This window comes from Mus musculus, chromosome 6 (genome assembly GCF_000001635.26).
Source record: "Mus musculus strain C57BL/6J chromosome 6, GRCm38.p6 C57BL/6J".
Taxonomy (NCBI): domain Eukaryota; kingdom Metazoa; phylum Chordata; class Mammalia; order Rodentia; family Muridae; genus Mus; species Mus musculus.
In genome coordinates, this window is record NC_000072.6 from 58,101,022 (window position 1) to 58,173,110 (window position 72,089).

Genomic DNA, 72,089 nt, shown 5'->3' on the forward strand with positions numbered 1-72,089 from the left:
TTTTCTTGTCTAATCCCAGAACTAGATGTTATAGCTGTCCCTCCCACTGTCCTTCTAAAGTGAAAATTTTGGCTTTTGTTTTTTTTTTTTTAAATTGGATATTTTCTTTATTTACATTTCAGTGAAAAGTTTTAAAAATGGTTTTAAAAACCTGTGGGTTCTGAAGTATACCTCTTTCTAATTAACAAACTAGACAGCTTTTGTGAATTGACTCCGGCCGGCCATTCTTCATACTCTTCTTACTTCTCCCACCCCCACCCTGCATACTCTCTGCCATTTTGTCTTTCTATTTCAATTCTCAGACATGCCTATCAGTGGACCACAATATGTGATAGTCGTGCTGGCATCAGGCAGCTGAGATGGATAAAAGGCACTATTCTTCATAGTTAAAATATTTATTTCCTCTGTAGGAAAGTAAGAAATGTTTTATGGTCCAAGTATCCAACTTACAAGTTAATTTTTGCAACATACCTTGCTTGCAGACCAAACCAGGGACCATCTGTGTATTCCTTTTATGGCACCATTAACAAGATCTAGTCTTTCTGTGTTAGCTATGATGATAATACTGAATGTTCTCCTACCTCACATCATGAGAATCAGAAGGCTACTGGCCTTCTCAAACCTTCCTTCTTTCTGTTGATCTTTCTGAGTCTGGAATGATCACTCCATTGAGTTGAGTATTCCAGCCAGTATCCTGGCTACAGATGTTTGAGTGATTACTGTGTGTCAGAAATGTCAGCTATGTGCTCTTTCCTGCCACCTCCTGGTGGTTTTCTGGTATTGGGAAGTTAATCGTGGGCTGCCCTTGACTCTTTTTTGCATTTGACTGTGCACATGTGTATTCATGGCTCTCTTATGTAAATGTATCTTCCCTTACAGAGCTGGTCCACTTAAAACTGGCCTGAGACTTTCCCATTAACTCCAGTTGTCTTCCTGTGGCTTTGATAATATTTGGGAGATTCTGTTGTGTATACCTCATAGATTATTCATATTTGCTACAAAATTCAGTGCCATTTCTTGAGTGGATGCAGAGTCCACTGACTTGAGTTGCTCACTAGAACACTAAATGTTTAAGCTTGCTGTAGTCTCCTTTCCAGTCCAGTGCCTTTTCTATCTTTTTACTGAGCTGCTTCTGTCCCCAGTCCTCCTTACTGGAAAGATTTTGCTTTGCCTTTCTGGGACTGTCACCATCTCCCATACAGTTTAGAGGGGTTTTTTGTTGTTTTTTGTTTTGTTTTGTTTTGTTTTTCCCTGCTATTCAACAATCTTTCAAAGTAATTCTGTCTTAGAAGGGGTGAAAGGGTTGGAAAAGGTGAAGACTTCATTCTCAGGCTGCTCTTGTAGAAGCAGGTCAGGAACTGAGCCTGATTTTGTCCACATACGCCTGCCCAGAGCAGCACTAGAGGGACCAGAGCTTCACTGTCAATGTTCTCCTCTGGCACTTGAAGTGTCAACATGTAGTGGAAGTACTCTAGCACTACACAGAGTGTCTTGATGCAACTTGATTTCAGTCCACAGTCAATCCTATAGGAATGCACTGAAGACTTGGTTCTTGTATGTTAGTGGGCTGGACAACTTTAGACTTTGTCCCTCCTCCTACTTGACAACGTATTTGTATACATGACTAAATATGTTCCCTAGTCCTTGAGTTCATGTGATCTTTTTATGATGAATGCAGTTTTTTAGAAAAACTCAAGAATTCTTGGAAACTATAGGAAAAAATTAACCCTGTATATTAATCCCATGGGCCAGCCTGGACATCCTGAGGATGACTGTGCTGGGCCTGTGTCTCCTGAGTCTATCTTCACCAACCTAGAAATAATGGAACAAGCCTGTCTTAACATCTCTGTGGAAGTATAAATAGGAGAATTATGAATTTTAGGCCAGCACTGGATCTATTACAAGCTGAAGATCAGACTGGACTCTGTGAGTGTCTTGCCTGTTCCTGGGAATATTTTCTCCTCTTGTTTCCAGCAGCAGAGAAAGCAGAGGCACCACCTGGTGAATACGTGGAGGTGCTCTCTTCAAGTGCACATCACTGATGGAGTGGTTTCATCGCCAGTGGGACTTTTGTCTCTTCCACTGTGGTTTCCTTTAAGTCTGATAGTTTGAAGGTGCAGTCTATTACGGTGGGGCAGTCTTGAGGAAGGACCATGAGGTAACTACTGGTCACATTGTGCCTGCAGTCAAGGAACAGTAGTGCTTGGGTGTATTCTTAAGAAAGAATACACTCAGCAAGAATGGCGATTTGAGGGTCCATCCCCCACTGAACCTATAGGGAGAACAGAGAAATTATGATGAACTGGGAGCTTAGAAGAGATATGCAAAGGAACTTCCACAATAGAAGTACAGTTGCTGTTCTACTATTCACCCCTATTTTTAACTTAGTCAGAGTCACTGTCACCTTTGCTGCTAGTTACTTTTCTTCTCCCTAGGAGTCTTGGCACCCAAGATTGCTTTCCTCACTCTTGAGGCCACTCTTCTGACCTTGGGTGGCATTTCTTAGCCTCCATTCAACCTCGGGTCTCGTTGATGTTACTCAGAATGTAGACCATGGCTTCCACTGTAGCTAGTATCTTTTGGCTTGGCTCTCTTCTGGTTTTAGTGCTGAATACCTGTTCATTCTGTGGGCTCTTGACCTGTCTTCTGCATCCTCATCCTCTTTGTCTTCCTGTAGGGGAGCCTACAGTGATATTCTTAGCTTTACTTTCCTAGGTTCCACTGGGACATTTGCTAGAATAGGGATATTTTCAGTGTTGAAAAGAGCTTGTTCTCATGTGCTTCTTAAACAGGCTACCTGTATCTTCTCTGGTTGCTTCCTCTCTAGTCCTGTAATAAGTGTGGTTCTTAAACAGGCTACCTGTACCTTCTCTGGTTGCTTCCTCTCTAGTCCTGTAATAAGTGTGGTGGTTTTGGTTTTTTGGTTTGCTTGGTTTGGTTTTCTTTCTTTATTTATTTTTTAAGGTGTTGGGGAAGTAAAACTGCTTCTCCTTGCCTGGATCATTGGAATCCCATCCTAGAGCCTGGCCTGAGTTTTAAGGCATATCAAACATACTACCCTGCTTTTAACTTCTAAAGAGTCAAGTCATTTGGTATACACAGAAGTAACCTACTAACCCAAAGATACACATTGAGGCACATAGGAAGGGCAAGAGCATGTCATCAGATTTTCAATTGATGTCTCGTCTAAGCTCCTGAATGAAGAAGCAGAGGGATAGTAGTGCCATGTGCCTTCTCAGTGCCCCAGGAAATCTGGCTTGGCTGCAAGAGAAAGTACCAGTATTTCTTTGTTCCAGTAAGTAGCACAAAGTGTTGAGATGGAGAACTAGGGACAGGGAGAGCCCTGCACATTGTTTTGTGCCTGATGAAGAGCACTATGAGGAGGGACCAGGGGCTGACCAACAGCTGCTTACAGATCTTGCAGCCTCTTCCCTATGTTAGTGCTTGCGAAAAATGTGGTTGACCACTCCTTTGTTGTCCAGAGCCCAGGCTAAGTTCCAGCCTCAGATCTCCCACTGATCTGGCTGCTGAACAAGTCAGCAAGAGTTCTGCTCACCTGGCCCTGCATTCCTGATTCAGTGCTACAACTGAATGTGATGCAAACCTTCACATTGCCTTGAGTTTCCTTTCCTCTGATCCATAATGGAGGCCAGTGAAGATGATTGGTCAGTACATGCTGTGCACAGCTCATCAGACTCACACTGCCTCACCACATATGCTCTCCAGTAGGGGGTGTGGAGCCTGTGTTGCTCTTCCTGCTACCTCTTACCCAGTAGTGGAGAGGGTGGCCATATTTTGGCTGTATTTAAGTGGCAAGTGAATTCGGGGGCCTCTCACTCTATCTCTCCCTCCCTCCCTCCCTCCCTCCCCCCCTCCCTCCCTCCCTCCTGCTTTCTGGGCTAGTGAGCCTGCCTTGCAGTGCATGAGAGGAGCCCCCTCCTGACCTCCTCCTTAGCACCCTTAAGTGGGAAGTCTGACCTCTACCGAGACATGCTGGGCATGGCAGCTGTGAGGTACCTCCCACATCTGCTTTCTGGCTGTGTTGACTTGGGATTTTTAACCTTATATATCGTTTACCGTTATTCAAAACAAAACAACTTTTAGCACACTGAAAAAAAAAGCCAAATGTTTTGTGCTTTTCTAAGGCAGCGCTGTACCCCAGGCTGCATCTTAGGACTTAATATGGAAATACCAGAGTCTGAGCTCTTCTGCCTTGAATATTTTTAGCCCTGGAGTTTTGGGGACAAGGACGTCTGGCTAGAGAGGTGGTACATTAGGTGCCTATAGTCTCCTTTCTCTGTCATGAGGTTTCCCTGGAAAAGAGCATTGTTTTATTCTGGCAGCACGTGGTTAGTTCCAGGCAGCAGTTAGTGTTCAGATAACTGCTCTGGATGTCCACTCACCCACCTCCGAGAGCAGTGCCCTGGGGAGCAGAGCTTCAGGGTGAACGCTCCTGGGAAGAGGAGATGCTTCATTTGTTGTCTTTTTGTTTTGCTGGATCTTGAGCCAGCTTCAACCTCCTGCCTCTCCTCAGACTTGGCTGTCCTTTCATTTGAAGGCTTTAACCATAAAGCATGAAGTGGTTGGAGCCCATCACAGGGTCTGCTTGTACCTGAGGCCTGTCAGTCATACTGTCATAGGTTTCAACCACAAGCTTTTGTATCCCTCTCCCCTTCTCCCTGGTTCTCCCCTGCCTGTGGCAAACAAAGGGGGAAGGAGTGGAAACAGTTTTTTTTTTGTTTTTTGTTTTTGTTTTTGTTTTTTTTTTTTTTAAGATCTGCCTCATTCGAGATTTTTAAATCCTTGATTTGGGTGGGACAAGAGAGAACTTGATATTTTCCCCATAATAGAGTCCCAATTTGTATATCAGTGTTAAAAAAAACAAAGCATAAACTTAGGTGAGATTCTCATGGACTATTTTTAAAATGTCATTAATATAAAAGATTTCTATTAGCAGTATTTAACTTCTGTCTTGCAAAGAGTAGACAGAGGTAAATACTCCTCCAGAGCAACAGAGCTTTAAGACTCATTCTCTCCGACCCGTGTTGTCTTGCCAGTGTACTGATGTGTAGAGGTCTGTTATACTAATTAGAGGTCTGTTATTCTAATGTTATTTATTATTTTTTTCATTTCCATACAGTTAAATAAAGAGCTTTTTCAAGCACCCTTGTCTGTTAAAAAAAATTTTTTTAAATAAAATTTCTTTTGTTGTAGCACAAAAAAAGAAAGAAAAAAAAAAGAAAGAAATTTTACACTCAAAAAACTAATTGAAAGGTAACATGGAAAGCATTATTTTAGGCTTAAGGGAGAAATAACCGTAACAGAAAGATTGTAGAGAAATATGAAGCCATAATCTCTATAACACAAAGTATCACTGAGGACACAGTACAAAAAAAATCAACAACATGATGAACATAAGGAACACAAACATCAATAACACTTTCATATAAATTGTCTCAATTCTCTACTTAATTAAGTCTCTAGTCAGTCACAGACTGAAAGAATGGATAAAGAATCAATTTCCATTCATGTGCTGCCTCTAAGAAACCCAACTAGGCACTATGTTAATGTAAAATGATAGACAAAATTACTCCAGTGAAGCAGGAAGACATCAGATGTCACTATCCTAACTTCTGACAAATCAGAAATTGAACTAAAATTAATCAGTAGTGTTAAAAAGGAGCACTTCATTCTAATCAAAGGATTAGTAGACCAAGAACACATTGCTATCCTAAACAGATATGTATCAAGGGTACCCAATTTCATACAAAAGAAAATTTACAACTTGATTATTTTTGTTTGTTTTTGAAATTAATTCTTTAAAATTTTATTTTATTTTTGATGTATTTTCTACACTCCATATTCCATTCCCTGCCCTCCTTGCACCCTCCAACTACTCCATATCCCACACATCCTCTCTATCTCACTTGGCCTCTAAACTCCCTGGGGCCTCCAGTCTCTTGAGGGTAAGGTGCATAATCACTGAATGAACATAGACCCGAAAATCTTCTACTGTATATGAGTTGGGAGCCTTATATCAGCTGGTGTGTGCTGTGTGTTTGGTGGTCCAGTGTTTCAGAGATCTCAGGGGTCCAGATAAGTTGAGACTGCTGGTCCTCCTACAGAATCGCCCTTCTCCTCAGCTTCTTTCAGCCTTCCCTAATTGAACAACAGGGCTAAGCTGCTTCTAGCCACTAGTTGGGTGAAAATATCTGCATCTGACTCTTTCAGCTGATTGCTGGGTCTTTCAGAGGGCAGTCATGAGAGATCTTTTTAAATGAGTGCTTCATAGCCTTAGTAATAGTGTCAAGTCTTGGGGCCTCCCCTTGAGCTGGATCCCATTTTGGGTTTATTGCTGGACCGTCTTTCCCTCAAGCTCCTCTCCATTTCTATCCCTGTAATTCTTTCAGATAAGAATAAAGGTTCAGAGATGTGATTGTGGGATGGCAACCCTATCCCTCACTTGATGTCTCCCTGCTGAAGGTGGGCTCTATAAATTCCCTCTCACTACTGTTGGGCATTTCATCTAAGTTCCCTCCATTTGAGCCCTGAAAGTCTTTCACCTCCCAGGTCTCGTGCATTCTTGCTCAGTGGTCTTGGTTCCTGTTAGTTTGTCTTTCGCTACCTGGTAATCTCTGGTGTTAGATGTTTTAGCTGTCTCTGGCTGGAGCTTGTTCCTCCTGTGATTCTGTTAGCTTCTGTCAGTACTCCTGGGAGTCCAACTCTCTCCTGAGTTCCAGTGGTCAGAGTACTTTCTGCAGGTAAGCTCTCCTCTCACAGGGAAGGTGCCCAGTTCGCACCCAAGATGGTGTGGAGCTAGAGCCACCAGAAGGAATCCCAACATCCGTTTGGGTGGTGTTCCTTTGTCCCTGTTCCTGCTGGCACAAGACCCTCCAGGATTTTTTGGAACTGATGTTGTGTTCCACTCACCAGTGATCCCAAGGTCCTGGGTGTGCTAGGGGGCCTGCGGAGTGGAGAGCCCTCTGGGGACCTTGGGCTTGAAGTCATTCTTAATATCCAATGTCTCAACTATGTCTCAACTATGTCAGTAATGCAAATATCCCCTCCAGTGAGGAACATCATTATGTGAATGAAGGTCAGTTGACAGGAGATCAGGTCTGTGGGTTTAGGTCTGTGACCAAGGATTAAGTAAGTATATAAAAAAAAAAAACATATTGGCAAGAACTCCATGTCTAGAGTGAAAATAAAGGACATATATTTATAAGGACATAAGTGAAGAGTGTTTTCATCTTAAGAGCAGAGTGGATGTTTACATCATATACCTGAAAAAAATAATAGATTATACATCAATCTTGTGATTCCTTGGCCAATATGGCTCTATCATCATCCTATTTTCCCTACCATTTGGGGATAAGTTTTTAAATGTAACTTTATATGCCTTCCAGTTATCTCCTACACACACACACACACACACACACACACACACACAGTAGACAATAAATGATATAACATGTACCTATGCAGTATGCACACTTGTGTGCCTATATTGCACCTTAGTGTCATGCCTTAGAAATCCAATGTAATCATGCTTTGTTTTTTGTATGTTTTCCAAGGGAATAGACCACATTATACAAAGTTCACCATTAGTTTACACATAGATTAAAATCATAAATTATATACATTTACAACAGTGATATTAACATAATTCTCATTAAGACTAGACTTTATTTGTCACTAGATCTTAGGTTCATTTAAGGTTAAAAAATCCATAATTTTTGTCACTAAGTTATCATGGAAACCCAGCCAATATTATATTTTCTGCCCTTGCACCTATAATAATTTGATACTTTCATTTTTTTGGCGTTTGGTTAATTGGATAATTTGCTCTAAAAAGCCACAATTATGCTTGTATCTAAACCACATAAAGACCGAACAAAGAAAGAGAACTTGAGACCAATTTCCCTTCTGAATATCCTTGCAACAGTACTCAAATAAAATTCTCCCAAACCCTATCCAGAATCCAAGAACACATTAAAACAATCATCCATTACGAAAGAGTAGGCTTCATCCCCAGGATGCAGGAATTGTTCAATATATGGAAATCCATCAATGTAATCCACTATATAAACAAACTCAAAGAAAATAAAAGATCATTACAATAGATGGTGAGAAAGAATTGGAAAAAATTCAAATACTTTCATGGTAAATGTCTTTGAAAGATCGGGAATTCAAGGCCCATACCTAAACATAGTAAAACCAATATATAGCAAACCAGTAGCCAACATCAAACTAAATGGAGAGAAACTTGAATCAATCCCATTAAAATCAGGGACTAGACAACGCTGCCCACTTTCTCCCTACCTATTCAATATAGTACTTGAAGTCCTAGCCAGAGCAATTAGACAACAAAAGGTGATCAAGGGGATACAAATTGGAAAAGAAGAAGTCAAAATATCAGTATTTGCAGATGATATGATTGTATATATAAGTGACCCTAAAAATTCCACCAGAGAACTCCTAAACCTGATAAACAGCTTCAGTGTAGTAGCTGGATATAAAATTAATGCAAACAAATCAGTGGCCTTTCTCTACACAAAGGATAACAGGCTGAGAAAGAAATTAGGGAAGCAACATCCTTCACAATAGTCACAAATAATATAAAATGCCTTGGTGTGACTAACCAAGCACATAAAATATGACAAGAACTTCAAGTCTCTGAAGAAATAAATATAAGAAGATCTCAGAAGATGGAAAGATCTCCCTTGCTCATGGATTGGTAGGATTAGTATAGTAAACATGGCCATCTTGCCAAAAGCAATTGACAGATTCAATGCAATTCCCATCAAAATTATAACTCAATTCTTCATAGGTTTAAAAACTGCAAAATGGAAATTCACTTGGAATAACCAAAAAAAAAAAAAAACCCAGAATAGTGAAAAATATTCTCAGCAATAAAAGAACTTGGAGAATCATCATCCTTGACCTCAAGTTGTATTACAGAGCAATAGTGATAAAACCTGCATGACATTGGTACAGAAAAAGGCAGGTAGATCAACGCAGCAGAATTAAAGACCCAGAAATGAACCCACACACCTATGGTCACTTGGTCTTTGACAAACAGAGGTTTTTAAACCATACAGTGGGGGGAAAAAAGACAGAATTTTCAACAAATATTGCTTGTTCAATGGGTGGTCAGCATGTAGAAGAATGCAAATTGATCTATTCTTATCTCCTTATACAAATCTCAAGTCCAAGTGGATCAAGGAACTCCACATAAAGGCAGATACAGTGAATCCAATAAAAGAAAACAATGGGCTAGGGCCTTAAACATGTGGGCACAGGGGAAAATTCCCCAAACAGAACACAAATGGCTTATGCTCTAAGATCAACAATCGACAAATGGGATCTCATAAAATTGCAAAACTTCTCTTAGACAAAGGACAAGTTTATATCACAAAAGGGCAACCAATGGATTAAGAAAAGATCTTTACCACTCGTACATCTGATAGAAGGCTAATATCCAATGCTTAAAAAGAACTTAAGAAGGTAGACTCCAGAGAATCAAACAATCCTATTTAAAAAATGGAGAGCAGAGGTAAACAAAGAATTCTCAACTGATGAATACCGGATGGCTGAGAAGCACCTAAAGAAATGTCCAACATCCTTAGTTATCAGGCAATTGCAAATCAAAACAACCCTGAGATTCCACTTCATACCAGTCAGAATTGCTAAGATTGAAAAACTCATGTGACATATGTTACTGGCTTGCTTCCCCTGGCTTGCTCAACTTGTTCTCTTATAGAACGCAAGACTACCAGCCCAAGGATGATACAGTACACAATGGCCTGGGACATCCCCGCTTGATTACTAGTTGAGAAAATACAGTAAAGCTGGGTCTCATGGATATCCATCTGGTGGTTTCTCACAAAATTGGAAATAGTTCTACCTGAAGACCCAGCTATACCACTGTAGGGCATATACCCAAAAGTTGCCCTACAATACCACAAGGGCACATACTCCACCACATTTATAGCAGCATTATATGTAGTAGCCAGAAACTGGAAACAACCAGGATATCCCTCAACCAAAGAATGGATACAGAAAATGTGGTTTATTTACATAAAGGAATATTATTCAGCTATTAAAAATAAGGACATCATGAACTTTGTAGGCAAATAGATGGAACTAGAAAATATCATCCTGAGTGAGGTAACTCATACCCAAAAGGATATGCATGATACATACTCGCTGATTAGTATATATTAGCCAAAAAGTACAAAATACCTAGGATACAACCTATAGACTATAAGAAGTGTAACAGACAGAAATATCCTAGTGAGGAGACTTCAGTCCCACATAGAAGGGTAAGGAAATAATCATGAGAGACAGCATGAGTGAGGAACTGGGGTGAGAGTGGGTCAAGGGAAAAGGGAACAGAATCAGATATGGGGGAGGGGACAGGAGAGAAGCCCAGAGGTCCACAAAAATGAGTGGAAATAAGCGGCCTCTGGGAAAGGGTGTTAGAGGACCCCTTAGAAAATACCACAGACCTTGGAGGTGAGATACTCTCAGGACTCATTGGGGGGTGGCCTTAGCCAAAATGTCCAACATTGGGAAAGGGAACTTGAAGAGTCTATCTCTAGAAGAGAGACAGAGCCTCCAGTGGAGGGACAGGTTAACTAACCCACAGTCAAAATTCCTGACCTAGAATTCTTGTCTAAAAGAACTGCAAGGACAAAAATAGAGAAGCAACTGAAGGTACAATGATCAGCCTAAGGTGGGATCCATCTCATGGAGGGTCAGGAGTCACCAAGGCCTGACACTATTATGCTGTGATATGCTTATAGACAGGAGCCTGGCATGGCTGTCCTCTGAGAGGCCCTACCATCATTTGGCTGAGTCAGAAGCAGATACTTTCACCCAATCATTGAACTGAAGTCAAGGACCCCTTTGGTTGAATTAGGAGAAAGATTGAAGAAGCTGAAAGGGTGAGCAACCATATGGGAAGACTTAACTAACCCAGATCCCAGAAGCTCCCAGAGGCTGAGCCTCCAACCTGGAGCATACACAACCTGGTCCTAGGCCCTGGCACATATGTAGCAGAGGTGTACCTAGTCTTGTCTCAGTGGTAGAAGATGTGCTTAATCCTGGAAGTATTTGAGGCCTCAGGGATGGGGGAGGTCTGGTGGAGTGCATGAAGAACCCTCCCATATGCAAAGGTATGGAGGAAGGAGATGAGTAGGGACTTATGGAGTGGCAACTGGAATGTAAATAAATTTTAAAAATTACAAACTGTTTTTTTTTTTCCTTATTCCAGCCTTCTACGTTTTCATTGGTTATTTTATTTATTTACATTTCAAATGTTATGACCCTTTCCCGGTTTTCCCTGTGCAAACCCCCCTATCCCATCCCTCTTTCCCCTGTTTCGATGAGGGAGCTCCCCCATCTACTCATCCACTCTTGCTTCATTGCCTTAACATTCTCCTACTTTGGGGCTAGTTGTCATATGACAAGGGATCTCCTCTTCCTTTAATATCAGATAAGGCAATCCTCTGCTATATATGCAGCTGGAGCCATGGATCCTTCCATGTATACTCCTTGCTTGGTGATTTAATCCCTGGGAGCTCTGGGAGGCTCTGGATGGTTGATATTGTTATTTTTCCTATGGAGTTGCAAACCCCTTTGGCTTCTTCAGCCACTCCTGTAACTCCTCCATTGTATTCTGTGCTCAGTCTGATGGTTGGCTGTGAGCATCCTCACTGGATTGGTAATGCTCTGGCGAAGCCTCACAGGGAGAGTCATACAGGGCTCCTGTTAGCAAGTGCTTCTTCATATCAGCAATATTGTCTAGGTTTGTTGTCTGCAGATGGGATGGGTCTCTAGAGAAGTTTCTGGATGCCTTTCCTTCAGTCTCTGCTCCTATTTTTGTCCCTGCAATTCCTTTAGACAGGAACAATTCTGTGTTAATATTTTTGAGATTGGTGGATGGCCCATACCTCAACTGGGGACTGTGCCTAACCTCTGGATATGGTCTCTACAAGTGCTCTTTCCTCTTTGTTGGATAATTCAGCTAATGTCATCCCCCATTGGGTCTTGCTTTCCTGGCATGTCAGAATTTCTAGTGGCTACTCCCAATTCCCCATCCCCCACTGCTATACAGCTCTATTTATTTCCCTGTCCCTCTCTACTCCTCCCTTTTCTCCTTCTACATGTGATCCTATCTCCCCTCTTCCCTTTGCCCTCTTATCCTTCTCAAGTTCCTCCTCCCTCTACTTCTTGTTTCCCCTTCTAAGTAGGACTGAAGCATCTACACTTTGGTCTTCTTTCTTCTTGAGCTTCATATGGTCTGTGAGTTGTATCGTGGGGATTCTGAAAACACTGCATTTTCACTCTATTTAAAGAAGTTATCATGGCTTTAATTAATTAAACCATAAAGATAAAGTTAAAAAGATATTAAGGAACATTTGAGGGGTCATATGATAACTTAATACAGTAAAGGCTTCCTAAGATAAAGATAAATAAAAAGGCAATTTAAATGAAGCAACCAAATAATATGGAGACAGAGTCCAAAGTGAAATCTATCATCATCAAATGAAGCTCTGAGTACTCGGAATTGCTTAAATTTAACTGGGATATTTTCAAATAAGTTTACATGGGATACTCCAAAGAACACAGTGAATTTTCAAGGCTATTGTTTGCTCTCCACAAACTTGAGGTAAGGCTGTATTCCTGAGGGTAATTCCTGAGGACATCACTTACACAACTCACTGAACACAGCAATATTGAGGTTGTAACTAGATGTTTTATGCTAACTGTTCAGAGTTCATGATATTGGAAAATACCTTGCATACGACATAGAGAGAAAGTTAAACACCAACCTACCTGAAAACACCTCAAATTATAATAGTGACCAGCCAGCAAGATAGATATGTGCAATAGGGACATAAATCCTGTGAAATTAACCTATGAATATCTGGTTTGACTTACATCATGCACTCTATGAGATGAAGCCATTGCCAACACTGTTTGGGTGGTCAAGAACCTCTGACTAGAAAAGCCAAGAGTTATGGAGAAAATAAAACATTGATATTCTTGTAAACATGCAGAGAGTAAGAGACCTTCAGACACTCAGTTCTATATTGGATGTCTCCAAATTATTTTGCTCAAGGCCCAGGGAACTCTGTGGAAGAGGTGGTAGGAACAAGAACAAGAGTAGATAGAGGATACCAAGGAAACAATGCCTTCTAAACATAGCACAATGGACACATACAAACTAAGAGACTGTGACAACATGTGCAGGACCTTCACAGACCTGTACCTGATAATGTCCTAGAATAGAAGTAGATACAAGCCCATTCCTAACTCAAAATTTATCTTTCTTTGATACCCAGTTGCAAATGAAAAAATAGTTTTCTCGAAGGGTTAACTTGGGGAAATAAATCACTCTGCCTTGCAGAAGATGACCAAAACAAAATGATCTCAATGCAATCTTTACATGCCTTTTGTTTATATGTATGACTTAGGTTTTGTATTCTTATATGATACCGTGTTGAACTTGTGTGCTTCTATGTCTGAATGTCACCTACTACTTAATGTGTTCACTGTTCCTTTCTTTGACTCTTGTTCTACTGTATTTCCCCTACTTTGATTTGTTTAAGTTTATTTTAAATTTTTGTCACTTAATTTATTACTATTGATTATATGCCTTTCGCTTCCTAAGGAGAAACAGAAAGAGCATTGATTAGAAAGATTAGGGAAAACTGGGAGGACCAGAGAAATTGGAAAATGAAATAAGAATATATTGTATGAAAAAAAGTCTTTTCAATAAAAGAAGAATAGAATTGTTAATTGTAATGGTGGTATATGGTTGAACCCTAGTAATCCCAAATCAGAAGAGGCAGAGATAGGAGAGTACCTATCTGGTAACTTCCTATTAGGGAAAAGCCTATTTGGTAGGCTCCAGGTACAGAATGGACACACTATTATCAGAGCATGAGGTGAATGCATCTGAAAAACAACAGCCATGGTTGTGTCCTGGCCATAAAATGTACATGAACACACCTCCTTTTTCTGTGTACATATATACAAGCTTACACATATTCACAAAACCTGTATTGTACATATTTATCTGTATATCAATAATTTTATGTACCAGTAATATTCCAATAAATGTGGATGAAATGAAGTGCAAATAAACACAATAAGAAAGTTTCCTATGATACTAATTGAGTAACCTTGGGTAAAAATGGAAAATATAAATTTGCATTAACTTCATTATCCAGAGAAATTAATAAACATTATTAAAGCTATGATTTTGACTAAACTTTATGAATGAGTATAGATTAAAATGGATTCAAGAAAAGGCTCACAAAGTATCAGCGTAGAGCTTCTTTTGAATAACCTCAGTATCACAGACACTTCTAAGATAAAACAAAAAGAGTAAAGATGAGAATTCATGTAGAAAAAGGAATGCATATTGTACAATGAACTTAAGTTTATAGTACTTAAGTACTATAGTACTTAGTATTTTTGACATTAGAGATGCCAAAAGAATATATATATATATATATATATATATATATATGTAATACCACTAAGTTTATTTAAATAACATGAAGAATACCACATTGCCAATTGAACAATTGAAGTTTAAATAGGATCTGTAATTTAGAAAAGGTTCAACACTTGTACATAAATATAAAAATAAGAAAATAATTTTTAAAGGAAGAGAAATAATCATTTTTTAAGAAAATCTAGTGGCACTTGGAGTACAAGGTTTTCAGCATACTGATTATTCTCTTATCAGAACTAATTTGTACCAAAGGAGTAACTGTGGGATAGGCACATATCACTAATTTCTGAACAGTCAGGAGGACTGGGTCATACATCCATAACACGACTGAGGTGAATGAAATGATGAAGTCCACCCAGTACATGACTACAAAGAAAACTACCAGCAGCAAGATGGTTTGGGTGGCCCTTTTCTCAGGGGATGCTCTCAGGTAGCTGATGCTGTGAAGATGCTTGCATTGCTTCTGATGTCTGCACAAGAAAATCATCATGTATGTACTTGTAGTCAGCATGACTCCTACAAGAAACATATACCTGAACATTGTTACTATGAAATTTAATCCCCAGAGGATGTAGTTCATGGGGAAGAATGAGCAGGATTTGGTGACCTTCATCAGGTGGGTATCACATTGGTAAAATCAGCAACATAGAAGATCAATCTAGTACTGAATGTCAGATTTAAAGACCAAAGACACGAAAAAGTATAGATGATGTGTGTTTTTACTTTATGCTTAAAATTTGCCAACAGTGAGGTACTTAGACTGATAGTGACAGCCTGGAACACACTCAGGAGGCAGGTGGTGCAGATAGAGAGTTCTTTCATCACTCTGTTTTTGTAAAAAGTTGTCTTACATTTGATGTCATTCCCCAATTTTAGTGAGTCTATTATGTTCGAAAGCAAATTATCCCCTTCACTGAGGATCATCATTATGTGAATGAAGGTCAGTTGACAGGAGATCAGGTTCATGGGCTTAGGTCTGTAACCTAGTATTTAAAAGTATAGAAAAAAAGGAGAAACATATTGCTTAGGACTCCAAGTCCAGCTTCAATATCAAGGGCATTCTCTAATGAAGACATAAGTGGATAGTATATTAACCTTAAGAGCATAGTAGAAGTGTATTTCATATAACTGGGAAAAAAACTGTGTATATGTGAAATGAGATTTATTGAACATCCATCTTTTTTGTCTACTAATTCATTCTGATATTCCAGAATGTACATCATAGTCTACACTTCTATATACCATCCATGTATCTCCTAGATATAAAAATTATAGATAATACATGCCTACACAGTCTTTTCTTTATAGAATGAACACTTTGTCTTATGAAACTTAGTAGAATGCCTTAGAAATCTAATTCTATTGATTTCAATTTTCTCATTTAATATTTAACTCCTAAAACAATAGTGATGAGTACAGAATATTAATCATATTCATGTAACTGAACAAAATGCATGTTGGTCCAAGAGAAAAAAATCACAAAAGCAATTCAAAATATCAGGGAATTCTGTCTCACATTCCACAATTTTACCATTCTCTTTTACAACTATCAATGTTTTGACTCATAATTCTGATTAATAACAGTAATAATTCATGAGTATCCCACTATTTTAATTGCCAAAATATCTATCTCAGTTAATTGTTTTTTAATAATGTTTTTCTCCATGAATCTTTACATCCTGAGACTTTACAATTGAAGACACTGGTACATTGGGAGACCGTTAGGGTACTTTCCACACCCTATTAATAATTTAACTATTACAGTTTTAAATGGTCCTAGATGGATTACTGTTCACTTCCCATCACATTAAAACCCTTTGTGAACTCCAATTAAGGATTAAAGTACTACTACTTTTTTTCCCTTTGTGTGGGGAAGAAAAGTAAATTACTAACAATGAGATTCCTTATGTCTTTTTCTAGCTATCCATGTTGTTATTTTACCTAACTACCCTCTTCTTTGTATTTATCTCTCCTACCTTTACCTAACAACCTACCCATTTTCTCATTTTCCTTTTATGATAAATTGTGTCCTGCCACTCCTCTTTACATTCTTCCCCACTTCTCTTCCCTACTAAGTAGCACCATATTTCCCATTTCCTTGATCAGATACTTGTATCCTGCTATTCTGCTGTTTATTGCTCCTACACTCACCCCTGTCCTGGTAATGGTCCAGGTTTGCTTCCCTGGTTTTTATAGTTGCTAAAGGTTACATAATCACACCTGATGATGTGGATCTAGGAGCCTCCAATAAGAGAGAACAGGTGACATTAAGACAAACACTATTTTCCATACATAATGACAAACATGTAATGCTGAAAATGGCTACATGATATTCTGGGTTGGAATTCCTTTTTGAGACTCCATAGAGTAGAAAACAGGTCCCAAGTGTTATCACCAAGACAAAGGAATTTTTACAATTTCACTCAGCACTCTTAACTTTGGTGCTTGTGTAAGTTACTTGGTCCAGTTACCAGGATCATTTTATTACTGAATTGATTAATTCAGTACTTTAAAATCAGCATTGTGATGACGACATAGAAAATGACAACAGTGACCCAGAATCTTGTGAGAACAAGCATGCCTAATTTTCAAGTTCACTTTTATGTTCCACATATAGAGACACACGCATGCATGCGTGTATAGAAATAACTCAAAGTTAGTGGAAGAGACCATCCTATAATGTCCCTATGAAGATAAATCACACATTTTATATTTATATAATTTTTGGTCCTAAAATGCTTAATCTAGTAAAGGAATGGATTCATCTCAATTGTCAGAGCCAGTTGCCTAATTCTCTCATTTACATACACTTACAGTAGCTGCACACTGATATTCTGTGTGCAGAAGGCTTTGGGGTTAAGGCTGCAGAGATAGAATAGTGGTTAAGAGCACTTTCAACTTTTGCAAAGGAGTAGGGTTAGATTCCCAGCGGTGAAATGATGGCTCATGACCATCTGTGACTCTAGTTTGGGCTAATCCATTGCCTGTGACATGGAATGTTATTTGAACACATACATGCAAACAAGCAAAAGAGTCACATATATAAAATAAAATTAATGAATCTTAAAACCTTATATAAAAACTCCAGAATAATACTTCACTAAAGCTCTGCTCTCCAAATTGAAAGAACGGTAGTCACATACCAATTTTAAAATTGCAATTGCACCAAATATATATGTATAATAATTTTATATTTTATAAAATTAAATCTATAGTATATTAATATATTAATTAAAATTGAGAATTTAAAACTTTTAAATCTGTAATATATTAATATAGCACATGTAATATGATTAATGTAGGAATATGATAATATAATGTAACAAATAGTAATCTGAAGTGTTTTTTTTTCCTAAAGATATGTTCTTCAAAGACTCTCTTCACATCCATTGCTTTGGAAATATTTGTTACATACAGAATATGACACATTTTCAATTTTTTTCAAGTGGCATCTTTCTCTGGGGTTCACTGAAGCTCAGACTGAACTGGAAAAGACGATAGCTATCATGACTACAGAGTTGTTAACATATGCACGCCCTGAGAAAATTCAGTTCATTTCTTTGAAAAATATTGCAGTGCTGTAGGCTTTCACATTAGTTTAAATTGTAATATTTTGTTAAAACTACTACTACCCAAAGTGTGTCAATAAAATTAATATGGATGGAGAATCCATTGCAATTAATTTGGTCCAGCATGAAAAACAAATCAGTGTGCAGACAGCTGTCTCAAATGATGTGCAATAAGAGACCAAGAGCTGCTTTATACTTAGCTCTACATTTTAAAAGGAAGATTATTTTACCTCCTCATTCTCACAGTACATGATTGTGGAACAGTTTTTGTTTATGAATTTATAGTAACCTTTATCTTCTGAGCTGTGGAGATTTAGCAATCTAAGGAATATAAAAATATAATAGATGACAAGTTTATTTTAAGCTTCACCACATTTAGTGAGTAAGGCCCTAACAGCAGTATGACTACTTAGAGAGAAGATAAAGTGAGTATGTGACTTTCAGGTGACAAGATATATGGTATTTGCTGACTTGTCCACTGTCAGCAATAAGAATAAATCTTTAGACATCTCAGGAAATAAAGACCTTAGCCACCCAATCTAGATCCATGGAATTTTTATGGAATAAATGACAGCCGAAATAAACACTGATCACTTATTAAGGTAATTAGTCACATCCATTACCTGATACACTTAAATAACTAAAATGGGTGAATTGTTCTTTGGAAATTGAGTTTACTGAAAGTGTAACAGAAAGCTCACAGATGCTGACTAGAATTGTACTCTCATACTTATGAGTCAGTTTTTCTGAGATGAAGTAGCAACAGCAGAGGTGCCACTGTAGAGACTTTGTTCAGATCTTCACTACAAGTTGTATGGAATACTGAAAGAAATAAAATTATTCACTGGGAATGTATGTGTGTTTGTGTGTGTGTGTGTGTGTGTGTGTGTGTGTGTGTGTGTGTGTGTGTGTGTGCGCGTGCGCGCATGCGCATGCATGCAAGCTCGGGCAGGCATGTGAAAATAATGGACTACTGAGAGTAAGAATAAGCAATGGCATAGTGTGGGCCAGGACTGCTAACATGAATAATTTTACATCAACTGATTGAAAAACTTAAACATATAAAATATGTTTGTTAAATAAAATGAAATGTAAGGAAAATGGAGAATGTGTCCTCTGTTTCTGATTAACTTGATCAAATGCATGAGCCCTGCTTAATATACCAGTGCAGACATTTAATGTGAATTACCAAAAAGAAGTTAAATCTCTGTAATGATTACAAACATGAACTCAAGAATTATCATTTGGTTATTTTAGTATTGATACTATGTGGTGAGTGACATAATGACACTATCTGGCAGTATGTTATTCTATTTTTAAAAAATCATCAATTTGATAATTCTACATTACCTGGTCTACAGTTCAATATTGGGGTGTGTGTGTGTGTGTGTGTATTGCGGAAAAACATGGAGGGAAAGAGCAACATGCAAATTATATAATAGCAATTGTATTTTTTAATTATTAGAGGAAATATCGGGAGATTTGAATTTAAATAATTTTATACTGTTTGAGAATTGCAAATAATTTTCTCACTGCTAATGAAGAGGTTACTCAAAAATATAGCAGTGGAAATGTTAAAAGGTTTAATTTAGAGAACTTAAAATATTAAAACTGAATCAATCCATTTTCATTGAAACAATTATCTACTGAAATTTTTACTGTTCACTCACTTGTAAAGATAACTTTACATGGATTTAATAAATAAGTGACATGTGATTTCCAGATGTGAAATACCCAGAAAATATTTACTTTATTAGAAATCTTTGCAACAGAATAAACAAATATCTCACATATTTAAAAAACTTATATCATGCTAACAATGCCTTCTAATTTCCTAGGTCCAGAGTTGAAACTTTCCTAAAAATTCCCAAGAGTATGTAAACATAACAAACTTGAAAATTACTGATAAACATTAAATTAGTTAATATTTCTTGTATATTCCTTGATTTAGTTTCATTGCATTAAATGTATACAGTCAGTTAACTGGAGAAAAGAAGTAAAATGAGAAAATACGAACTACAATTTAAATGTAATTTAATACTATAAATGTTCTGCACATCAATAAAAGTATGTTCTTTGTTGTCATCCTATAAGGTATTTCAATGTTTTGTTACAGGAATTGAAAACTAACACTGTTGACAATTGGAATTATTAGAGTATACACCCAGGAGAATCCTCCATCAGATGTGCTCTCTAAATTACTGCGTATGAAGTGACTTTTCACATGCATATTCATTGAAAACTGATAGGTTTCATGACCTGTTCATTTAATATATAACACCTATTGATGAACTTCACCCTTTAGCCTTTCCTGTTTCTCTCCATTGTTCTGCTAGGCCCCTGTCTTCTTTCCAATAGCTCTCTTCTAGTGCCACATATATAAACAGAGATCACATAAGTGAAAACTATGTTCTTTTACAACTGATGACTTCATGTCTACAAGCATTTGTTGAATGCTTATTATACAGTTTGGCTCAAAAGTAATATTCTAAACAAAGTCTTCTCTACTCGTTAATTACAGAATGTCCTGATTTCTTCTATCACCGACTTACAGCTCTCACTATAATGAAGAGAAAAGGAATCACTCACCAGGCTTGGACTTTGACAAATGCCCCCTGTGGTGTGTCTCAATGAATAGTTATAAGGAAGAAATGGCATCAGCTCATCTCCCTGTAGGCCAATAATAATCATGTCATCTTGAGAAGGAAGTCTGACCTTGAGGTTGTAGACAAGTGAACTTTTTTAACCCCAAGAAAGCTGTAGAGTAGGAACAGCTAAGCTCTGGGTTTCCCATGTGTGAGCTATTATCTCCAAGCCATATGTGTCTGTGTGAATTAACTTTTCCCAATCCTTGTGAACACAACAAAAGTAACACTAATAACATTTCACTTAAAAGAAGTAGAAAATATTTTAGAATCCCCATGTGTCCTTTGTGCTTTCAAAACTTTCATGGTGCTCTCCCTAATTACCTGACAGTAGCTTCAGTCTCTCACTTTGAAATTAGCAGCTCTTGTGTTAAAATTAGGAAAATGCCACCTCCTTCAAAGACACTTAGGAAAAGTAATGTTTCTTACATAGCACACAGAAGTGAGGTACTGCAACTGTCTTATCAGGAGACACTGTTCTGTGTGGCTGTGATGTAGCTCAATGAAAGGGTGCTTGACTATTAAGTTTTGTATATGTCGGAGACCATGATATAAGTCAAAATTTCAAGTTATAGGCACAGGGAAGGGAAAAATAAAAACAAGTCAATGACAAACACAAGAACTTCAATAAAATCATAAAAGAAATGAGCCCACAGTCACCCCCATATACCACAAAAAGCACAGGGAAAACACAGGAAAGGAAAAAGCAGCATAAAAATTTCTATGCATCTTATAGATAAAACACTAAGTATACAGAACTAGAAACTGGATTGAAAGCTCTAAGAGAAGGATTGAAAAGTCACTAAGAAAATGCATTGTTAGAAAAATGAACTACCCTAATCAGAGCAAACTGTTAGAGTAGGAACTGCTGATTTCTCCAAGTAAACTTTCACAGTCAGAAGAGTCTGAGCAATATATACCAAGTGCTAAATGACAGCCAAACTAAAGTAATATAGTGAGCAAAACTACTGTCCTGATGAAGGAAGAACAATTTACAGAACATAGACAGCAAAGGAAATTTTATACTCAACAAACTAATCAAAAGGTAGCATGGAAAGCATTATTTTAGACTTAAGGGAGGAATGGGCATAACAGGGAGATTGTGGAAAAATATAAAGCCATAATCACTATAACAAAAAATACCTCTGAGGACACAATACCAAAAATCAACAACATGATGACCATAAGTAACACACACATCAATAATAGTTTAATACAAATGGTATCGATTCTCTACTCAAAGGTCACAGACTGACTAAATGGATCAAGAATCAATTTTCATTCATCTGTTGCCTCTAAGAAACCCAATTAGGTGCTATCTTAAAGTAAAGGATAGAAAAAAAGAACCAGAAAAAAAATCAGATGTCACTATTCCTAACATCTGACAAATCAGGTCTTGAACTAAAACAAATCAGCAGAGATAAAAAGGGATATTTCATTATAATCAAGGGATTAGTTGACCAAGATCACATTGCCATCCTAAGCAAATATGTGTCAGGGATACCCAATATCATATAAAAGAAAATTTACAACTGGATTGGGAGACACAGATGAACATAAATCCAATAACAAAAGGTGATTTCAGTAACCAGCAGATGTGTCCTAGGCCTGTGTATTTCTGTAATTAGGATACTTGCATTTCTCCTGGAAATTGAGCTCTTGGGAAGTCAAGGAAAGTTCCCTCTCTCCCTCTCTTCCTCTCTCCCCCTCTATCCCTCTTTCCTTTCTCTGTTTCTTTCTCCATTCCCATATTCTCTCTTTCTATCTTTTCTTTGGTCTGTTTCTTCCTTCTCTCATTTTGCATCATAGATACCATGATCAACTATAAGAATGGAAATGGAGAGGGCTATAAATGGGTATTAAATGAACAAAATCTGGTCTCGGTTCTAACGTTGATTTTTCTGGAATCTGAATAACTGGAGATCATGTTAGAGAGTCCAGAATGACAGACTGGCTCTCACTAGTACTCTTTTACAGTAAAAATAAAAAAGAGGAAGCTATAGGTTAAAATGGCCCAATTAGCCCCTACACTCAAAACTAATATAGAATTATTACATATCTACTGAAAAAATGAAAGGAGATTCATGTGCTGGATAGCTTTATGTCAACTTGACACTAGTTAAAATCATCTGAAAAGAGGAAACTTCAAGAAAATGTATTCTAAAGACAAAACTGTAGTCAAGCTTGTAGGGTATTTTATTTTTGGTGACTAATTGGGAGAATCCAGCTCCTTGTAGGTGGTGCTATTCCTGGGATGGGTCCTGAATTTTTTTATTGGGTATTTTCCTCGTTTACATTTTCAATGCTATCCCAAAGGTCCCCCATACCCACCTCCCCCCAATCCCCTACCCACCCACTCCCCCTTTTTGGCCCTGGAGTTCCCCTGTACTGGGGCATATAAAGTTTGCAAGTCCAATGGGCCTCTCTTTGCAGTGATGGCCGACTAGGCCATCTTTTGATATATATGCAGCTAGAGACAAGAGCTCCGGGGTACTGCTTAGTTCATATTGTTGTTCCACCTATAGGGTTGCAGTTCCCTTTAGCTCCTTGGGTAATTTCTCTAGCTCCTCCATTGGGGGCCGTGTGACCCATGGGTTCTGAGTTCTAAAAGGAAGCAAGCTGAACAACTGAAGAAAACAAGGAACACCTTTCCATGGATTCTGCATTGGCTCCTGCCTCTAGGTTCTTGCCCTGTTTGAATTCCTGCCCTGATAAATTCCAGTAATGGACTAAAACTTGGAAGTGTAAGCCAAATAAGTCCTTTCTTTCTCAACTTGCTTGTGTTCATGATATTCATCACAGCAATAAATAATATTCCTAACTTGTCATGGACTGGCCCCAGTCAGCCTCTCTCAATCCATGGGAAATTAGGGTTCCAGACAGGTGGGCATGGATTTGGTGTGAATGACAAACAAATACAAATACAAGGGAGTGCTGCATCTGGATGTAATTTGTCAAATTGAGCACCAGTCTTATATTACAGAAAAAACAAAAAACAAAAAGACTAGGTGAATACATTTGCCAAGGTACACTGGTTCTTACACAAAACAAAACAAAACAAAACAAAACAAAAATTCATACATAAAAAGGTGGCACAAGCCAGGCCCTGTTTACAAATGAGAATAGGAACAACCCTTAAATAAGATCAGCTAAACACTGGAGGCAGGTGAATTCTCTAATACAATACTAGTCTATTGTTAGACTCACCACCAGGGGTCCTTTAGTAAATACCTGATTATGCTATTCCTCTGGTCCTAGTGAAAAACCTGCACCAGGAGAATGCCAGTTCTACTAACCCTTTCATGAATAATACTACAACCCACCTATTTCCTAGGCCATTGTGTATTCCTATGTTTGGGTGTAACACAGCTATTGACCTAATTAATTACTATGTAGACTAGCCCCGAGCTTTCTAGTACTATTCAAGTAAATTGTAATGCCTGATTATTTTCACTGTCTCTATTAGAAGTAAATTTGAGTGTTACTGAATAGGTAATATTCTTACTGAATTCCAAGCTCAGGGTCAGCTTCAAGGACTTTCTAGGACATTGGAACACTGGAAAAGGCTTAGCTATATGTCAAAAATCAATCCTTAAAGGCACTTATAATAAAACAATACTGAAAGAGAGCACACGGATCCATACACCAGACTAATGTGGTGACAGGTTTTGAGTGTACATGCTATAGGAATGCCAAGGTTCCAGGAGGCTAAGTTTCCGTGAAGCTCTTTGCCTTGGGACTGCTTCCAGGTTTCTAAACCTGTCAAGCAGACTTCACTGGAGTGGATGTAGTGAAAAAGTATAATGTAAAAACAAAATTCTAGGCCTTTAGGCCCAGGCTTGAGAATGTGACTCAATGCTCCAAGGTATGCTAATCATAAAACAGATAGTAACATTCCTCACCCACTTGCTTCCTGGGTTCAAGGAGTGTTCATTCAAAGAAAGTCACCCTGACCCACCCTGACCATTGCTGGGACCCGCTGTGCAAATGTGCTATTGTTAGGGGCTCTTAGAAACTGTCTTGAGAAATAACCCGCACACTTACCAGGTATTCCTCGTGACTCTTGTGACTTCGTACTTCCTTGTGATTCTTAACTGGTATTTTTGTTATTTTCCATCAATGCCTTTCCCACCCCCTTGAGTTGTGGTTTCTTCCTTTAAATACCCACTTACTCAGCTACTTAGTGCAGCATGGTCCTCTACCCCTGTGTGGTGTATGACTGTGGGCCCGAAAGCGCTCTTGAAATAAAAAGTCCTCTTGCAGTTTGCAGCAAGACCATTTCTCGTGAGTGATTTGGGGTGTCGCCTCTCCTGAGTCAGAATGTGGGGGAGTCCTCATGTTGTGGGTCTTTCATTTGGTACATTGGCTGGGAAACATGACCACCCCTCACACCCAAGAACCAACTTGGAGGTATGTGGATTCCCTCTGGAATGTGTTCATGCTGGCCAGTGTCTCTGTTCTGTGGGTCTGTTTTCTGTTTTCTGAAATGAACATGTGCTTGTTGTGTTGGTTTGTTTGTCTGTGTCTCATCCTTTGTTTCTGAAGCATGGCACAGTCTGAGTTTGGATCCACCTGAGTTTAGATACTGATCAGCCTGAGTTTTGGATTCTGATCCATCTGAGTTTATTCGGATTCCAGTGGAATCAGATGACTGTTTGTAAACGATGGGGTTTTCTGAAACTCAAATGTGCTTGGGATTTGCAGCTGTCCTTTCAGGCCATAAGGACCAGAGGACTGTGGTCGGCAGACATGCTAGGAGGACCACAGGCTGCTGCCCTGGGGTACACCATGGGAAGTGGGGAGATCCAGGGATGACTGGTAGTCTCTGGAGATCAGAGGGACCGATTTCTGTTTATGAAGCGGAAACTTCCCCCTCTGAAATCATCTTCTTTTGCCTGCTTGTGGAGGATGAGAAAGGATCACACGTGTCTGGATCTGTTGGTGTTTTGTGTGTTTTTCTGTATGTGTTTAGAGCTATGTGAAAATCTAGAGAAGCGACGGTAATTCTCATAGGTGCTTTGTACACTTACTAGAGATAGTTTGCACATGAGAGAAATGGGTTCAAGAAAAGCAGTACTCTCCAACTATCTGTGGATAATTTGGTGAAAGAAAAAAAAACTAAACAGTATCAATTGGCCTTTGGAGCCCTGCACCTGTAGTTAGAAGTCTAGTGTGGCTGAAGAAGCCCTGCTAGGAGCTGATTGTAAATGCTGCTCTTAAAGGGACCAGCAGCTTCTCAAGTTCTATGGTAAGGTAATTGATGGCTGTTTTTCCTATAAAAATCTCTGTGCTTGTGATTATTGGACTCATCAGGTGACAAGGTGCTCCTCCCTTAAAATTACAGCTAGAAAAATTAAGAATTTTGTTTGTTTAAAATAAGCAAATGTATGCAGCTATTTAATTTTTGTTTCTGAATAGTTTTAAAGGTATAAATATGTTTTACATGTCTTGGTTATAGATTATTGGCTGATAAGGTATAGGTTATGATTAAAAGTTTGTACCATTGGTAACAGAAAGTTGGCTTAAAACTTGTAACTCTGGGTTAGAGTAGTTCAGAACATGTGGCATGAGCCAACCCATGGAAACAGGTCTCTAAAGATACACCTGAATTGCGTAATAGTCTATGTATTTCTTATCCTAGAAACCAGACTTTTATATAAAAAAGAGGATTTAGGGCAGTGTCTCTTTGAAATATTGGCAGCTACACCTTCTTGTGTTTGTGTGCAGGAACAGGCAGCCAAACTTTGTAGCAAGTAATGTTTTGGGTGTTGATTTTTAAAAAGAATGGATTGTTTACACTGTTAAAATTGGGTTTTGCTTCCCAAAATTGTGGTTGTAGTCTTGTGTTACAAGAGAAATTGAAGGCTTCTCCCGAATCAGAGCCACCAGCTAAATCCATCCGCTCCTCCAAAATCGATGAAACCTCCTGAGTGGCCTAGTCCACTACCTCCCCCTATCCATAGCCACAACCCCAGCCAACAGGGGAACCTGGAAACCCTTGGAGCGGCAGGAGGCAGACCACTGCACGTACATGGAGCCACAGAGCACAGAGTCCGAACAGACTCCGATGGACCCACCCAACCTTCAACCCGTTCAGTACTGTTCATTTTCCTCTGCTGATCTTTATAACTGGAAAACTAACCAACCCCTTTTCTCAGACGATCCCCAACACCTCACAGGGAAGCTGGAGTCCCTTATGTTCTCTCATCAGCCTACTTAGGAAGATTGTAAGTAGATGGTGCAGACACTCTTCACAACTGAAGACCAAGAGAGAATTCTGTTAAAGGATAGAAAAAATTATCCCAGGAGCAATGGGTGGCCTACACAGCTACAAAATGAGATCGATGTGAAATTCACTTTGATTTGTCCCAGTTGGGACAACAACATGGCTGAAGGTAGGGAGAGCTTAAAACTCTTATCACCAGCCTCTGGTCTCCAAGGTGCCTCAAAACATCCCACTAATTTGGCAAAGGTAAGAGAGGCAATCCAGTGGCCAACCAAACCTCCTTCAGTGTTCCTTGAAAGGTTTATGGAAGCCTTCAGGCGGTTCACTCCCTTTGATCTTACCTCGGAAGCCCAGAAGGCCTCAGTGGCCCTGGCCTTCATAAGGCAGTCAGCTCTGGATATCTGAAAGAAACTTCAGAGATTGGAAGGTGTATTACAAGAGGGAGACAGTTACGTGATCTAGTGAAAGAGGCAGAGAAGGCATACTGCAAGAGAAAGAGAGAGGTGGGATTCAGAAGAAAGAAGACAGGAGGGATCGTAGACAAGAGAAAAATTTGACTAGAATCTTGGCCACAGTGGTAGGAGAGAAAGAACAAACAAGATCTATACAGGGAACCTGGGCAACAGAACACCAATGTGCTTAACAGAATTAAGTGAGTTGGAGTACCGAGCCCTCAGCTAAAAAGGCTCAGCTGTGTCAGATTGAAGTTACTTATTTGGGATACACGCTTTGAGACAGGAAGCAGTGGCTAAAGGAAGCCAGAAAAAATACTGTAACTCAGATCCCCACCCCAACTACACCAAGGCAAGTAAGAGAATTTTTGGATACCACTGGCTTCTGCAAGCTCTGGATAACCTGGGTTGGTGACCTTAGCTGCCCCATTGTAACCCCTAACCAAGGAAGGGGAGGTATTTGTGTGGACCCCAGAAAAAAAGAAATTAAAGAAAGCCTTTAAAGAAATTAAAAAGGCCCTACTGATGGCCAGCCTTGGCCTTACCTGACCTACAAGCCTTTCACTCTATGTGGAAGAGAGAGAGCAGGGGTCGCCAGAGGAGTCCTTACTCAGACTTTGGGACCTTGAAAAAGGCCCGTGGTTTATCTATCCAAGAAGTTAGATCCTGTTGCCAGCGGGTGGTTTTCTTGCCTGAAAGCTATTGCTGCCATAGTTCTGCTTGTCAAGGATTCTGATAAGCTCACTCTGGACAGCAAATAACTGTAGTGGCACCCCACACTCTTGAAAGCTTTACCCGACAGCCCCGTGACCGATGGATAGTGACCAATGCTCGTATGACACATTATCAGAGCTTTTTGTTGACTGAACCAGTGACCTTCACTCCTGATGTTCTCCTCAATCCCGCTACCCTACTGCCCGAGACTGATGACTGTTCACCTACCCAATCACTGTGCTGACATTCTGGACATGAATGGCAGTAACTTCCTGACTAAATGGAATCAGATGGCAGATCTAACTGCCAAACAGGTGGCCCAAGGAGCAATGATCCTGGCAGTCAAGGAGCCTAAAGATTACTATGATGTCAGAGAGACCATCTTTAGATACAACCCTGAGGACTATCAAGTTATGGACAAATTAGGACTGGTAAAGGAAATCCTGTATGGGGTAGTAAAAACAGAAGAAGGAAAACTAGTGCTACCATGGGAAGAAGGACACAAATATGCTACCAACTTACATTTCTTGACCCAATTGGGGGCCAAGAAATTAAAAGGTGTGGTTACGTCCTCCGACTACTATGTTATAGGACTCTGACTTGGCAGAAGAAATAGTCAAAGCTGCAAGGCCTGTGTTATGACTAATACAGGACACCTTGTGTATATTCCTGAGAAGAGGCTCAGGGGCAACTGGCCAGGGGCCTATTGGGAGGTAGAATTTACAGAAATTAAGCCAGCTAGATATGGCAACAAGTCTGCAAGCTTTTTGATTTTGCACATTGCACACAATGATTCTCCTAAGAGTCCCAGTGTTTTGATTTAGTTTTACTATACCTGCTTATTCAAACATTTCCAAAAACAATCAGGAACCATTCTCAAATGTTGTGTAAAACTCATTTCATAACTTCAATGTTTTTCCTTTCTCTGGTTCTAACATTTGCTCTCCTCAATTTATATTTCTAAAGATAATTTCTTCAAGCTTTATTTGCAGCCTACCATTAATCTGAAACTACCATTGTGCAGTACTGGCATGGCCTCATAGGAGACAGCTATATCATGGTCCTTTCAGCAAAATCTTGCTGGCATATGCAATAGTGTTTGCGTTTGGTGGCTGATTATGAATGGGCCCCCTGGTGGGGCTGATTATGGATGGACCCCTGGGTGGGGCAGTCTCTGGATGACCCATCCTTTCTTCTTAGCTCCAAACTTTGTCTCTGCAACTCCTTCCATGGGTATTTTATTCCCTATTATAGGGAGGAATGAAGTATCCACGTGTTGGTCTCCTTTCTTGATCTTCTTGTGTTTTGGAAATTGTATCTTGGGTATTGGATTGACCCACAGCACATTGTCAGTTAAGGCCCACTTGCATATAGCATTGCTTTTGCATATATTGTTGTAATAAATATTTAATCTCAATCAGGGGACTCTACCCCGCCTTTGATGATTAGGATCCTAGGTAAGAGACATACAACTTTTATATTTATATTAAGTCGAGAGCTGGGCAGATATCTAACCTCTAATCTATTAGTGTTTACTTCCCTATTAACAACCCTGAATTCTAACTTCCTATGTTCTATCTGAGTTTCTCTTAAGTCCAGTTGGCCAACCATCATTGGTCATGTTTTTGTTTTGCTTTGGTTTTTATCTGTATTTATTTTTTATTTTTAATTTCTACTAATCATTCCATTCGTTTACATCCCAAATGATATTCTACTTCCCAGTTACCTGTTCCACCAACCCCACATCCCAATCTGCCCTCCTCCTCTCCTTTGCAGTATGAGAGTGTTCCCACACCCACCCACACTCTCCAAAATCCCCCTCCAGTGGGGCATCAAACCTTCCCAGGACCAAGGGACTCCTCTCTCATTGCTGTCAGGCAAGGCCATCCTCTGTACATACGTATCAGGAGCCATGGATCCCTCCAGGTATACTACTTGGTTGGTGTTCTAGACTCTGGAAGCACTGGGTGGTCAGGCCAGCCTATATTATTCTTCCTATGGGGTTGCAATCCACTTCTGCTAATCCAGTCCTCCCACCAGGTTCCTTGAGCTCAGTCTGGTGGTTGGCTCCAAGCATCCATATCTGCATTGGTCAGTTGTAAATTATTGATATATTTATCTCTAAAGACACTCAATAACATTGAGTGTCAGATTCTCTGTCATAAAGATTCAGTTGCTACTGGTAGATAACTACTATGGATTACAAATAAATGTGGGGGCCAGGATTGGTGGCCTCTACCTATAATCTCATGACTTAAGGAGGAGACAAGAGAATCAGGATGGTAACTTTGAAATTAGCCTGAGCTACAGAGCAAGTTCCAGGGTAGCCTGAACCATAGCTTGTCTCCCCAAACAAAGTATCAGCAACAAATGGCTGTAAGAGACATTGTATTATGTGTGATGTATGTGGATAACCAAAGAACAGGGTCAGACATATTGCTGTGTGGTAGTTCGAATATAAAATTATGGGATATGAGAAGAACAGGGAATGTTAAAGTGACTTGGAACTTTGTGGCAGGAAACAAAGGAAAAATGATGAAATATATATACCTTCAAGTCTGACATGTTTTCTTTCTTTAACTTTTGTTTAAAATATTTAGTAGAAATGAAGAATAAGTTCTCAATAAAGAATTTAAGGTCTTTTCATAGATGTTAGTTGAAAGAAACAATATTATTTCAGGCATGTTAGCTTACATGTGCAGTTCCAACATCTAGGGAGACTGGGACACAGTCATCCTGAATAGCAAGAGCTCAGGTTAAGGGACACAATAGAAGAGAGAGAGTAGAGTATATGCTCACTGTCAGAGGAAGAACAGGAAGACTAACAGAGCTTGGAGGCCTTCTCATTGAGTCCGTTGTTGGACAAAGTTACGAAAACAAGTTTTAAGAGTTTTGTGAACTTGTAAACTAATGTGCACAGCAAATTTCTCAAACATTAAAAATGACAACGTGGTGTGTCTTACTTGTTTCTGTTTTGTGTTCTTCACATTGCTGGTCTCCCTCCCCCCTTTACTTTGAAACTAGGATTGAGAATGACCTTGTGATGTTCAGAGGTTTGAGGGTCATTCATAGATGAAGGCGAGTTCCAGACCTGACAAGGAGGAATCTGTAGATGATGGCTTTGGGTGAATTTGAGCCTGTTTCTTCTGGAAAAAAGTTTTTGATGGTGGCGGTGAGGTAAGGTGTGTGTTTAGATAGACTTGTTTTAACCTCCTGTGTGCTGAGATTATAGGCATCTGCTTTCATACCTGATTCTACCTGAAAGAAATTTAAAGCCTAAATTCAGTCATCCTTGATTAAGCATAAAAAGTACTGGTCTCCATAGGGACTGGGCTGCATCCTTTCCTGTAGACTTTCTTAACACACATTTGTTAAGATCAGAGCTGATAAAACTACATGTTAATACGAAAAATACATGTGTCTTTATTTTCTAAGTTTTTGTATTAAAATGAAATTTAAAGAGTATATTATAATCCTTATTGATAAGTATAAATGTGTGCCTCTGTGTATTGGAAATGGCACAAGAGTGGAAAATAAGGGACTGTTCTTACAGACTTATTTAGTATCAATTTAGCTAGCAGGGGGGTCTCCATGTGGGTATAAATGATATAATACAGAAAGTATATTGTATGTGCATGTGCCTTTCATTTACAGTGTTTAGAAAATTTGTGTTGCCATCAGTTATTTGGTGAAATGTTATTAAAAAGTATTGTTACAGTTTATGATCATAAATTCTTAAGTCTTTTGTCAATTCAGAAGTAAATGTGTCCTGTTTCCTGTCAGCTGTTCATGTGTTAGGATTATTTGTGTCTCTTAGCTGCTTCGAATCCAGGCTCTGGTCCTCATCTGGGGTCAAAGGATCCCTTGGGAAGGATCAGTATTGATTCTCAATGTTATATGATATGAACTTTCCCATATTATAACATTTAATAATTTTTATTTTAAAGAGGTAATAGCATATAATCTAAAATACAGAAATTATTTAAAATTTGACTATTAGTTAATTTTCTAAGACTGGATATGGAATTAATCTCATGGTAACAACAGGATTTCATGTTATGACAATGTTTCAGGGTGGGACCTGGGGAGTTCATGTTTGGAGCCACATGTTTGTGATTTCCATTACTGTGAGGTTTCCCCATATACCTGTGCATGTAAAACATGGGGCCATAAGATTTGGGCTGTTCCCTTAGTTTCAATTTCTTAGTTTTCATTATGAGAATGGCATAAGCAGAAATAGCAAGTTGTGTTTAACAAGAAGAAACCAAATGTTGACTTGCCTGATGCTTTTGGCAACTGGAATAAGACCAGTAGTTTCTGTGGAAGCTTGCAATGATTGTCTGATGGTTTGAATGGCCCACGGTGTCACAGAATTCTGGACTGTGGGAACTCAGATGTTTCCCACCACTGAGAGCCACTGACCTGTGGTTGGGTTCCATTGCAAAAGTAAGCACTGTGGTATAACCTAAATTAACTGAATTTCTGCTGCATTTCTCTTGTGACTATTTCTTTCATAATTTGCCAAAGTCCTACTTGGTACAGTATGTTTGTAGTGAATTTGACTATTGTTTTAAATGAATGTGCTAGAGTAACTGTGAACAAACTAAAATCACCCATCTCAATGTTGAAAATATCTTAATAAGGTGCACATAAATAACTCTTCCTAAGTTCCAGCTCTGGTTTTTGTTTTTGTTGTTTGTTTGTTTGTTTGCCCATATGGGCTGACACTGGACTGTGGCATTTGTGCAATGGTCAGGGGTAAAGGTTAGAGGAAACATCAGCCACACATAACAGACAGTAGTAGGCAGTCTTAAAACTGCAGTTTTTACTAAACACTAAACACTATTATTTCCAGGCACCAGGCACTGTGTCACACATACATAGCTGCTTAATCCTTAGATATACCTACCAGGACCCAGTTCACAAACAAGAAAACAGAGATTCAAGCCATTGACCCAACTCAGTGCATTTGACAAGACTGAAAGTCCTTTGGGGGTATCTGACACCACTCTTCTATAATCACTTTTTCAGAAATAATAAATGCCAATTCCAAAGATGAAAGTATATTACTAAATACTTCAGTGCTGGGACTGGCAAGATGGCTCAGCAGTAAACTGCCAACAAGCCTAATGGCCTGAGTTGTGCCTAGAGACCCACATGGGAGAAGAAGAAAACCACAAGTTGTCCTCTGATCTCTACATATGTACTGTGGCACATAACATGTGTACACACATACACACTCACACCTATTAAATAAACAAACACTATGGTGTGTGTTGATGAAGGCTTGTGATCCTAGTACTTGTGAGCTAAAGCAGGAAGGCAGTGAGTTTGAGAGCAGCCTGTCTCAGACAACAAAAATAATAATTGTAACCATTCAGCCTTTTCTGTCTGCCCCAGCTCCCAAATAATGTCAAGGAAGATTATCTTTATTTCCAATGCTTTGGACTTAAGTTAGGCTTGTTCCCAGCTAGCTTGTAACTCAAATATCCCATTTAAAGTAATTGAAGTTCTGCCATCTGGCTGGTTACCTCTCCTCAGTTTTATACATTGGATTTCCCCTGCAATTCAGTGGCACATCTCCCTGCCTCACTCTTTCCAAGGGCTCCTGGATGTGCCACCTTCTATTTTACCTTCTGCTATAGATCTTAGGTTTTTTATTTTTAGGCTATAGGCAAGAGCTGACTCATAAAGAGCCAGTGATCTTTCTAATAATTTCTTAGTAATAAGGATATTAATGCTGATAGGTAATGTATATTGAGTCCTAATTACCATCAGCTTCAAAGATGAAAAACTGTGGCCTGTGGAGGTTGGTGAAGTTTCAGTAAGGCAGATCAGGAACCACAGAGCTCAATTTGAAACCAGGTCTCTCTAATGTCCTATCTTGTGATTTGAAGCCCTCAAAACTTCTCAAGTGTTAGAGCTTAACACTTTTGCTGTTTGAATATTCAAATCAAATCCAGTCCCTATGGGCTTCTTAAGTTTGTGTTGTAATTCTGCATTTATTTTCAGTACTCTCTTTAGCCAGAAATCCAGGGCATATTATATATGGTTTATTTTTCTAATATGATCTTAGTTGTGTGCCTTTAATTCCTTGTTTTGTATTTGTTTCTAGGCAAAGTCTTCCTATGCAGCCCAGGTTGGCCTTTAATAGGAACTCTTCCAGCCTTGGCTTCCTGAGTGCTGGGATTAAAGGCATGCACCTCCTATATTAAGTTTTTTTTATTCTATTATAGTTTAATCTTACAGGTTTCTTTGTTCTGCTACATGATTTTATCCCGAGCTTTTTTTCCCCACTGGCAAGAACACGCTTAGGACAACCGGAATCTTCTGCGGCAAAAGCTTTATTGCTTACTTCTTCAGGAGCAAGAGGAGAGAGGAGCGAATGACAAAACCCTGTCCCTTTTATGGATGATTGTCCTCCGCCTCGGACGTGTTGCTCCCTGATTGGCTGCAGCCCATCGACCGAGTTGTCGTCACAGGGAAGGCAGAGCACATGGAGTGGAAAACTACCCCGGCACATGAGCAGATTATTTGTTTACTACTTAGAACACAGGATGTCAGCGCCATCTTGTAATGGCGAATGTGAGGGCGGCTCCTCACATGATTTATTTTCAATAGAGTATTTGTATCAATAACAACGATTCACCCAAATTCCAAGCATAGCTAACATAGGACTCAGACCTTTCTTATCATTTTTCACATTTGTCCTTCCTTCTCCACAGATGTTGGTGCCTTTTTTGAAGAGGGAATGTGGCTGTGCTATAACTTCCAGGCCCGAGTGGTTACTGCCAGAGAGACAGGCAGCAGGGCCGAGAAATCTGCAGACCAGTAGCAGCACTTGGCTCCAGACCTGGCCCAGGAGCAGATCCACTTCAGCTTCAGCTTTACTAAGGCACCCTGCATCCTCCTCTATGTCATCTCTCTTACCACTGACTTCCTAGCGGAGCTGGTCAAGCCCACAGATAAGGGAAAGCATGCCTAGTCTTCTACCTTCAAACAGTAGTCAGACAGAAGATGCAAGAGTCAGAATTGTTCTTGGTTTTGGCTTATTCCCCGTGATGCTGAGCAAATTACCTGACTCCTTTGAACCTCATTGCTATCCAGAATCAGAAAAACATCTTGTCAACTTAGTGCCTACCCCAACAATTTGATGTAATAATCTCAGGCTATTTTCATATGAAGTGAACATGAGATGGTTTCACATGTATAATGATTCTTCTTATTCCTGTGAAACAAGTATCTTTGCTATTGTGCAATGTAGTGGCCTGCTCTGAAGTAGTAAAAATAATCACAGATTAATCAATGAGCTGTCCTAACTTGTGATAGTGTAAACAGATTCCAGTAAAATGTAGGATCTCTCAATAAAAGTAGAAAATCAGAAATATTACCATGCCTAAAGCCTCTGTAAATTTTATACTCATAAATATATCCATAGAGAGACAGTTGCTGGAAGAATGGGGGGGTCACTTGTGGATCCTTGGAAGTCTAGTCAGTCTTGAAGTACATAAACCTCTCTTTTAGACCTGGGCATGATGAGTGTTAAATTAAGATGTACACTTATGTGAAGGTCAGAAGACATCCACAGGTGTCAGTCTCTGCCTTGCCTCTTCTTTGAGATAGTATCTCTTATTGTTCACCACTACATAGACCTGGTTAGCCCAAGAGATTCTTGGGATTATCCTGTCTTCGCCTCCCATCTCAGCTTCACCATGCTGGAATTACAGACATAGCTACTGCTTCCAACTTTACATGGGTTCTGAGAATCAAGACTAGGGTCCTCACTTGTATAGCTAGTACTCTACCCACTGAATCATCTTTCAGTCATTTGAAGGCATCCTTTTATATCCTTTATTAAATGTGTTCTTTGATAGTTTCACACACAGATAGTATATTCTGAGTATTTGTACCCTCACCCTCTCTTTTCATTCCTCACCCCTTATACCACCCCCACTTCATACTTACAAAGCCCTTCCCTACATTCACGTCTTTTTTTTTGCTTTTTATTTAATTAATTTACTTCAAATGCTGCCTCCTTCTTGTCCCCCCACAAAGACCCATCCCTCATCTGCTTCTCCAGTGAGAGGGTACACCCACCCCCCAAAATATCTCCCCAACCCTGGCTCATCAAGTCTCTGCCAGGATAGGTGCATCCTCTCTCACCGAGGCCAGACAGAGCAGCCCTGTTGGAGAAGATACCACAGTCGGGCTACAGCTTTAGGGAGAGCCTCCACTCCAGTTGTTAGGGTGCCCATGTGGCGACTGAGCTGCATGTCTGCTACATATGTGCCAGGGGCCTCATTTATGCCCCTGTATGTTCTTTGGTTGGTGGCTCAGTCTATGATTGCTCCCAAAGGTCTGGTTAGTTGTCTCTGTTGGTCATCCTGTGGGGTTCCTACGACCTTCAGGGTCTGCCATAAGAGTTCCTGACCTCCATCCAATGTTTGACTGTGGATATCTGCATCTGTTTCAGTCAGATGCTGTGTAGAACCTCTCAAAGGACAGTTATGCTATGCTCCTGTATATAAGCATAACAGAGTATCATTAATAGTGTCAGGGACTAGTGTTTGCCCATGGTGTGGGTTTAAAATTTGGCCAGTTATTGGTTGGCCATTCCTATATCTTTGCTCCATATTTGTCCCTGCATTTTTTTTAGACAAAACAAATTTTGGGTCAAAAGTTCTGTGAATGAGTTAGTATACTTATCCCTCTACTGGGGGATCCTGCCGGGTAGTCTTCTCAGGTTCAACTCTTCAACTCACTTCTTAAAGTCACCCACATTGACTCCTGGGAGCATCTACCATCTCAGTTCTCTGGGTCTTCTTAAAGATTCACCTCACCCCACCCACCCCTGGCAGCTGCAGATTTCCATTCATTCTCATGGCCTCTGGGTCTCTCTCCTGTCTTTCCACACACCTGACCATGCCCCCCACTCCCCTCTCCCTCCCCTCTCCCATCTTCTTTCCTCTCTCCCTCTGCCTCCTATGACTATTTTGTTTTCCTTGTGTCATGGGTATTCTGTACCTTATGGCTAATATCCACTTATTAGTGAGTATATACTATGCATGTCCTTTTGGGTCTGTGTTAGTTCCATGCATTTGCCTACAAATTTCATGATATCCTTGTTTTTAAAAGCTGAATTCTATTGTGTAAAACAACCACATTTTCTGTATCTGTTTTTCAGTTGAGGGGCATTGGGTTGTTTCCAGTTTCTGGTTATTGCGAGTAAAGCTGCTATGAACATTGTGGAACACATATCCTTGTGGTATGGTGGAGCAGCTTTTGAGTATATGCCCAATAGAGGTATATCTCGTCTTCAGGTAGAACTATTTCCATTTTTCTGAGAAAACACCAGATTGATTCCCACAGTGGTTCTACAAGTTTGCAATCCTACTAGCAATGGATTCCCTGTCTTCACATCCTTGCCAGCATATGCTGTCACTTGAATTTTTGATCTTACCCATTTTGATTGGTATAAGGTAGAATCTCAGGGTTGTTTTGATATGTATTTCCTTGATAATTAAGGACGGTGAGCATTTCTTTAAGTGCTTCTTGGCCACTCGAGATTCCTCTATTGAGAATTCTTGCTTCATGGACACTAAGTTTAACTAATGTGCATCTATTTATTGGAGCATGATGGGCTCCTCAGTGGATACAAAACTGAAAAGAGTGTTTGTCCCTCACCCAGAATCCATTGGTAGGCTATAATTCAACATGGAGGAATAATCCAAGTGGGTCCCTCCTATTCTGTGCTTGACAGTTGACAAGCACGTGAGGGCCATCCTTTGCCCACTAAGCCAAAGGAGCCAAATGAGAATATGCAAATAACTTTGACATTCAGCAGTGCCCTCTATAGAAGAGTTTTGTAGGAAAGAAGTATCCATACAAACATGGACTCTAACCTATATATACAAGTATTTTAGGTGTGTGAAAGAAGATAACTCTTCAACTCACTTCTTATGAACTTTGAGAGCTAAAAATACAGAGGATTTCTCTCCTACTGGCCATTTCTCTTCATGCTCTTTAATGGATATTCCAGTGTTAGGGCATCTTAGAGAACAAGATTTTCTTCTATGAGTGCCAAAATATTACCACAATTGAGCTAAATATTTGAGAATTGTGAATTTTAAAATATACTCTCTGAGCAATGTACCCAATTTTTTAAAAAAGAAAAATATGAAAGAAAAGTGCATCTCCCAGAGTTAGAGTTTTCCTCTTATAATTTATTAATTTAAAAAAAGCCTACAGAAGTGGATGCTCACAGTCATCTATGAGATGGAACACAGGGCTCCCAATGGAGAATCTAGAGAAAACACCCAATGAGATGAAGGGGTCTGCAACCCTATAGGTGGATCAACAATATGAACTAACCAGTACCCCCAGAGCTCATATCTCTAGCTGCATATGTAGAAGAAGATGGCCTAGTCAGCCATCACTGAGAAGAGAGGCCCCTTGGTATTGCAAACTTTATATGCCCCAGTACAGGGGAATGCCAGGGCCAAGAAGTGGGAGTGGGTGGGTAGGGGAGCAGGGCAGAGGGAGGGTATAGGGAACTTTCGGGATGGCATTTGAAATGTATATGAAGAAAATATCAAATAAATAAATAAATAAATAAATAAATGCTCAAATCAGAAACTTTATCATGAAGATGTTCATTGTAGTATTGTTTACAAAAAGTAAGTGAAAAGAACCCAGAAGTTTCACTTTAGTAAAGTAGTATAAAAGAGAGCCATTGTTTTATTAACCATCATGTGCCCATTAAAATAGTGTTTATGCAAAGTCATTAAAGACATAGGGGCAATTCATATAATAGAAGGCTACACTAAGGAAAAGCATACAGCCTTGAATGCATAGTATCAGCTCTAGAAAACCGACATGGATAAACCAGAAGAGCAACAGTGAGTACTTAGACTGGGGTTTTTATGCATGGCTTGTTCTTCCCAAATGACACCATGTCAGATGCTCACTTTGAGTGTGTGTCACTTTTCTAGTAAAAAATAAATAAGTAAAATCAGAAAGCAATAGCTCAAGAGAGAAAAGTGCTCACTCCCTATGCTTTGGGGGCTCAAGCAATTACTGGCTTGAATCAGGCTCAGCAGGTATTTTAATCCATTCCTGTTCTCCATTGTGTACCAGCCTCCTAATAGGCAGACAGCCTGTGGCTTCCCATATTTTACAAGAGAAGTCTTTCACCTTGAGCTTATCAAGAATCTGATGAGCCCTGTGCTGTCTGCTCCTCTGTTACTTCCTTGCTAAATTTGCTGCCCAGCTGTATACATGGTAATATCCATGTACATTGCCTATGTCTACACAACATGCATGGTGCTCCTGTGTGGGCATTTATCATGTGAAAGAGCTTCAGTCAATCGATTCTACAGTAATGGTTGCCAGATAATGGTGCTTACCTATGCACAGCACTCTCCAAAGTGCTTTAGAGGCATTGATTCTGATGACTCCCACAACTCTGTGTGATAGACATGATTTTCATCCTTCTCTCTGGATGGCAAACAGGGTTCACAAGGATTAATAGTTTTGCACAATCAGCTTGTGAGGGGTATGTGGGGTTCTCTGGATGTAGGTGCCTGAATCCGGCTGGGAGCTCTCTATTGCAGGTATCCCCAAAATATTCTGGTTATGTTTGGAAAACAACACAAGACATTTTCTTTGGTAAGCAATCCTTAAAAGTGTTGGAGGAAATGTAGGCATTCCACTCTCCAAATACCACATCTACTATTATATGCAACATCTCCATTACCATTATTCGCTGAAATTTATAATAAAAAGAAGAATGTTCAAAGGAAGTGTTCAGGAGAGAGAGAGAGAGAGAGAGAGAGAGAGAGAGAGAGAGAGAGAGAGAGAGAGAGAGAGAGAGAGATATCACCAGTAAGGTCTATGGATACCAGTATACAGGGGAGGCTGAAGACTAAACAATTTAAAAGTCTTAACTGAATATCTGAATATCCTGGCTTTATCAAAGGCTCTTTTATTATTTCCTAGAGTCAGCTTCCCTGAATTCTCCTTGTCCTGCTAGCTATCACTGCCTCTCAGAGGCTGTGTTATAATCCCTAACTCATTATCTATCTTTCCTGTTCTTGTAGGCCATCCAGGCAATGAGTTCCATAAAACCTACCCTCATAGTGACCCATGGTCTTTACTCCTTTACTCCTACTACTGTACTCCAAATCAAACCTGTTCTAACTTAGGCTTTCTGATGTTTTTCACATTGACACCACAGAAGGTAAATGCATGTGAATGGCATGGAGAAAATGATGGGGTTGTGTTTACAGTCCCCTCACCAGAGACTCCAGCTGTCTTAACTCTTATATAACTGAGAAGAACTGATGGAAGCCCATGTCCCTAACACTCTGTCAGGTTTAGATTTCTTCCTTTTCTCTGCTTCAGTACCTTCTGCCTTTCCCACCCAGACAAGGAAGCCAATCTTTCCTTACAAAGATAAGGCTGAGTAAGGAACTGTATTGTATCCCTATTAAACATCAATTGGGCTCTGTCTCTGTCTCTGTCTCTGTCTCTGTCTCTGTCTCTTTCTGTCTGTCTGTCTGTCTGTCTGCCTGCCTGTCTCTCTCTCTCTCTCTCTCTCTCTCTCTCTCTCTCTCTCTCTCTCTCTCTCTCACACACACACACACACACACACACACACACACACACAGACACACACACACGAAACATGAGGGATGCATCCCACAACCTTTGTGTCCATACCCATCAGTCTTTTGGGAGAAGACCTATCTAGATTCAAATTCTGACTCTCCTTTTTACTGCTGCCTTAGGGAGTATCTGTGGGTAACTCATATTTCTGTTTCCTGATTTGTAAAATGTTCTCTCTCTCTCAATGGAATAATATGTAAAGGAGTGACTTGTTAAGTCTAAAAGCTCTGTAGTATATTCATGTAAGATGATGTCTTAGTTACTTTTCTATTGCTTTGAAAAAAATCTCATGACAAAACCCCTTATAAGAAGAGGCAACTTATAGGAAAAGGGTTTAATTAGGTCTTACAGTGCTCAGGGAAAGGAGCCCACTACCATCACGGCAAGGATCATGGTCATAGGCAGGCTGGGTGCTGTAGCAGGGGCTGACAGCTCATATCCCAGTCCAAAAACAGGAAGCAGAGCAAAAATACACTGAGAATGGACACTTGAAGCACTCCCTCCTGCTGCCCCTCAGTAACACACCTCCACCAACAAAGCCCACACCTTCCAATCTTTCCCAAACAATTCCATGACCTGGGACCAAGTACTCAAACATATAAATGACCTCATATGGGGCCATTCTCATTCAAAGCACCGCATGAGGGTTAGTAAATACTCTAGCCAGCCTACCAGTTCAATGTGTATCTCTGCATTGTTTACAGATCAATAAACTCATGCATAATACGACTCTGGGGTCACCTGTACTCAGCTCTTATGCTCATAACACTCCCTGACCTGATCCTAGTCCCTTTCCTCTATAGTGCACACAGTAGGTGCCTTCTGCTATATAGCCCTGACCAACACTCACCTCCTTCTGAGGACTCCTGGTCAAACTCCAATTGCACATATTTTAAGTTTCATTTATTGTTTGACACGCAATGTATTATTATTTGTCTCTGTTAGAAATATGCCGTCTTTCCAGAGAGATGCAAAACTCTCAGCAGTACATCTCCTGTCTACAATAGGTTCCCTGTAAATGTTTGGTGATAGTAGTGGTGATATTCAGGATATAGTAAATCTGCTAAGCATGTGATTTGCTGCAGCTAATAAAAGTGCAATTCCTTATAATGGCTTTAATTCACTTGGGAGATGAACATGAGATAAGAAAAGGAAGTGTCCCTCTATTTGAATAATGTTTTAATTTAATGGGTAAATATTAAATTCTTCCTACCATTACTTAGTGGTCCCCTTCTGCTATTATTTGAAAGGAATAAATGCATCATTTAAATGTCATTACTTGAATGTTGCCATAATTGTTTATAGTCACTACCTATACATTTAAATTTCAGTTCATCCCTTTTTCTCAGAGCAGATAATTTCTATTAACATTAGGTGAAGCACTTACTAGAATTTTAAATCATATTTACAAAGCCCAAAGAATCCATGAAAAAAAATGAAAATAACTTAATAGAGGTGGCAAACAAATAGGCCGTCGGTGAACAGTAGAAGCACTGTGCCGAGGTTTCACATTATTATCAGCTCCCTTGACCTCCAGCATGCAGAGGGAGTTGCCTTTCTTTCACAGGTCTCTGTGTCCCCAGATCTGCATATAGCACCTGATCCATACTGGGGATCTGGGGCAGTTGTTAGTATTGGAACTCCACCCCACACCTATAGTCAGACAGACAACTCACTTTGAGGCCTTAAGAAATCTGTGCTTTGTCCAGACACTATGTATATTTGTTACAAAGAAATGAATAAATGAAGAATGAATAAGTAGATACAGCTGCTTATCTAAGCTATCTAATACCAAAACTGGATGTTGAGTCAGCCACAGTACATGCTGGGCATAACAGCATGCACCTGTAATCCTAAAGACAGGGAGAGAGGCAAGACGATCCCTGGGGCTCGCTAGCCAGCCAGACCAGCCAAGTAAGTGACCTCCAGACTCAGTGAGAGACTCTGACTCAAAAATTAAAGTGGAAAGCAAATAAGGAAGCCATTTAGAGTCAACTTTTGTCCTTTACATGCTTAGGCACACATGTGCAAATGCACATAGACACAGACACAGACACAGGCACACACACATACACACACACACACACACACACACACACACACACACACACACATACATACACACACTCCAAGACAACTTGATTTTTATGCATTAGTTACTAAGAGCATAACTAATCATCTCCTTAAATACAAATAGAATGATTTTTTGTTCTATAAAATATCAAGGAAACACTAATTGCAGGGGACAGCTTGGCCAGAGGGAGCAGAGGTAGGAAGACAAGAGAACTTTCTAGAGAATCCAAGGTAGCTTAGATATAAGAGATCAAGTGTCATGATTTGCAATGAAGCAGCAAGCACAGTTTCCAGAGGACAAGACTCCACAACTACATCAGGAATATAAGCCTTCATCCTGTGAACAACTGAACAGCATTGAATGATATTAAAATGAAGCGATGAAATAATTAAGTGTTTTTGGAAAGATCTTTCTGGTTTGCAAAGAAAATATTGCGAAGAAACCATAAGAGGAAGGAAACCATTTACAACCATATTTACCTACCAAGTGGGCTGTGTCTTAAAGAGTCGTAATAGTCTCAAGATGCAGAAATGAATATCCTTCCTCTCTTGGAGCTCTCTGACTGAAATCCAAGACAGACAAAGAAATGAAATGGAATCTAGAGTGTGCCATATGTGAGAATTGTTATGGGCATGGAATATAAGGCAGAAATGGAAGAGCCTAGACAAGGAAAAGGTGTGGGAATTTTCCCCTTTTATGAAGAAGTCACAGGAATAATCCTTAGGAATATGACCCAGGAGAAAATGGCTGAAGGAGGGCAGGGTCAGCTATGCTGTAACTACGGATAGAACATTCTATCAGAAGAGCCCTGAGTGTAAAAGTCTTGAGACCAGAACTTTCTGGCCTTCTATGGCGGCAGCTAGAAAACAGGCTCAATGTATACAGGTGAGGAGTTAACAAGGAAAGACGTGAGAAGGAAAGGTGAGTGTGGAAGTCCGTATGGGGGCCACTGAGAGGACTGGAGTTATGACCCTAAGTGACATAGTAATTCATCAATGCATTGTGAGGGAGGTTCACTCTAATCTCTGTGTGGAATTAGGAGGGGCAAAGGGCAGACTTGTATAAGAGAAGATTGGGATAATAGGAGAGTTTAGTGTGGAAGCTGTCACAACCATCTAGGCAAAGAGTGTTTCGTAGGTAGAAATGGAACAAATAAGAAGTGGTAAGATTCAGGGTCTGATTTGAAGATCAAGCCAAGAATTTCTCACAGTGCATGAAATATTGAAAATGGAAGAGCTATGGTGGTGGCAAGAATAACTGGAAGCCTAAAATGTCCATTCACCAAAGTGCATAAGATGATGATAAGGTAGAGGGCCAATGCCACGTCCAGGGTTCCAAAGAGACAGCCAAGCAGAAATACTGAGTTGAAGGTTGGAAAGACTCAGATCAGAATAGAAGTTTGGCTGAATTACAGATTTAGAGTCCGATGTGCCTGCAGCTGAAACAATGCCTAAGTCTGAATAGCTCCAGAAAAGAGGATGATAAAGGACTGAGTCAGTGAAAAACCCAGAAATGACTGAGGAAACCCAAGCAGTGGATGTCGGAAGCCTGGTGTAGATCTCATGTCTGAGATAAAGGCCCAGATCTGTGTGCCCTTCCAGAGGTCTACGGGCCCTGGAGACAGCAGCCTCAGTACAGTCAGAAGATGGGGAAATGCAGTGCTGTGATAAATGTGGAAGGGACTGACCTCAGAGAGTGGACTGTCTCCTCTAATAGAATTTACAAAGCTCCTGCGATAAAAAAGAATTAGTGAATGTAGACACATTTGGAAGAGAAGCATTGGGGATGTTTGGTAAGAATGCCATAGCAAAAAGAAAAATACATTCAAGATGTGAGGATAAAAATTCAAAAATAATGACTTAATGAATTTTGTTCAGAAAACAAAAATAGGAAATGCAATTAATTCTTGATTATACTCACAAACGCTTCTTTCAGCTGCAGAAACATGGTGCTACCTTCTAAATGGCATGCGTAATGCTAGAATGCCTAAATATGGAAGATTTCAAGATGGCACTTGAAATCATTACAGTCATTAATATACATTTGGTAAATGTGTGCACAAGAAATGTCTACAGTAGAGGCTTCCAAGATGCCCAAAGCAGTTAGTTCTCTCTAGATAATGAAGTTTTAGGTGACATTTTTAAAAATTTATTTTTAATTATGTGGGGAGGAGTATGGGCATGTGTAGGTTCAATGCCTGCTGAGTCTAGAAAGAGCATCAGATTCCCTGAGCTAGAGTAATAGCTAGTTATGAGCTAACCAGTATGGGTGCCAGGAACCAAACTCAGGTCCTCTACAAAGACAGTATATACTCTTAACAGTTGAATAGTTCTCTAATCAAACACTCTCTAGTTCCTTATTTCTTTTCTTTTGTTTGTTTGTTTGTTTACCTTATAGTTTTGATTACTGTGGTTTTCTCTTATAATTTAAACCTAGAACATCAGTTCTTTCCTCTGAAAGAAGACAGAATCAGCAAAGAATCCACTGATGATGAGTTCATCAAACTCTTGCTAGGGATTGCTGGATACGTCTGCAACCTTTGAGATGTCAAATATTATTAAGTGCATGAAACCAATTTGAGTGTAAAATGAAAAAAAAATAGGTAATTTAAAGATCATAAATAAGACATGAGGAGTGAGTGTGTGAGAAAGAAAGAGAGAGAAGGAGAGAGAAAGAGAAGAGAGAGGGGGGAGAAGGACGGAAGGAAGGAAGAAAGGAAGAGAGAGAGAGAGAGAGAGAGAGAGAGAGAGAGAGAGAGAGAGAGAGAGAGAGAGAGAGAGACAAAAAGGCAGCATGAAATATCATTGGTAAGACCTCAGGGTAACTGGGAAATCTGTCTTGTCCTTAAATTGCATTTTATTAATCCTAAACCTTGAATACAATTCATTACTTTGTTTCTTTGGTCTCAGTGGGGCTACATTGTTGAAGCTCCCCAGTCGAATTCTAGAAATTCTTTAATTTCATTTCTGTCTTGCCCCATTTTTCATTAAGTAGAGAGTTGTTCAGTTTCCATGAGTTTGTAAGGTTCTGTTGTTTCTCTTACTGTTGATACTCAACTTTAGTCCATGGTAGTCTGATAGGTTGCAGGGAGTTATTTCACTGTCTTTGTATCTTTTGAGACTTGCTTTGTATGTGGTCAGTTTTGGAGAAAGTTCTACAAGGTGCAGAAAAGAAGATATGTTCTTTTGTGTTTGATTGAAACGGTCCATAAATATTTGTTAGATCTATTTAGATTATAATGATGTCTGTTAGCTCTAGCATTTCTCTGGTTTTGCTTGGATCACCTGTCTATAGGTGAGAACACAGTACTGAAGTCTCCCCACTATCAGTGTGTGAGGATCAATATGTGATTTTGTGATTTAAGCTGTAGTAGCGTTTCTTTTACAAACTTGGTTGCCCTTGTCTTTAGAGAATAGATATTAAGAATTGAGGAGTGTGTGTGTGTGTGTGTGTGTGTGTGTGTGTGTGTGTGTGTGTGTGTGATTCCCTTCCTTTGATTTTGGTAGTCTGGAGTTATTTATCCCCGTGTTTTTCATTGGTGTAGTTTAACTCCTTATGTTGGGGTTTGCTTTCTAGCACCCTGTAGAACTGGATTTGTAGACAAATATTACTTAAATTTAGTTTTATCATAGAATATGTTGTTTTCTCCATCCATAGTCATTGGGAGTTTTGCTGGGTATAAAAGTCTTTCTTGGGGGTTCCAGGACTCAGCAGAACTTAGGAAATTAGTCTGAACAGGTGAGAGGGTGCGCCAGAGGGTGCGCCAGAGGGTGCGGACAGCTTCTGGGACAGGCAGAAGCACAGAGCCGCTGAGGTACCACCCTTTGCCAGCCGCAGACAGCCGGCCACCCTCCGGACAAGAGGACAGTTGTCCGCCTGGCTCGGGAGGTGGCCTCAGCCTCAGCAGCAGCGGTCGCCATCTTGGTTCCGGGACTCAGCAGAACTTAGGAAATTAGTCTGAACAGGTGAGAGGGTGCGCCAGAGAACTGGATAGCTTCTGGGACAGGCAGAAGCACAGAGCCGCTGAGGCAGCACCCTCTGCGGGCCGCAGACAGACGGCCACCGTCCGGACCAGAGGACAGGTGTCCGCCTGGCTCGGGAGGCGGCCCCAGCCTAAGGAGCAGCGGCAGCAGCATAAGGAGCAGCGGTCCCCACCTGGGTTCCAGGACTCCACAGAACTTAGGAAATTAGTCTGCACAGGTGAGAGTCTGCACCACAGAAGTTGACAGCTTCTGGGACCTGCCAAAGCAACACAGCTTCTGAAAAAGGTCCTGTTTTGGGCCTTCTTCTTCGGCCAGGAGGAGGTCCAAACACAAGATATCTGCGCACCTTCCCTGTAAGAGAGCTTGCCAGCAGAGAGTGCTCTGAGCACTGAAACTCAGAGGAGAGAATCTGTCTCCCAGGTCTACTGATAGACGGTAACAGAATCACCAGAAGAACAATCTCTAAACAGAGTCAACTATAACTACTAACTCCAGAGATTCCCAGATGGCGAAAGGTGAACATAGGAATCTTTCTAACAGGAACCAAGACCACTCACCATCATCAGAACCCAGCATTCTCACTTCGCCCAGTCCGGGGCACCCCAACACACCCGAAAACCTAGACCCAGATTTAAAAGCATATCTCATGATGATGGTAGAGGACATCAAGAAGGACTTTAATAACTCACTTAAAGAAATACAGGAGAACACTGCTAAAGAGTTACGAGTCCTTAAAGAAAAACAGGAAAACACAATCAAACAGGTAGAAGTCCTTACAGAAAAATAGGAAAACACATACAAACAGGTGATGGAAATGAACAAAACTATACTAGACCTAAAAAGGGAAGTAGACACAATAAAGAAAACTCAAAGTGAGGCAACACTGGAGATAGAAACCCTAGGAAAGAAATCTGGAACCATAGATTTGAGCATCAGCAACAGATTACAAGAGATGGAAGAGAGAATCTCAGGTGCAGAAGATTCCATAGAGAACATCGACACAACAATCAAAGAAAATGGAAAATGCAAAAAGATCCTAACTCAAAATATCCAGGAAATCCAGGACACAATGAGAAGACCAAACCTACGGATAATAGGAGTGGATGAGATTGAAGATTTTCAACTCAAAGGACCAGCAAACATCTGCAACAAAATTATTGAAGAAAACTTCCCAAATCTAAAGAAATAGATGCCTATGAACATACAAGAAGCCTACAGAACTCCAAATATACTGGACCAGAAAAGAAATTCCTCCCGACACATAATACTCAGAACAACAAATGCACTAAATAAAGATAGAATACTAAAAGCAGTAAGGGAAAAAGGTCAAGTAACATATAAAGGCAAGCCTATCATTATTACACCAGATTTTTCACCAGAGACTATGAAAGCCAGAAGAGCCTGGACAGATGTTATACAGACACTAAGAGAACACAAATTCCAGCCCAGGCTACTATACCCAGCCAAACTCTCAATTACCATAGATGGAGAAACCAAAGTATTCCACGACAAAACCAAATTCACACATTATCTCTCCCCGAATCCAGCCCTTCAAAGGATAATAACAGAAAAAAACCAATACAAGAACGGGAACAACGCCCTAGAAAAAACAAGAAGGTAATCCCTCAACAAACCTAAAAAAAGACAGCCACAGGAACAGAATTCCAACTTTAAAAACAAAAATAACAGGAAGCAACAATTACTTTTCCTTAATATCTCTTAACATCAATGGTCTCAACTCCCCAATATAAAGACATAGACTAACAAACTGGCTACACAAACAAGAACCAACATTTTGCTGCTTACAGGAAACCCATCTCAGAGAAAAAGATAGAAACTACCTCAGAATGAAAGGCTGGAAAACAATTTTCCAAGCAAATGGTATGAAGAAACAAGCTGGAGTAACCATTATAATATCTGATAAGATTGACTTCCAACCCAAAGTCATGAAAAAAGACAAGGAGGGGCACTTCATTCTTATCAAATGTAAAATCCTCCAAGAGGAACTCTCAATTCTGAATATCTATGCTCCAAATACAAGGGCAGCCAAATTCATTCAAGAAACTTTAGTAAAGCTCAAAGCACACATTGCACCTCACACAATAATAGTCGGAGACTTCAACACACCACTTTCACCAATGGACAGATCATGGAAACAGAAACTAAACAGGGACACACTGAAACTAACAGAAGTGATGAAAGAAATGGATCTGACAGATATCTACAGAACATTTTATCCTAAAACAAAAGGATATGCCTTCTTCTCAGCACCTCATGGTACCTTCTCCAAAATTGACCACATAATAGGTCACAAAACAGGCCTCAACAGATTCAAAAATATTGAAATTGTCCCATGTATCCTATCAGATCACCATGCACTAAGGCTGATCTTCAATAACAAAATAAATAACAGAAAGCCAACATTCACGTGGAAACTGAACAACACTCTTCTCAATGATACTTTGGTAAAGGAAGGAATAAAGAAAGAAATTAAGGACTTCTTAGAGTTCAATGAAAATGAAGCCACTTCATACCCAAACTTATGGGACACAATGAAAGCATTTCTAAGAGGAAAACTCATAGCTCTGAGTGCCTCCAAAAAGAAACTAGAGAGAGCATACATTAGCAGCTTGACAACACACCCAAAAGATCTAGAAGAAAGGGAAGCAAATTCACCCAGGAGGAGTAGACTGCAGGAAATAATCAAACTCAGGGGCAAAATCAACCAAGTGGAAACAAGAAGAACTATTCAGAGAATCAACCAATTGAGGAGCTGGTTCTTTGAGAAAATCAACAATATAGACAAACCATTAGCCAGACTCACTAGAGGGCACAGGGAAAGCATTCTAATTAACAAAATCAGAAATAAAAAGGAGACATAACAACAGATCCTGAAGAAATTTAAAACACCATCAGATCCTTCTACAAAAGGGTATACTCAACAAAACTGGAGAACCTGGATGAGATGGAGAAGTTTCTAGACAGATACCAGGTACCAAAGTTGAATCAAGATCAGGTTAATGATCTAAACAGTCCTATATCCCCCAAAGAAATAGAAGCAGTCATTAATAGTCTCCCAACCAAAAAAAGCCAAGGACCAGTGGGTTTAGTGCAGAGTTCTATCAAACCTTCAAAGAAGATCTAATCCCAGTTCTTCACAAACTATTCCACAAAATAGAAACAGAAGGTACTCTACCCAACTCATTCTATGAAGCCACAATTACTCTGATACCTAATGCACAAAAAGACCCCACAAAGATAGAGAACTTCAGACCAATATCCCTTATGAATATTGATGCTAAAATACTCAATAAAGTTCTTGCTATCCGAATCCAAGAACACATCAAAACAATCATCCATCCTGACCAAGTAGGTTTCATCCCAGGGATGAAGGGATGGTTCAATATACGGAAATCCATCAACGTAATCCAATATATAAACAAACTCAAAGACAAAAACCACATGATCATCTTGTTAGATGCTGAGAAAGCATTTGACAAAATCCAACACCCATTCATGATAAAAGTCTTGGAAAGATCAGGAATTCAAGGCCCATAACTAAACATGATAAAAGAAAACTACAGCAAACCAGTAACCAGCATCAAAGTAAATGGTGAGAAGCTTGAAGCAATCCCACTAAAATCAGGGACCAGACAAGGATGTCCACTCTCTCCCTACCTATTCAACATTGTATTTGAAGTCCTAGCCAGAGCAATTAGACAACAAAAGGAGATCAAGCGGATACAAATTGGAAAGGAAGAAGTCAAATTATCACTTTTTGCAGATGATATGATAGTATATATAAGTGACCCTAAAAATTCCACCAGAGAACTCCTAAGCCTGATAAACAGCTTCAGTGAAGTAGCTGGATATAAAATTAACTCAAACAAGTCAATGGCCTTTCTCTACACAAAGGACAAACAGGCTGAGAAAGAAATTAGGGAAACAACACCCTTCTCAAGAGCCACAAATAATATAAAATACCTAGGCGTGCCTCTAACTAAGGAAGTGAAAGATCTCTATGACAAGAACTTCAAGTCTCTGAAGAAAGAAATTAAACAAGATCTCAGAAGATGGAAAGCTCTTCCATGCTCATGGATCGGCAGGATCAATATAGTAAAAATGGCTATCTTGCCAAAAGCAATCTACAGATTCAATGCAATCCCCATCAAAATTCCACCTCAATTCTTCAACGAATTAGAAAGGGCAATCGGCAGATTCATCTGGAATAACAAAAAACCTAGGATAGCAAAACCGCTTCTCAAGGATAAAAGAACCTCTGGTGGAATCACCATGCCCAACCTAAAGATGTACTACAGAGCGATTGTGATAAAAACTGCATGGTATTGGTATAATGACAGACAAGTAGACCAATGGAACAGAATTGAAGACCAAGAGATGAACCCACACACCTATGGTCACTTGATCTTTGACAACGGAGCTAAAACCATCCAGTGTAAAAAAAGACAGCATTTTCAACAAATGGTACTGGTATAATGACAGACAAGTTGACCAATGGAACAGAATTGAAGACCAAGAGATGAACCCACACACCTATGGTCACTTGATCTTTGACAAGGGAGCTAAAACCATCCAGTGTAAAAAAAGACAGCATTTTCAACAAATGGTGCTGGCACAACTGGCTGTTATCATGTAGAAGATTTCAAATTGATCCAGTTCTATCTCCTTGTACTAAGGTCAAATCTAAGTGGATTAACGATATTCACATAATACCAGAGACACTGAAACTTATAGAGGAGAAAGTATGGAAAAGCCTCGAAGATATGGGTACAGGGGAAAAATTCCTGAATAGAACAGCAATGGCTTGTGCTGTAAGATCGAGAATCGATAAATGGGACCTCATAAAATTGCAAAGCTTCTGTAAGGCAAAAGACACCGTCAATAAGACAAAAAGTCCACCAACAGATTGGGAAAGGATCTTTACCTATCCCAAATTGGACAGGGGACTAATATCCAATATATATAAAGAACTCAAGAAGGTAGACTCCACAAAATCAAATAACCCCATTAAAAATGGGGCTCAGAACTGAACAAAGATTTCTCACCCGAGGAATACCGAATGGCAGAGAAGCACCTGAAAAAAAAACGTTCAACATCTTTAATCATCAAGGAAATGCAAATCAAAACAACCCTGAGATTCCACCTCACACCAGTCAGAATGGCTAAGATGAAAAATTCAGGTGACAGCAGATGCTGGCAAGGATGTGGAGAAAGGGGAACACTCCTCCATTGTTGGTGGGATTGCAAGCTTGTACAACCACTCTGGAAATCAGTCTGGCGGTTCCTCAGAAAAGTGGACATAATACTACCAGAAAATCCAGCAATACCTCTTCTGGGCATATATCCAGAAGATGCCCCAACCGGTAAGAAGGACACATGCTTCACTATGTTCATAGCAGCCTTATTTATAATAGCCGGAAGCTGGAAAGAACCCAGATGCCCCTCAACAGAGGAATGGATACAGAAAATGTGGTACATTTACACAATGGAGTACTACTCAGCTATTAAAAAGAATGAATTTATGAAATTCCTAGCCAAATGGATGGACCTGGAGGGCATCATCCTGAGTGAGGTAACCCAATCACAAAGGAACTCTCACAATATGTACTCACTGATAAGTGGATATTAGCCCAGAAACTTAGGATACCCAAGATAAAAGATATAATTTGCTAAAAACATTAAACTCAAGAGAACGAAGACCAAAGTGTGGACACTTTGCCCCTTCTTAGAATGTGAAACAAAACACCCATGGAAGGAGTTACAGAGACAAAATCTGGAAGTGTGACGAAAGGATGGACCATCTAGTGATTGCCATATCCAGAGATCCATCCCATGATCAGCTTCCAAACGCTGACACCATTGTATACACTAGCAAGATTTTGCTGAAAGGACCCAGATATAGCTGTCTCTTGTGAGACTATGCCAGGGCCTAGCAAACACAGAAGTGGATGCTCACAGTCAGCTATTGAATGGACCACAGTTGCCCCCATTGGAGGAACTAGAGAAAGCAGCCAAGGAACTAAAGGGAACTGCAACCTTATAGGCGGAACAACAATATGAACTAAGCAGTACCCCGGAGCTCTTGTCTCTAGCTGCATATGTATCAAAAGATGGCCTAGTCGGCCATCACTGCAAAGAGAGGTCCATTCGACTTTTAAACTTTATATGCCCCAGTACAGGGGAATGCCAGTGCCAAAAAAGGGGAGTGGGTGTGTAGGGGAGTGGGGGGGGGGGTATGGGGGACATTTGGTATAGCATTGGAAATGTAAATGAGCTAAATACCTAATAAAAAATGGAAAAAAAAGTCTTTCTTGGAATCTGTTGTCTCTTAGAGTCTGTAGCACATCTGTCCAGGATCTTCTGTCTTTCAGAGTATCCATTAAGAAGTCAGTTATAATTCTAATAGTTCCACCCTTATATGTTACATGGTCTTTCTCCCTTGCAGCTTTTAATTTCTTTCTTTATTCCATATGATTGGTGTTTTGGTTATTATGTGGTAAGAGGGATTTCGTTTATGATCCAACCTATTTGATACTCTGTATGCTTCTTGTACATTTTTAGGCATCACCTTCTTTAGATTAGGAAAATTTTCTTCTTGAAGTTTGTTGAAAGAATTTTCTGGACTTTTGAGCTGGGATTTTGCTCCTTCCTCTATTCCTACTATTTTTATGTTTGGTCTTTTCATAGTTTCACAGATTTCTTGGCTGTTTTCTGTCAGGAGTTTTTTTAGATTTAACACTTTCTTTGACTGATGTATCTATTTCTTCTGTTGTACCTTCAGTGCCTGAGATTCTCTCTTCCATCTCTTGTATTCTGTATTTCCTGCTCAAATTCTTAAATTTTTCATTTCCAGAATTCTCTCAGTTTGGGTTTTCTTCATCAATTTGATTTCCGTTTTCAGGTCTTGTACTGGTTCAAGTTTTATTCATTTTCTTCCATTGTTTTTTTTTTTTTTTTCTGGACTTCTTTAAAGGGTTTGGGTTTTCTTGTACTTCATCTATGTTGGAATATTCAGAGACTGCTGTGGTAAGATATCTGGACTATAGTAAAGAAAAGAAGTGTTGGCTGTTGAATTGTATTTTTAGAGGGGCTTCTAGGGATCTGGAATGAGGGTGATTACAGGACTAGGTGCTGGTTCTGGATTTGTCCTTGCGTGGTGTATGTTTTGTTCCTTGGGTTTTGTTTCCTCTATGGATTTTTAGAGTGTGTGATGGCTGTGTATTGCCTGGTAGGAAACATTCTTTGAATAGTTATGGCTATCTGGGGGGTGGGGGAGTCTAAGTAAAATGTGTTTCTGAGTATTGGTAGCTAACATCACTTGAGGGAAAGAAAAGAGGAGTGATGTCAGTTCAAGGCCAGGACTGTCTATGTAGCAATACTGTGTCTCAAAACTCAAAACAGATATTAGAAATGAACAAAATAATGATTGATTGAACAGCTGGTTATGTGGGATATTCAAAACCACATAATAATAAGTCTCCTATACTTTAGGCACTCAAGGCCCTAGTTGGCATATAACCTGTAATAATACAGGCATTCTTTGATCTAGATAAATTGCCTCATTTCATCAGTTTTTTCCTTAGTGAATTGTATACATCTCAAAGCTTTATTCCTGACATGAAACAACTAACCACATGATTTTCACAAAAAGTGAAAATGCTTTAATATGTATATAGATAGCCCAAAAGCATTGTAAGTGCATTTGAGGTGTAAAAAAATAGATGTCATATCTAAATGTATTTTCCTTAGGTCATTGAAATGGGAAACTTAAAAACATATTTATAATTCCTGGCTTCCTGGAATCTAAAAGACACAGATACTTATATAAATCTGAAACAGAAGGCAGACAAGTGTTCTGTGGATCCATAAAGAAGCTGAGCATGCCTGTAGTCTTCTCTTCCGTGTTGCCTTCCTTCCAGATGAAAGGATGGATTTTAATGTGAGAGATGGAGCTTGGGGAATGGATGGTTCCCATGAGGATTGTAGGAGAGGATAGAACATTATACTCTGGAATGTCAGTTGATTTTAAGGCTCAAGGCAGCTGTCCTTCTGCCACCATAGAACCCACATAGCCAACATGATATTGTAATGTCTGATTTTTGACTCCTTTTGATAACTAAGATCTAGGTGTGGAGGCAGGACTGTTGAAATACAATACCAACACAAAGCTGTTCCACTGTATAAATATTATAGTACTGAGCATCTAACCCATTTAAAAACTTCCGTTAAATAGTTCCTAAAAATTTTATAATATTTAAAATGAAAATAAAACATCATTTTGCACTCCTTTTAAATCTCTTACCATATTTCCCTTCTCCCACACCCTTTTAATCCTTATATATTGAAAATATATAAATGTATGCCTACAATGTGATGAGTCTGTTCAGTGATGCTTACATGTGTATATTTTCAGGCCTGACCACGAGGTATGGGAAAGTCAGTTAGGGGGCTCAACTGTGGGGACAACTAAGTCTCTCTCTTAGCAGTGCTTAGTAACTTATACCTATTTATCTCAGGATAAGTCACCTTTATGTTTCCCCCACCCACACTACCATGTTGGATGGTATTGTCCTTGTTTAGGCCTCCTTTAAGCACATTATAGTTTCATGGGTGCATCTTTTATGTCCTTTCTAGGAGACACCCACCCTGTGGTTATTAGGATATGGAGAATAGAGTCAGGAATTACAGTGGTTTAGTAAAGTGTCAATAGCAGACTTTGTCATAATAACAAATGACCTCAGTAGCCATGGGTAATTAGGGTTCTAGTAACAGGCAGGATTTCCCTGTTGAGCAAGCCATAATTTAAATCCAATGACATAGGTCATCTATCACCAGATGAGTACCACTGCTGACCCCTTTGGGACATCCTATCATGTTGGTCACTTGGTGGTTAATAGGTATCACAATTGATTGCATCGCTCTCTTGGCAGCTTCTATAGAACCTTCCATGATTCTGAAAGCTAGTCCTCATGGAGGAGGTTTTAGTGTCACATCTATACCAAATTCTCTGAGTCCTATGTTCCAAATGCTTGTTATTTTCTGCAATAGGGTCTTACCTTCAATTCCTAGGAAGTGATTAAGGAAAGCATCAGTAATCTATATTTTTAGGGAGTCTCTTGGGCCCCTATGACCAGCAACTCAAAAGGAAGTTCCTCATGCCAGGGTCTATCTTGTGTTTGAGGGTCTATCTTGCAGACCTTTGGTTTCAGGAGACATTCTGTCTCCTTTGGGAACTTGGTTTGTTCTGGTTATACAGGGATGAGGTTTGATCCCTGACTCCTAAAGTTGAGAATGTGTCATTGGCATGTTCTGGCTGGGCTACTTTCTTATCAGGCTTTTTCCTAGAGTTCCCACACGTAGATTTCATCCAGGCTCCTTTGATTTTAGCCAGGGCTACTTTTTTGTTAGGTTATAGCCCATGCTTTAAAAAATCCACATATATAGTAGTAGGACCTTCATGTACACACACTAAGGTTCACTTGTGGAGTTTCTCACCATTTTTTTCAATCCCCAAATCAATCCTTCAAGGAATGTGATAAGAGCTTGGGTGAGATGACTCAAATATTTTTAGGAATCATTCCCTCTCCACATCCCTGGAAAGTTTGTTCTGTTTCTAACTCATTGCATTAACTGCTAATGCCCTTCCTTCTGATGCTGGCCCAAATACACTGCATTCAGATTCTGCAAGCCCCTGTCTAGGACTGGGATCAGCCAGGTAGCTGCAGCTCAGACCTCCTGAGGATGTCACCTAAAAGTCTATGAAAAAAAAAACAGTGAAATATGTGATCATTGACCTTCCTTTTCATATTATTTGATGGAGGCTCATGTCTCTGAAGGGAAAGGAAGTGTTGGGAGTGGAGTAAATCAGGCCTGAATGGGAAGGAAAATCCCTGTGATCATGGATATACAACTCTAAGGAAGGGATATTTACCAGACCATGAAAAGCCATAGGATGATGTTCACTGAAACCCTACACAGAGGTCCTGGGGCACTGTGAACAATATAAATTGACAAAGACCATGGGAATGGGACACAGAGATGTATGTAGATGGAGAGTGAACATGCCAGAAAATCTGCCACCTAAACTTTCCAAGATCATCAGGGTCAAGCCCAGAGTTGCAAAACATTGACCTATAATTCATCTATTTGGAGGAACATAGCACATTTTCACTAGGTGAGGGCTCATGGTTACTTGGTCCCTTTCTTTAGTTTTCCTTTGGAGACTCCAACCAAAGACAAAGATACAAACCATGGACCAAGTTACACTCACATTCATGATGAAGTGTGAGCATACAAATATGTGACATGCAGAGATGTGCTAGCTATCCACACTTGCTGTTTGTAATCATCACAACCTGATTTAAGATGTTCAATTGAGGCTTGAAAGAGGAAAGAGCCAAAATATGCATTTCAAGAAAAGACATGGTAGCAGGGGAAAGTTATATTTATTGAAAACTGTATACACAATGCTAGGGCATGAAATGCCTGCTAAAGAATAATGTAAGACCACAAGGCCTTGGTATGGTCCTAGCTTCCTTGTGGTGAGGATTGTCCAGGATCATAAAAAGAAAGGGTGTGGCCCACACACCCTTGAATTTAAGCTCGACCCAGGGTACTCTGTAGTTAGGAAGCTGCCAGGATCCCACTGATGTCACTTTATGGATTTTGTCATCATTGCACTCATCAGACCAGCCCTCCTTGTGGTTAAACTGTGTCCAACCTTCCTGGAGTAGTAGGTATGGCTCAGGTCACACTTGAGGTCAGTTTCTCCTTGATCTCTGAAGGGCCTCATCTAGGAAGATCTGGACTCAGAGAATTTCTGAGTGGGGCTCCCACACCTTTGATTCCAAGGTGTCTCCTGGTTATGTTCATGTGTGGCCAAGCCCACTTGAAAGCAATGATGTGGTTTTAACACACCTGATGTGAGAGTGTTGCTTCTATTGGATGAATGCTAGATGCAGCCCATAAACCATAGTGGTACACAAGGAGCTTCCAGATTATCATTGATGAGAGTTCACAGCCTATGATTTGATGTCAGTGATCTGTGCAGGATTGGTTGTCAGTGAGTCCAAATATATTATATGGATTTGCCTAGGTCACAAATGAGGCTTTGGTTTGCTCTGGTTATGGTGATGGTGTCATCCTTGACCACTAGGGATAAAGGATGAAGCCTGGGTTGAATGAAGTATGTGTGTGATCCACATATTAGGTAATCAATATGTTAGCTTATATCAGTCAGTACAGAACAGGAAGTATTCAGTCAGATTATTGAAGAAGCTAGGATGTATCTTCATTGATGAATTGATGCATAAATAATCATAGCATCAATTACAATTGAGACCTTGAATCAGATTACTTCATGGTACACTAACTACAATGTTGTTTCATTTTAGGCTTGATCAGTCCAAACGTTTTTGTTTGGGTCGAGGCTTCTTTGGATAAGGGTTAATCCAAGATAATTCAGTGTTACATTTGGGCTGAAACATCATCAGGTTCAGGATCTGGCCCTTATGCATTTTCTTTTTATATGGCCTGTCTGTCTTCAGGGTCAGGATTTGGATTAGAAATACTTGTTTTCTTAGGGTTGTCCATGCCTCTTTATTTGAAGGAATGACTTACATCGATATCCACTTCTTGATTAGAGTCCAGGCTTCATAAAAGTAAGGCCCTAGTGCATGTTTCTTCTAATTTGAGACTGGGCTCTTGATAAGGAATAAGCCCATGTCCCATTTCTTCTTGTTTGGCCCAGGCCTCTTAAGGGTAAAAAGTTGGATCAGGCCCACATCTCTACTTGCATTGGACTGGGCCTCTAAAGGGTAACAGATAGGCCCAGATCAACACCACCTCTTGCAAAGAGACACAGGTCTCTACAAAGGTCAGGGATAGGCCCAGGCCTTCATCAGTCCTTGGTTTTGGCCAGGGGCCTATTCAAAGGTCATGGATAGGCCCATGCCCTAATCACTTCTTGCTTTTAGCGGGGACCTCTTCAAGGGTCAGGTATAGGCCCAGGATCACCTCACATCTTGTATTGGGCCCATGCCTCATTAAATTTCAGGGATAGCCCCAGGACCACATCACTTGTTGCTTTTAGCCCAGGCCCTCATCTTTTTGGCTTTTGGTCTGGACCACTTCACGGGACAGGGATAGATCCAGGCCCACATCACATTTTGCATTTAGCCCAGGCCTCTTCAATGGTCAGGGATAGGCACAGGCCAGCATCATTTCTCCTTTTTGGCCTTGGCCTCTTCAAGTTTCAGGGATAGGACCAGGCAACATCACTTCTTGCTTTTGTCCTGGGCCTCTTCAAGGGTCAGGCATAGTACCAAGCCCACATCACTTCTTTCTTTAGGCCGGGATTCTTTAAAGATCTGGGATAGGCCCAGAGCCATATCATTTCTTACATTAGGCCTGGGCCTTTTCAATGGTCTAGGAGAGGCCCAGGCCCTCATCAATTCTTGCTTTTGGCCTGGGCCTCTCAAAGTCAGGGATAGGCCCAGGTCAACATGACTTCTTGTTTTGGACCAGGCCTCCTCAAGGGTCCTGGAGAGACACAGGCCAAAAATAATTCATCTTTTTGGCCACGGCCTCTTCAAGGTTCAGGGATAGGCCCAGGCCCTCTTCACTTCTTTCTTTTGGCCTGGGCCTCTTCAAGGGTAAGGGGTAGTCCCAGGTCCACATCCCTCCTTGCTTTTGGCCCGGGCCTCTTCAGGGGTCAGCGATAGGCAAGACCTACATCACTTGTTGATTTTGCCTGGGCCTCTTCAAGGATCAGGGATAGGCCCAGGCCCACATCACATTTTGCTTTTAGCCCAGACCTCTTCAAGGATCAGGGATAGGCCCAGGCCCACATCACATTTTGCTTTTAGCCCAGACCTCTTCAAGGGTCAGGGATAGGCCCAGGGAACCTCATTTTTTGCTTTTGTCCTGGCCCTCTTCAAGGATCAGGGAAAGGCTCAGGCCCACATCACTCCTTGCTTTTGGTCTGGGCCTCTTCAGAGATCAGAGATAGTTCCAGGCCCTCATCATTTCTTTCTTTAGACCCGGGCCTCGTCAAGGGTCAGGCATAGGCCCAGGCCCTCATCAATTCTTGTTTTTGGCCCAGGCCTCCTCAAGGTTCATGGATAGGCTGAGGCCCACATCACTTCTTCCTTTTAGCCTGGGCCTCTTCAGGGGTCAGGGTTGGGCCCATGCCTTCCTCACTTTTTGCATTTGGCCTGGACCTCTTCAAGGGTCAGTGATAAGCAAGGCATACATCACTTCATCACTTTTTGCTTCTTGCTCAGACCTCTTCAAGAATCAGGGATAGGTCCAGGCCCACATCACCCCTTGCTTTTAGGCCGGGCCTCTTCAGAGGTCAGGGATAGGCCCAGGCACTCATCACTTCTTCCTCTTAGCCTGGGCCTCTTCAAGAGTCATGGATAGGCCCAGGCCCACATCACTTCTTCCTTTTGGCCCGGGCCTCTTCAAGGGTCAGGCATAGGCCCAGGCACTCTTCATGTGTTGTAGTGGACCTAGATCTCTTTAAATTTCAGGGATAGGCCCAGGCCCACTTCTCTCCTTCCTTTTGGCCCAGGCCTTCATCTTTTTTGCTTTGTTTCGGGCCTCTCAAAGAAAGGTTTAGGGCCAGGCCCATATCACTTCTGTCTTTTGGCCCGGGCCTCTTCAAAGGTCATGTATAGACCCAGGCACTTTAACTTCTTCCTTTTGATCCAGGCCTCGTCAAGGATTACTTGTAGGCCCAGGGCCTCTTTACTTCTTTCTTTTGGCCTGTGCCTCTTCAATGTTCAGGAATAGTCCCGGGCACATATCACTTCTTCCTTTAGGCCCAAGTCTCTTCAGAGGTCAGAGACAGGCCCAGGCCCTCATCACTTTTTTCTTTAGGCCCAGGCCTCTTCAAGGGTTGGGGATAGGCCAATGGCCACATCACTTCTTCCTTTAGGCCTGGACCTCATCTAACTTCAGGGAAAGGCCATGCCCCCCCCCCCCATCACTTCTTGCTTTTGGCCCTGGCCTTCATCTTTTAAACTTTTTTTCCTGGCCTCTTCCTGGTCAGGGATGTGCACAAATGCACATCATTTTTTCTCTAGGCCCCAGCTTCTTCAAAGGTCTTGGCTAGGCCCAGGCCATCATCAAATCTTGCTTTTGGCTGAGGCCTCTAAAAGTTAGGTAGAGGGCCAGGCCCACATCACTTCTTGCTTTTGGCTCGGACCTCTTCAAGGGTCAGTTATAGTCCCAGATACTCATCACTTCTTTCTTTAGGCCTGGGATTCAAGGGTCAAGCACAGGCCTTGTCCCTTTTCTTGTCTTGCATTGGGCCCAGGCCACTTAAAATTTGAGTGATAGGCCCAGGTCCACATGCCTCCTTGCTTGGCCTGGGCCTCTTCAAGGGTCAGCGATAGGCAAGGCCTACATCACTTGTTGATTTTGCCTGGGCCTCTTCAAGGATCAGGGATAGGCCCAGGCCCACTTCACATTTTGCTTTTAGCCCAGACCTCTTCAAGGGTCAGGGATAGGCCCAGGGAACCTCATTTTTTGCTTTTGGCCTGGGATTCTTCAAGGATCAGGGAAAGGCCTAGGTCCACATCACTCCTTGCTTTTGAACTGAGCCTCTTCAGAGGTCAGGGATAGTTCCAGGCCCTCATCATTTCTTTCTTTAGACCCGGGCCTCATCAAAGTTCAGGCATAAGCCCAGACCCTCTTCACTTCTTGCATTGGGCCGAGGCCTATTTAAATTTCAGGGATAGTCCCAGGACCACATCACTTCTTTCTTTAGGCCCAGACCTCTTCAAGCATCAGCGATAGGCCCAGGCCCTCATCACTTCTTTCTTTTGGCCCAGGACTCTTCAAGGGTCAGGGAAAGACCCAGGCCGACATCACTTCTTTCTTTAGGCTTGGGCCTCTTCAAACTTCAGGGATAGGCATAGGCCCCCATCATTTCTTCCTTTTGTCCCAAGACTCTTCAAGGGTCAGGCATAGGCCCAGGGCCTCTTCACTTCTTGTGTTGGGCCAAGGCCTCTTTAAATGTCAGGGATAGGCCCAGGCTCACATCACTTCTTTCATTAGGCTCCGGCCTCTTAAAACTTCAATTATAGGCCAAGGCCCTATTCAATCCTTGATTTTTGTCCAAGCCCTCAATATTTTTGCTTTTGGTCTGGGCCTCTTCAATGTTCAGAAATAGGCCCAGGCACATATCTATTTTTTCTTTAGTCCCGGGTCTCTGAAAACTTCAAGGATAGGACCAGGCACTTTGACTTCTTTCTCTTGGCCCAGGCCTCTTCATATGTCAGGGATAGGCCCAGGCCCACATTACTTCATCCTATTGGTCCAGTCCTCCTCAAGTGTCAGGGTTAGGCCCAGGCCAACGTCACTTCTTGCTTTTGGCCTGGGCCTCTTCAAGAGTCAGGGATAGGCCCATGCCCTCATCAATTCTTTTCTTATGCCTGGGCCTTTTTAAACTTCAGGGATAGGCCCAGGCCCTCTTCGATTCTTGCATTGCCCCAGGCCTCTTGAAACTTTAGGGATAGGCCCAGGCCCCAGTTACTTCTTGCTTTTGTCCCAAGGCTCTTCAAGGGTCAGGCAGAGGCCCAGGCCCTCTTCCCTTTTGTGTTGGGCCCAGGCCTCTTCAAACTTCAGTGATAGGTACTGGCCCCGCCTCTTCTTTCTTTTGGCCCAGGCCTCTTCTATGGTCTGGGATAAGCCCAGGCCAACATCAGTTCTTGCTTTTAGCCTGGACCTCTTCACGGGTCAGGGATAGGCCCAGACCCTCATCAATTTTTGCTTTTGGCCTGGGCCTTTTCAATTTAGGTAGAGGCCCAGGCCCACATCACTTCTTGCGTTTGGCCTGGGCCTCTCCAAGGGTCAGTTATAGGCCCAGGCCCTCATCACTTCTTTCTTTAGGCCCGGGCTTCTTCAAGGGTCAGGTAGAGACTCAGGTCCTCTTCTCATCTTGAATTGGACCCAGGCCTCTTTAAATGTCAGGAATAGGCCCACGCCCACATCACTCCTTGCTTTTGACCTGGGATCGTCAATTTTCAGGAATAGGCCCAGGCAAATATCACTTCTTTCTTTAGGCCGGGGTTTTGTCAAACTTCAGGGATAGACCCAGGCCCCCATCACTTCTTTCTTTTGGCCCAGGTCTCTTCAAGGGTCAGGTAAAGACACAGGCCGACATCACTTCTTTCTTTTGGCCTGGGCCTCATCAAACTTCAGGGATAGGCCCAGGCCCCAATCACTTCTTGCTTTAGGCCTGGGCCTCTTCAATATTCAGGGGTAATCCCAGGCCCCCATCATTTCTTCCTTTTTTCCCAAGGCACTTCAAGGGTCAGGCATAGGCCCAGGACCTCTTCACTTCTTGTGTTGGGCGAAGGTCCAGGACCCCATAACTTCTTGCTTTAGGCCCGGGCCACTTCAGGGTTTAGGGTTAGGCCCAGGCCCACATCACTATTTGTTTTTCGGCCAGGCCTCTTCAAGGTCAGTCATCGTCCCAGGCCGACTTCACTCCTTACTTTTAGCCTGGGTCTCTTCATGGCACGGGGATAGGCTCAGGCTCTCATCAATTTTTGCTTTTGGCCCAGGCCTCTGCAAGGGTCAGGGATAGGCCCAGGCCCTCATCACTTCTTTCCTTAGGCCTGGGCCTCTTCAACGGTCAGGCCCATGCCCAGGCCCAGGCCCTCTTCTTGTCTTGCATTGGGCCCAGGCCACATTAAATTTCAGAGATAGGCCCAGGCCCACATCTCTCCTTGATTTTGGCCTGGGATCTTCAATGTTCAGGAATAGGGCCGCGCACAAATCACTTCTTTCTTAGGCCCTGTCCTCTTCAAATGTTGGGAATAGGCCAATGCCCCCATCACTTCTTCCTTTTGTCCCAAGGTTCTTCAAGGGTCAAGCATAGGCCCAGGCCCTCTTCACGTCTTTTGTTGGGGCCAGACCTCTTCAAACATCAGGGAATAGCCCAGATCCACATCATTCCTTGCTTTTGGCCCGGGATCCTCAATGTTCAAGAATAGGCCTGGGCACATATTACTTCTTTCTTAAGCCTGGTCCTCTTCAAGTGTTGGAGATAGGCCAATGCCCTCATCACTTCTTTGTTTTGTCCCAAGGCTCTTCTAGGGTCAGGCATAGGCCCAGGCCTTCTTCATTTCTTGTGTTGGGGCCAGACCTCTTCAAGCAGCAGGGAATGGCCCAGTCACACATCATTCCTTGCTTTTGGCCCAGGATCTTCAGTGTTCAGGAATAGGCCTGGACACATATCACTTCTTTATTTAGGCCCGTGCCTCTCCAAGAGTAGGCGATAGGCCAGTGGCCCCATCACTTCTTCCTATCTTACCAAGGCTCTTTTCTTGGGCCCCGGGCTCTCTTCACTTATTGTGTTGTGCCCAGGCCTCTTCAAAGTTCAGGGAAAGGCCCAGGTCCCCATCAGTTCTTGCTTTTGTCCCTGGCCTCTTCAAAGGTCATGATTAGGCCCAGGCCCTCATCACTTCTTTCCTTAGGCCCAGGCCTATTCAAACTTCAGGGATAGGCCCAGTCCTTCTTCAATTTTGTTGGGCCCAGGCCTCTTCAAACTTTAGTAATAGGCACAGGACCCCATCACTTCTTTCTTTTGGTCCAGGTCTCTTCTATGGTCTGGGATAGGCCCAGGGCAACATCAGTCCTTGCTTTCAGCCTGGATCTCTTCACAGGTCAGGTATAGGCCCAGACCCTCATCATTTTTTGCTTTTGGCTTGGGCCTCTTCAACTTAGGTAGAGGCCCAGCCCACATCACTTCTTGCTTTTGGCCCATGACTCTCCAAGTGTCAGTTATAGGCCCAGGCCCTCATCCCGTCTTTTTTTAGGCCCAGGCTTCTTAAAGGGCCAAGCAGAGGACCAGGTCCTCTTCTCAGATTCCTCTTCTTGAATTGGACCCAGGCCACTTTAAATTTCAGGAATATGCCCAGGCCCACATCACTCCTTGCTTTTGACCCAGAATCTTCAATGTTCAGGAATACGCCAAGTCACATATCACTTCTATTTTAGGCCTGGGTTTTTTTCAAACTTCAGGGATAGTCCCAGGCCCCCATCACTTCTTTCTTTTGGACCAGACTTAGTCTATGGTCTGGGATAGGCTCAGGCCGACATCAGTCCCTGCTTTCCACCTGGACCGCTGAACGGGTCAGGGATAGGCCAAGACCCTCATCAATGTTTGCTTTTGGCCTGGGCCTCTTCAACTTTGGTAGAGGCATAGGCCCACATCACTTCTTGCTTTAGGCCCGGGCCTCTTCAATCTTCAGGGGTAAGCCTAGGCCCCATCATTTCTTCATTTTATCCCAAGGCTCTTCAAGGGTCAGGCATAGTCCCAGAACCACTTCACTTGTTGTGTTTGGCCAAGGCCTCTTTAAATGTGTGGGATAGGCCCAGGCTCACATCACATCTTTCTTTAGGCCCCAGCCTCTTCAAACTTCAGTTATAGGCCAAGGCCCCATTCACTCCTTGCTTTTTGCCAAGGCCCTCATCATTTTTGCTTTGGGTCTGGGCCTTTTCAACGTTCAGGAACAGGCCCGGGCACATATCTCTTTTTTCTTTAGTCCCTGGCCTCTCAAACTTCAAGTATAGGACCTGGCACTTTTACTTTTTTCTTTTGGCCCGGGCCTCTTCATATGCCAGTGATAGCCCCAGGCCCATATCACTTCTTCTTTTTGGCCTGGGCCTCCTCAAGTTTCAAGGTTAGGCCCAGGCCGACATCATTTCTTGCTTTTGGCCTGGGCCTCTTCAAGCTTCAGGGATATGCCCAGGCCCCCATCACTTCGTCCTTTTGGCCAGGGCATCTTCATATGTAAGGGATAGGCCCAGGCCCATATCACTTCTTCCTTTTGGCCCGGGCCTCTTCAAGGTTCAGGGATAGGCCCATGCCCTCATCAATTCTTTCCTTAGGCCTAGGCCGCTTCAAACTTCAGGAATAGGCCCAGGCCCTTTTCACTTCTTATATTGTCCCAGGCCTCTTCAAACTTCAGGGACAGTTCTAGGCCCCTATCACTTCTTGCTTTTGTCCCAAGGCTCTTCAAGTCTCAGGCAGAGTCCCATCCCTCTTCCTTTTTGTGTTGGGTCCAGGCCTCTTCAAATTTCAGTGATAGGCACTGCCCTCACCACATCTTTCTTTTGTCCTAGGCCTCTTCAAACTTCAGGGATAGGCCCAGGACCCCATCACTTCTTGCTTTAAGCCCGGCATTCTTCAAGGTCAGTGATTGTCCCAGGCCGAATTCACTCCTTACTTTTAGCCTGGGACTCTTCACTGCACAGGGATAGGCCCAGGCTCTCATCAATTTTTGCTTTTGGCCTGGCCCACTCAAAGTTATTTAGAGGCCCAGGCCCACATCACTTATTGCTTTGGGCCCAGGCCTCTTCTAGGGTCAGTTATAGGCCCAGGCACTCATCACTTTTTGCTTTTGGCCCAGGCCTTTGCAAGCATCAGGGATAGGCCCAGGCCCTCATCACTTCTTTCCTTAGGCCTGGGCCTCTTCAAGGATCAGGAATAGGCCCAGGCCCTCTTCTCATCTTGCATTGGGCCCAGGCCACATTAAATTTCAGGGATAGGCACAGGCCACAACTCTCCTTTATTTTGGCTTGGGATCTTCAATGTTCAGGAATAGGCCTGGGCACATATCCCTTCTTTCTTTAGGACTGGGCCTCTTCAAGTGTCGGCGATAGGCCCAGCACCTCATCACTTCTTTCTTTAGGCCCTGGCTTCTTCAAGGGTCAGGCATAGGCCCAGGCCCTCTTCTCACCTTGCATATGGCCAAGGACACTTTAAATTTCAGAGATAGGACCAAGCCCACATCACTCCTTCCTTTTGGCATGGGTCTCTTCAAGAGTCAGGGATAGGCCCAGGCACATATAACTTCTTTCTTTAGGACTGGGCCTCTTCAAGGTTCAGATATAGGCCTAGGACATCTTCTCGTCTTGAATTGGTCTCAGGCCACTTTAAATTTCAGGGATAGGCCCAGGCCCACATATCTCCTTGACTTTGGACTGGGATCTTCAATGTTTAGGAATAGGCCTGGGCATGTATCACTTCTTTATTAGGCCCAGTCCTCTTCAAGTGTTGAGGATAGACCAGTGCCCCCATCACTTCTTTGTTGTGTCCCAAGGTTCTTCGAGGGTCAGGCATAGGCCCAGGGCCTCTTCACTTCTTGTGTTGGGGCCAGGCCTCTTCAAACAGCAGGGAATGGCCCAGACACACATCATTCCTTGCTTTTGGCCTGGAATCTTCAATGTTCAGTAATAGGCCTCGGCACATATTCCTTCTTTTGTTAGGCCCAGGCCTCTCCAAGAGATGGCGATAGGACAGTGCCCCCTTCACTTCTTCCTTTTGTACCAAGGCTCTTGCTCTCTTCACTTATTGTGTTTTGCCCAGGCCTCTTCAAACTTCAGGGAAAGTCCTAGGCCCCCATCATTTCTTGCTTTTTCCAGAGTCTTGTCAGGGTCATGGATAGGCCCAGGCACTCATCACTTCTTTCCTTACGACCAGGCCTATTCAAACTTTTGTGTTGGGCCCAGGCCTCTTCAAACTTCAGTGATAAGCACAGGCCCCCATCACTTCTTTCTTTTGGCCTGGGCCTCTTCAAGGATCAGGGATAGGCCCAGGTCCTTATCACTTCTTTTCTTAGGCCGGGGCCTCTTCAAAGTCAGGCATAGGCCCAGGCCCTCTTCTCATCTTCCATTGGGCCCAGGCCACTTTAAATTTTAGGGATAGGACCAAACCCACATCACTCCTTCCTTTTGGCGTGGGCCTCTTCAAGAGTCAGGGATAGGCTCAGGCACATATAACTTCTTTCTTTAGGACTGGGCCTCTTCAAGGTTCAGGTATAGGCCCAGGCCATCTTCTTGTCTTGAATTGGGCTCGGGCCCCATTAAATTTCAGGAATAGGCCCAGGCCCACATATCTCCTTGATTTTTGGACTGGGATCTTCAATGTTCAGGAATAGGGCTGGGCACATATCACTTCTTTATTAGGCCCAGTCCTCTTCAAGTTTTGGGGATATACCAGTGCCTCCATCACTTCTTCGTTATGTGTCAAGTTTCTTCAAGGGTCAGGCATAGGCCCAGGCCCTCTTGACTTCCTGTGTTGGGCCTAGGCCTCTTCAAACTTCAAGGATAGGCCCTGGCCTCCCATCACTTCTTGCTTTTGGTGCAGGACTCTTCAAAAGTCAGGGATAGGCCAGGGCACATATAACTTCTTTCTTTAGGACTGGGCCTCTTCAAGGTTCAGAAATAGGCCCAGGACATCTTCTTGTCTTGTATTGTCCCAGGCCTCTTCAAACTTCAGCGATAGGCCCAGGCCCCCATCACTTCTTGCTTTGGTCCCAAGGCTCTTCAAGTATCAGGCAGAGTCCCAGGCCCTCTTCCCTTTTGTGTTGGGCCCAGGCCTCTTCAAACTTCAGTGAAATGCATTGGCCCCCACCACTTCTTTCTTATGTCCTGGGCCTCTTCAAACTTCAGGGATAAGCCCAGGACCACATCTCTCCTTGCTTTTGGCCTTGGATCTTCAATATTCAGGAATAGGCCCGGGCACATATCACTTCTTACTTTAGGCCTTGGTCTCTTCAAGTGTTCAGGATAGGCTAATGCCCCAATTACTTCTTCCTTTTGTCCCAAAGCTCTTCAAGAGTCAGGCATAGGCCCAGGCCTTCTTGACTTCCTGTGTTGGGCCCAGGCCTCTTCAAACTTCAAGGATAGACCCAGGGCTCCATCACTTCTTGCTTTTGGCCTGGGCCTCTTCAAGGGTCAGGGATAGGCCCAGGTCCTCATCACTCCTTTCCTTAGGCCCGGGCCTCTTCAAATGTCAGGCATGGGCCCAGGCCTTCTTCTCATCTTCCATTGGGCCCAGGCCACTTTAAATTTCAGGGATAGGACCATTCCCACATCACTCCTTCCTTTTGGCATGGGATCATCAATGTTCAAGAATGGCCCCGGGCACATATCACTTCTATCTTTAGGCCCTGGCCTCTTTATGTGTTCGGCATAGACCAATGCCTCAATCACTTCTTCCTTTTGTCCCAAGGCTCTTCAAGGGTCAGGCATAGACCCAGGCCCTTTTCACTTCTTGTGTTGGGGCCAGACCTCTTCAAGCAGCAGGGAATGGCCCAGACACATATCACTCCTTGCTTTTGGCCCAGGATCTTCAATGTTCAGGAATAGGCCTGGGCACATATCACTTCTTTCTTTAGGCCAGGGGCTTTCCAAGACATGGTGATAGGCCAGTGCCCCCATCACTTCTTCCTTTAGTACCAAGGCTCTTCAATGGTCAGGCATAGGCCCGGGCTCTCTTCACTTTTGTGCTGTGCCCAGGCCTCTTCAAACTTCAGGGAAAGTCCTAGGCCCCCATCATTTCTTGCTTTTGTCCTGGGCCTCTTCAAGGGTCATAGATAGGCCCAGGCCCTCATCACTTTTTCCTTAAGCCTCGGCCTATTCAAACTTCAGGGATAGGCCCTGGCCTTCTTCACTTCACTTCGTGTATTGGCCCAGGCCTCTTCAAATTTCAGGGATAGGCCCAGGCCCCCATCACTTATTGCTTTAGTCCCTGGCCTCTTCTATGGTCTGAGATAGGCCCAGGCCAACATCAGTCGTTTCTTTCAGCCTGGACTTCTTCACGGGTCAGGGATAGGCTCAGGCCCTCATCAATTTTTGCATTTGGCGAGCCTCTTCAATTTAGGTAGAGGCCCAGGACCTCATCACTTCTTTCTTAGGCCCGGGCTTCTACAAGGGTCAGGCATAGGCCCATGTCCTCTACTTGTCTTTAATTGGACCCAGGCCTCTTTAAATGTCAGGAATAGGCCCAGGCCCACATCACTCCTTGCTTTTGACCTGGAATTGTAAATGTTCAGGAATAGGCCCAGGCATATATCACTTCTTTCTTTAGGCCCGGGTTTCCTCAAACTTCAGGGATAGGCCCAGGCCCCCATCACTTCTTGCTTTTGTCCCAAGACTCTTCAAGGGTCAGGCATAGGCCCAGGGCCATTTCACTTCTTGTGTTAGGTCAAGGCCTCTTTAAATATCAGGAATAGGCCCTGGCTTACATCACTTCTTTCTTTAGTTCCCGGCCTCTTCAAACTTCAGTTATAAGCCAAGGCCCCATTCACTCCTTGCTTTTTGCCCAGGCCCTCATCATTTTTGCTTTTTGTCTGGGCCTTTTCAAAGTTCAGGAACAGGTCCAGGCACATATCTCCTTTCTTTAGTCCCGGGCCTCTTGAAACTTCAAGGATAGGACCAGGCACTGTAACTTCTTTCTTTTGTCCCGGACCTCTTCATGTCTGGGATAGGCTGATGCCCACTTCACTTCTTCCTTTTGGCCCGGACCTCTTCCAGGGTTAGGGATAGGCCCATTTCCTCATCAATTCTTTCCTTAGGCCTGGTCCTCTTCAAACTTCAGGGGTAGGCCCAGGCCCTCTTCACTTTTTGTATTGTCCCAGGCCTCTTCAAACTTCATGGATAGGCCCAGGCCCCCATCACTTCTTTCTTTTGGCCAAGGCCTCTTCAAGTGTCAGAGGTAGGCCCAGTTCTTCATCACTTCTTTCTTTTGGCCCTGGCCTCTTTAAAGGTAGGAGATAGGCCAATGCCTACATCACTTCTTCCTTTAGGGCTGGGCCTCTTCAAACCAGTGATAGGCCCAGGCCCCCATCACTTCTTGCTTTAGGCCCTGACTGCTTCAAGGTTCAGGGTTAGGCCCAGGCCCATATCACTTTTTTTTTTTTTTTTTCTGGCCAGGCCTCTTCACAGCACAGGGATAGGCCCAGGCTCTCATCAATTCTTGCTTTTGACCCAGCCCTCTCAAAGTTATTTAGAGGCCCAGGCCCACGTCACTTATTGCTTTGGGTCCAGGCCTCTTCAAGGGTCATTTACAGGACCAGGCACTCATCACTTCTTGCTTTTGGCCCGTGCCTCTTCAAGGGTCATGGATAGGCCCAGGCCCTCTTCACTTTTGTGTTGGACCCAGGCCTCTTCAAATTTCAGCGATAGGCCAAGGCCTCTATCACTTCTTGATTTAGTCCATGGCCTCTTCAAACTTCAGTGATAGGCACGGACCCCCATCACTTCTTTCTTTTTGCCCGGGCCTCTTCTATGATCTGGGATAGGCCCAGGCCAACATCAGTCCTTGCTTTCAGCCTGGACCTCTTCAGGGGTCATGGATACTCCCAGGCTCTCATCAATTTTTGCATTTGGCCTGGGTCTCTTCAATTTAGGTAGAGGCCCAGGCCCACATCACTTCTTGTTTTTGGCCCGGGCTTCTTCAAGGGTCAGGCATAGGCCCAGGTCCTCTTCTTGTCTTGAATTCCACCCAGGCCCCTTCAAATTTCAGGAATAGGCCCAGGCCCACATCACTCCTTGCTTTTGCTCTGGGATCTTCAATGTTTTGGAATAGGCCCAGGCACATATCACTTCTTTCTTTAGGCCCAGGTTTCTTCAATACCTCATGATGATCAGTGGCCTCATAGGGAAACTGGAGAAATGTTCCTCTTTCTTGGGTCAAAAGTGCTGACTCAAAACCACATCTCTAACCTTAAGGGAATACAAGATAGTTTTTCAGAAGTCATTTTGGGTGACCATGGCCTAGGAACACAGACTTTACCACAAATTCATGTTCAAATGTAGAAACAGTTTCATGAAGTATTATAGCTTTATAGAACAAAAAGTCATAAATCAAAGCAAGTTTAAAATACCTTGGAGTTACAGCAGAGAAGTAGGTACATAGAAATTGAGAAATCTTTTTTATAGGCCCAAGATACTATTTAATACTCTGCTTAGTTTTGAGGTTGGTAGAAGCTTGCAATCTGGTAAATTAATAAATTTTTATCCATTAGTCACAGGATGTTAGTTCTGACACCATGGCAAGACTAATACTTGCCAAAGACAAGGTAATTAGTTTCTGGACCTACCACATTCCAGTCTTTCCACAGTGATGAAATTCTAGTCACTCCGTTTCTGCAAATACAGCTGCTTTTTAGGAATTCTCCTTTGCAGTTCTCTTTGTTAGCCAACCAAATATTTTTTTGAGTGGAGGGTCACATATTATTTATTAAATATCATACGTTCCCATATAGCTAATCAGCTCATTGCTAGAATCTGATGTAGAGGCTGAGTAGAGCAAGATAGCATCTTCTGGAAAGAAGAATAGATGATAAATGTAACCTTTTAGCTTACCTAATATTAATACCAATAAAGACAGGGAGGTGTAAA

The 72,089-nt window shown here is 41.6% G+C and overlaps 2 pseudogenes; both read right to left on the bottom strand.

Moving 5' to 3' along the window:
• Vmn1r-ps16 (vomeronasal 1 receptor, pseudogene 16) lies at positions 6,998–7,231 on the bottom strand (annotated as a pseudogene).
• Positions 14,708–15,609, bottom strand: Vmn1r-ps17 (vomeronasal 1 receptor, pseudogene 17; annotated as a pseudogene).